Below are 72,089 nucleotides of genomic sequence, written 5' to 3' on the forward strand. Positions count from 1 at the left end.
GCTTATTTGGGGTCCAGGTGTAGGAGGAGGCAGAGGTGGGAGGGCACGGCCCCTGTCCTGAGAATGGCATAAAGCAGGAAAGGCCAGTGGTGGTGGCTCTGGAAGTGTAGCCCTCAGCATCTGGCCAGGAGAACCTTCAGGTGAGTGACAGCCTCACTGCTCCTGGGGTGGCTCCAGCCAAATATGAGCTCAGGAGTTACTGAGTCAGGCCTTTCCTGGGTGAAGCAGGCTCCTCTAATGCCCCGCCCTCAACTGCCAGGCCCCAAGACCTTCCTCATCCCTGCTGACGTGTGCAGACCTGTGGTTCCAGACCTTCTTACCTGATCCTTCTTTCCCTGTCTGCTTTTGTAGGTCAGACCCATGACTGCAGTCTCTCCCTCCCAATTCAACTCCTTTCCCAGTGATCTATAAACAGAAACCCCTGGGACAATCTTGTTCTTTTCTAATCCCTTCCTGTCATCTGATTTCACAGGTACCATGCTTGGATATCTGAGGCCTCTCCCTGTGTGACCATGAGAGGGGTGCATGAAAAGGACAGTAATCCAGGCCGTGAGGACACAGCTGTCTGAGGGCCAAGCTGATGCGGGGTCACCAGGCCTCTTTTGTCTTCTCCAGTGGCCTGAAAGGGGACAGCTTCTCCAATGAACTTTTTCCTGAGCATGAGCTGAAGTTTGATCTTGGTACTTAGACAGACTAGAGTCTGAGGGCGAGTCTCAGAATTTGTCTTCTAGAAGGGGCCAGGAAGGAAGCAGCTGCTGGGGAACATTCACAGACCTGCGAGCAGGAGACTCTGCCTAACCAGAAACGACAAAACTGCTGAGTCCTCACCAGCACCTGCAGGCATGAATTATCCAGCCCTGGAAAGTTTGTGGGGGTACTTAGTTGGGACTCTCACTGTGCAGTGTTGGGGAAGGTCCTCAGCAACCCCTACTGCCACTGGCCAAACTTCAGCACTGGGGGAAATGATGTTGGGGGTCAAGGTTGACAACCTGCTCACTGCCAGTCCATAAACACCCATGTGCCTGCTGTGACCCAAGTTCCTTATATAAATTGATTATATGATTTCTCAGACAGAAAATACTTTCCAAAAGGAATAAATAATTTTTAAACTCTGCCACATTGTTAATATTAGCTTTCAAGAATCTTTTAAATTACACCATTAAAACGATCAACTCTGTCATAGGTAATTAAGTGAAGTCTCAAATCAGAAGAGGTGAAAAATGTGGGACATGGGTATTGGAAGACAATTAACTTTTTCACATGCATTCACACAAGAACTGTTCCAAAGGCTGCTTCTTCATGATCTTCACTGCACACTGACTAGAAGCATCTGGCACATGGAACAGAACAGCAGATGGGCTATGGATCCAACTCATGTCTGTCCAGATGAAGAAATGTCCAATATTAACTTGGTCTCCCATTATTGAGATACTGAATGAGGACATGTCAGTTAATGCCATCTGAATAAGAAGCCTTTCACAGAGAGCAGTGGGGTCTCTGAGTCTCACTATTGATTAATATATTTAGGAGCTGACCCCCCTCCCCATCATCATATGTGGGGATGCAGAGAGAAATAAGAGCCCTGGAAGGTCACACTGGAGAGATGGACACACCCTGGGAGAGTTGGGTTGGGGCACATGGTCAGGAACCACTGGACAGGAGAATGGGACCAGGGAGCCTCCATTCCCATGGTGGTGTTGACTATTCCCCCCTCACCTTCTCTCCCACCTCTAAGGCTGAGCCATTTTGAGCCCCAGAGGAGGTGCTGGTTGCACTTCCTCATAGACTTGGTCACTGTGGAATGCTACTCTCCATATACAGCATACAGTGACAGTCCACCTCCTCCTCCGGCTGGGCCCCTGTGATGGTGTAGGTGGCTCTGTTCCCAGAGATGGATTCAGAGAAGTGATCAGGGACCCCAGAACTGCATGTATTATGTATTTCTTCAGGAATAAGCAGGGTTGCCATAGTTTTCAGAAGGATCCCTGATGGCTAGAGGGATCCCTGAGACAAGGTTGCTTATTGTTGCAGATGTTTACATGGGTCTGCATTATTGAATTACTCTGCCTGAGGACTGTCTAGGTGGCAAGTGGGAGCTAGTGGTGAGTGGGAGAAGTGGGAAGCTGGATGAGGGACCAGAACCAGGGCACCAGGAGCCCCCACAATGCAGAAGGTCAAACAGTAGCTATCCAAGTGTCCTCTAGCGATGATACTTGAGGCAGCCATGAGCTTTCCTAGGGCTGGGCTTTTAATCTCTGAAGGGCATGCCAATTCATTCCTCCAGCCCTGGGCTAGGATATCAGTGAGTTCCAAGACAATGTGTGCAGTGACTCCACCCTTTTCTCCCAGACTTTATCAGGGACTCAGAGCTGAGAGCTCAGGGCCTCTCTCCCTAACTGGGGAAGCTGATGTACTCTGCATATCACTTACCTCACATCTAATGTCCGTGAAGCATTCATTCACACCAACCTCCAGAGACTCTGAACATGTGCCAATCAACATCTTCCCTGATTGTAACGTTCAATCATTCTAAGTGTATCATGGGCTGTACCCACTAATATATTCAGGACACTTTGCTTTTATGCCCACTAATGATATTGTCTTGTAATATTTAATTGTTAATTTTTCATTGTTTGTTGGAACAGCAAATGATATTGGGATACACAATACATTTATATATATTTGATTTTAATTCAATTAGTTAACATACAGTGAACTATTTCATGGGTAGAATTTAGTGAATCATCAGTTGCATACAGCACCCTGTGCTCATTACATCAAGTGCCCTCATTAATACCCTTCATCCAATTAAGCCATCACCCCTCCCACCTACCCTCTAGCAACCCTGTTTGTTCTTTATAGAGTCTCTTATGGTTTGTCTCCCTCTCTGTTTTTAAATTATATTATTTTTCCTTTCCTTCGTCTATGTTCCTTGGTATTATTTTTTAAAAAGATTTTATTTATGTATTTGACAGAGATAGAGACAGCCAGCAAGAGAGGGATCACAAGCAGGGGGAGTGGGAGAGGAAGAAGCAGGCTCATAGCAGAGGAGCCTGATGTGGGGCTCGATCCCATAATGCCAGGATCACGCCCTGAGCCGAAGGCAGACGCTTAACCGCTATGCCACCCAGGCGTTCCTCGGTATTATTTTTTAATTCCACATGTGAGTGAAAATCATATGGCATTTGTCTTCTCTGATGGACTTATTCTGCTTAGCATAATAACACTCTAGTTCCATTCACCTGGTTGTAAATGGCAAGATTTCATTTGTTTGATGGCTGAATAATATTCCATTGTGTTTATATACCACATCTTCTTTATCCATTCATCTGTGGATGGACATCTGGGCTGTTTCTGTATTTTGGCTATTACGGACATTGCTGCTCTAAACACTGGTGTACATGTGCCCATTCAACAGCATTTTTTTATCCTTTGAGTAAACACCTACTAATGGCATTGCTGGGTTGTGGGGTAGTTCTATTTTTAACATTTTGAGGAAACTCCATCTGTTTTCCAGAGTGGCTGCACCAGTTTGTATTCCCAAGAACAGTGTAAGGGGTTACCCTTTCTCCTCATCCTCACCAACATCTATTATTCCTGAGTTGTTAATTTTAACCATTCTGACCTTAGAAATGTGGTGTGTCATTGCGGTTTTGATTTGTATTTCCCTGTTGAAGAGAGATGTTGAGCATTTTCTCATGTGCCTGTTATCCATGTGTATGTCTTTGGAGAAATGTCTGTTCATGTCTTTTGCCCATTTCCTTTTTTCTTTTTTTTATGTTAGTCACCATACAGTACAGCCCTAGTTTTCAATGTAAAGATTCATTACTTGCTTATGACACCCAGTGCACCATGCAATACATGCCCTCCTTAATACCCATCACCAGCCTATCCCATTCCCCCACCTCCTCCCCTCTGAAGCCCTCAGTTTGTTTCCCAGAGTCCATAGTCTCTCATGGTTCATTCTCCCTTCTGTTTACCCCTCCTTTCTTCTTCCCATTTCTTGATGGAATTTTTTAATTTTGGGGGTGTTGAGTTTGATAAGTTCTTTTTTTAAAAATATTATTAGTTTATTTATTTGAGAGAGAGAGAGAGATATTAAGGGAACTAATTGGAGGAGGGGCAGAAGGAGAAGCAGACTCCCTGCAGAGCAGGGAGCCTGAAGTGGGATTCAATCCCAGGACCTTGGGATCATGACCTGAGTGGATGCTTAACTGACTGAACCACCCAGGGGCTGAAGTTTGATAGGTTCTCATAGATTTTGAAAACTAGCCCTTAATCTGATATGTCATTTGCAAATATCTTCTACCATTCTTTCAGTTACCTTTTAGTTTTCTTGACTGTTTCCTTTGCTGTGCAAACGCTTTTTATCCTGATGAAGGCCCAATAGTTCAGTTTTGCTTTTGTTTCCCTTGCCTCTGGAGGGAGACATGTCTAGCAAGAAGTTGCGGCAGCCAAGGTCAGAGAGGATGCTGCCTCTGTTCTCCTCTAGGCTTTTGATGGATTTCTGTCTCAGATTTAAGTCTTTCATCCATTTTGAATTTATTTTTGTGTATGCTGTAAGAAAGTGGTCCAGTTTCATTCTTTTGCATGTGACTGTCTTTTTTTTTTCCATTGAAAATTCTTTGCCATGTTATTGAAGATTAGTTGTCCATAGAGTTGAGCGTCCATTTCTGGGCTCTCTGTTCTGTTCCATTGATCAGTGTGTCTGTTTTTGTGCCAGTACCATACTGTCCTGATGATTGTTGCTTCTTAATACAGCTTGAAGTCCAGAATTGTGATGCCTCCAGCTTTGGTTTTCTTTTTCACCACTACTTTGGTATTCAGGGTCGTTTCTGGTTCCATAAAATATTTTTTTTAATTTTGGGGGGATATCTTAATACTTTTATTTGGCAAAGAGAAGCCTAAGAATTTATTTTTATTTTCATTTATTTATTTTTAATTATGTTCAGTTGGCCAACATATAGTACATCATTAGTATTTGATGTAGTGTTCAACGATTCATAGTTGTGTATAACACCCAGTGCTCATCACAACACATACCCTCCTTAGTACCCATCACCCAGATACTCTGTCCCCCCACCCCCCTCCCTTCCGTAACCCTCAGTTTGTTTCCCAGTGTCTAGAGTCTCTCATGGCTTATCTCCCTCTCTTATTTCGTCCCCTTCAGTTTTCCCTCCCTTCCCCTGTGGTCCTCCATGCTATTCCTTATGTTCCATACATGAGTGAAACCAAATAATAATTATCTTTCTTTGCTTGACTTATTTCACTTAGCATAATCTCCTCTAGATCCATCCATGTTGATGCAAATGGTAGGTATTCATCTTTTCTGTCCATACAAATTTTAGAATTGTTTGTTCAAGCTCTGTGAAAAATGCTTGTGAATTTTGATAGGGGTTGCATTAAACGTGTAGATTGCTTTGGGTTGTATAGACATTTTAACAATGTTTGTTCTTCCAATCCATGAGCATGGAACGTTTTTCCATTTCTTTATGTCTTCAGCAATTTCTTTCATAAGTGTCCTAAAGCTTTTAGAGTACAGATCTTTTACATCTTTGGTTAGGTTTATCCCAAGGTATCTTATGATTTTTGGTGCAACTGTGCATGGGGACAATTAATGGATTTCTCGTTCTTCTGCTTCATTGTTGGTGTATATACACACAACAGTGTTCTGTGCATTGATTTCATATTCTGCAACTTTGCTGAACTTCTGTATCAGTTCTAGCAATTTTCAGATGGAGCCTTTTGGGTATTCTCCGTAGAGTAACATATTGTCTGTGAAGAGTGAAAGTGTGAGGTCTTCTTTGTTGATTTAGATGCTTTTATTTCATTTTATTACCTGATTGCTGATGCTAGGACTTCTAGAACTATGTTGAAAAACAGTGGTGAGAGTGGACATCCCAGTTGTGTTTCTGACCTTAGGGGAAAAGCTCTCAGTTTTTCCCCACTTAGGATGATATTAGCTGTGGGTCTTTCGTATATGGTCTTTATGATGTATTCCTTCCATCCCTCCATGTGGAGGGTTTTTATCAAGAAAGGATGCTGTATTTTGTCAAATGCTTTTTCTGCATATGTTGAAAGGATCGTATGGTTCTTACCCTTTCTTTTATTAATGTGGTGTATTATGTTGGTTGATTTCCAGATGTTGAATTACCCCTGCATCCCAGGAATAAATGACACTTGGTCATGGTGAATAATCCTTTTAATGTATTGTTGGATCCAATTAGCTAGTATTTTGTAGTTCATCAGGGATATTGGTCTGTAATTCTTTTAAGGGGGGGTCTTTGTCTGGTTTGGGGATCAAGTTAGTGCTGGAATCATAGAATGAGTTTGGAAGTTTTCCTTCCATTTCTGTTTTTTAGAACAGTTTCAGAAGAATAGCTATTAAGTCTTCTTTAAATGTTTGGTAGAGATCCCCTGAGAAGCCATCCAGCCCTGGACTCCTGTTTGTTGGGAGATTTTTGATCACTGCTTCAATTTCTTTGCTGGTTATGGGTTTGTTCAGATTTTCTATTTCTTTCTGTTTCAATTTTGGTAGTTTATGTTTCTAGGAATGCATCCTTTTATTCCAGATTGCCTATTTTTTGGCATATAATTGCTCATAATATCTCTTATAATTGTTTGTATTTTCTTTTGGTGTTGGTTGTGATCTCTCCCTTTTCATTCATGATTTTATTTGTTTGGGTCCTTTCTCTTTTCTTTTTGATAAGTCTGGCTAGGGGTTTATCAATCTTGTTAATTCTTTCAGAGAATCAGCTCCTGGTTTCATTGATATGTCCTACTATTTTTTTTTTTAATTTCTATACCATTGATCTCTGCTCCAATCTTTATTAGTTCCCTTCTCCTGCTGGATTTAATTCTTATTTGCTGTTATTTTCCCAGCTCCTTTAAGTGGAGGATTAGGCTGTGTATTTGAGACTTTTCTTTCTTCATGAGGACGTCCTGTCTTGCTATATACTTCACTCTTAGGATCACCTTTGCTGCATTCCAATGGTTTTGAACAGTCATGTGTTCATTTTCATTTGCTTCCATGTATTTTTTAAAATTCTTTAATTTCCTGGTTGACCCATTCCTTCTTTAGTAGGATGTTCTTTAACATCCATATATTTGCACTAATTCCAATTTTTTTTCTTGTGGTTGACTTCAAGTTTCATAGTGTTGTGGTCTGAAAATATCCTTGGTATGATCTCAATCTTTTTCTAGCAGCTGAGTTTTGATTTGTGATGCAGGATGTGATCTATTCTGGAGATTGTTCCAGGTGCACTTGAAAAGAGTATATATTGAGATGATTCTGAATATGTCTGTTAAGTCCATCTGGTCCAGTGTGTCATTCAAAGCCACTGTTTCCTTGTGAGTCTTCTGGTTAGATGATTTGTCCATTGCTGTGAGTGGGTATTAAAGTTCCCTCCTATTATTGGATTATTATCAATGAGTTTCCTTAAGTTTGTTATTAATTGATGTATATATTTGGCTGCTCCCATGTTAGGGGCATAAATATTTAAGATTTCATATTTTGTTGTATAGACCTTGTAATTATGATATAGTGTCCTTCTTCACCTTTCAATACAGGTCTTGGATTAAAATCTAGTTTGTCTGATATAAGGATGGCTACTCCAGCTTTGTTTTGATGCCCAATAGCATGATAAATTGTTCTCCACTTCCTCACTTTCAACCTGGAGGTGTCTGTGTGTCTAAAATGAGTCTGTTGTAAGCTGCATACCAGCGGGTCTTGTTTTTTTGTTGTTTTTTGTTTTTAATCCATTTTGATACCCTATGTTTTTTTATTGGAGCTCTTAGTCCTTTTACATTCAGAGTAATTGTTGAAAGATATGAATTTAGTGTTATTGTATTACCTCTAAAGTCACTGCCACTGTAGATTGTCTGTCTTTCTTTCTAGTCTTTGCTACTTTTGGTCTGTCTTTCCATTCAAAGGATCCTTCTTAGTACTTCTTGCAGGGCTGGTTTAGTATTCAAAGCTCCTTTAGTTTTGGTTTGTCTTGGAAAATCTTTATCTGTCCTTCTATTCTGAATGGCAGCCTACCTGGGTAAAGTATTCTTGGCTGCATTTTTTTTCCATTTAGCACGTTGACTATATCATGCCAGTCTTTTCTGGCCTGTCAGGTCTCTGTGGACAGGTCTGTTGCCAACCTTATGTGTTTATCCTTGTAGGTTAAGGATCTTTCCTCCTGAGCTTCTTTCTGGATTCTCTCATTATCTTTGTATTTCACTATGATACATCATGGTGTTGACCTATTTTTATTGATTTTGATGAGTGTTCTCTGTTCCTTCAGGACATGAATGTCTGTTTCCTTCCCCATATTAAGGAAGTTCTCAGCTATAATTTGCTCAAATATACCTTCTGTCCCCCTCTCTCTTTCTGCTTCTTCTGGGACTCTAATTATTCTAATATTGTTTAGAATTTATGGTATCACTTATCTCTCAAATTCTCCCTTTGTGATCCAGTAGTTGTTTATCTCTCTTTTTCTCAGTTTCTTTATTCTCCAACGTTTTGTTTTCTGTATCACTGATTCTCTTTTCCTCCTCATTTATTCCAGCAGGTAGAGCCTCCAGTTTTGATTGCATCTCATTAACAACCTTTTCGATTTTGAACTGATTAGATTTTAGTTCTTTCATTTCTCCAGAAATAATTTCTCTCTCTATTGTCTTCTTTGCTTTTTCCAAGCCCAGCTAGTATCTCTATAATCATTTTTCTGAATTCTAGTTCTGACATCTTACTTATATCCATACTGATTAGGTCTCTGGCAATCAGTACTGCTTCTTGTTCTCTTCTTTGGTGTGAGTTCTTCTATCTTATCATTCTGTCCAGAGAAGAATAGATGAACAAGAGAAGAAAATACAAAAATAGAAATAACTCCAGAACAATATACACTAAACATATCAGAAGAGATCAGAAACTGAAATGAGAGACAGAGAGAAAAAGAGAGAGAATCTAATTGAATGGGTGAACAGAACAGAGGAATACACTAGATCCTGGGTGTATTTTGGTCTGTTTGTTAGAAGAAACTAGATCCCAAAATTTTAAAGAAAGATAAACTTATATATATATATATATATATATATATATATATATATATATAATTGAATACATATATATATAATTGAATACATATATATATATATAATTGAATACATATATATATATATATAATTGAATACATATATATATATATATAATTGAATACATTGAGAGGAATCCAAAAATGCAAAGTATATATGTATATCTAAAATACAAAAGTAAAAATGAAAATTGAAAAAGACTTGAAAAATGATAAAATAAGAAATAAGTTGAAAAGAAAAAAAATATTAAAATTGAAAGACCGAGGAATTATGAGAAAAAAACATGAATTCTACATACTATTTTCCACTAGCACTGAAGTTTTGCAGTTCTGTGTGATTGGTAAAATTCATATTAGCTGGATGTTCCTGTTGGTCTTCTGGGGGTGGGGTCTATTGTGCTGATTCTCAGGTGCCTTTGCTGGGGGAAGTTGCATTGCCCTTGTCAGGGGGTGGGCTCAGGGTAAGAGGCTCTGAAACAGACACTGGTGCTGAAAATGGTGACCCCCCCATATTCAGCCCCAGAGCTGAAAGCTCATGCTCCCCACTCTTTAGTGCACCCTCACAGAAAAGCAGTCAATCACTCTTGCCTCCCTGGTCTCTGTCTGCAATCTATGTTCATCCAGTCTGTAACAGAGTGTTTCTATCTCAGGCTCACAACCCAGTTTTGAGTCTCCAAACCCTGCAGACTCCTACAGCAAGCCCTCGCACCACTCCTCCTAGGTGAAGGAGGGGGTGTCACTGCAGTTCTGCTGCATGCTGGGCCCCTGCTTGGTGAACATTGCCCAAATGGGTTTATGGCAACATCAAGGAAAAAGCCCACTCCTGAGTTCACTGTTTACAGCCAGCTTCCCTGCTCCAATGCTTGGGAACTCTCTCACACTCAGGCACCTGTGTTCTTTCTGTGACCCTGGGGATCCTGAGACTACACTTTCCTTCCTAGGATTCCACCCCACTTCATGAGCTGAGCACCTTTCAGGCAGGGACATCCCTCACTGGATCAGACTTCTAAAAGTTCGATTTTGTGCTCTGGGGCTGTATCACTTTCAGGTAGCTAGTTTAGCACTTTCCGGTAGCTCCCCCTGCAATATCTCTTCTAATATATCACCTCGGATTCACTTCTTTGCACTTTCTGCCTTGGAAAAAGTGGTTGCTTTTCTATTTGTAGATTTGCAGCAATTAATTTCTTAGATCTCTGGTTGAGTTTTCAAGTGTTCAGAATGATTTGGTAGCTATCCAGCTGAATTCCAGAGACCAGTCAAATTAGGGTTCCCTACTCCTCCACCATTTTCCTCCTCCTATCTGTCATATATTATTTATTGGGATGCTGCCCTAGGTTTACAATTTACTTACATTATCATTTTCCCACCTTATATTTTTGTTGGTAATTTTCAGTTTCCTAGCAAGATTTATATTTGTTTATGGTTGTACTGCAGATATTTTGAATTCCTGGGTGGACCAGACCAGAAATTCACGTTTCCTCAAAGTACCCTGTGTGTACTCTTGTAAGAACTGGGTAAATGTCCTCAGACTTGTAGGATCTTTGGTAAATAATACAAGATCTTTAGTAAATAATACAGGTGTGCTGGGAAATAATTTAGGACAATATCACCTGCTTCCTTCAGACATGCTGCCCTGAAAGCATTCAGAGAGAACTTTCCCAAAGTCAACCAATTGCTTAAAATCCTTCAGGTGCCCTAATTTCTTTAGCATACAATGTAACAGATTATCTCCACTGAGATGCCCTTTCATGTTGTGACCACATCCACCTGCATACCCATCTTGTCCTCAGTGCTCCAGACCCATCATCTTCTGTCCTTGGACCCCCTGAGCTCCTGCTCCTCCTATGGCTTCCACACCAGCTTCTCTGTATGTTAGGAATAGGTGGGCTTTATCCTGAGGTCAGAATAAGGGCACACATATTGGCATATTTGACTATCACTCAATAGCAGGACTCACACACATCATAACTGGTAGAAGTAGATAATTAAAATATATATGTATTATGGACAGTTATGCTAAGTGGGTAGAAGACGTGAACAGACATTTCTCCAAAGAAGACATACAAATGGCCAACATACACATGGAAAAATGTTCCACATCACTCGCCATCAAGGAAATACAAATCAAAACCACAATGAGATACCACCTTACACCAGTCAGAATGGCTAAAATTCACAAGAGAGGAAAGAACAAATGTTGGTGAGGATGTGGAGAAAGGGGGACCCTCTTACACTGCTGGTGGGAATGCAAGTTGATACAGCCACTCTGGAAAACAGTATGGAGGGTCCTCAGGATGTTAAAAATAGAGATACCCTATGATCCAGCAATCGCACTACTGGATATTTACCCTAAAGATACATATGTAGTAAAAAGAAGGAGCACGTACACCCCAATGTTCATAGCAGCATTGTCCACAGTAGCCAAACTCTGGAAGGAACTGAAATACCCTTCAACAGATGATTGGATTAAGAAGATGTGGTCCATATATACAATGGACTATTACTCAGCTATCAAAAAGAATGATTACCCAACATTTGCTGCAACATGGATGGGACTGGAGGAGATAATGTTAAGCGAAATAAGTCAAGCAGAGAAGGACAATTATCTTATGGTTTCACTCATTTATGGAACATAAGAAGTAGGAAGATCAGTAGGAGAAGAAAAGGAAGAAGAAAAGGGGGGTAAACAGAAGGGGGAATGAACCATGAGAGACTATGGACTCTGGGAAACAAACCAAGGGACTCAGAGGGGAAGGGCGTGGGGGAATGGGATAGGCTGGTGATGGGTATTAAGGAGGGCACATGTTGCACGGTGCACTGGGTGTTATACGCAAGTAATGAATCATGGAAATTTACATCAAAAACTAGGGATGTACTGTATGGTGACTAACATAATATAATAAAAAAAGTTGTGGCTCATACATACAATGGAATATTACTCAGCCATCAGAAAGGATGAATACCCACCATTTGCAATGAAATGGATGGAACTAGAGGGTATTATGCTAAGTGAAAAAAGTCATTCAGAGAAACACTATCATACTATGGTTTCACTCATATGTGGAACATAAAGCATAGTGCTGAGGACAATATGGGCGAGGGGAACTGAATGGGAAGAAATCAGGAGAGGGACACAAACCATATGAGACTCTTGACTCTGGGAAACAAACTGAGGGTTGTGAAAAGGGAGGTTTGTGGGGGGATGAGTTAACTGGATGATGGGCGTTAAAGAGAGTATGTGGTATGATGAGCACTGAGTGATATCCTCAACTAATGAATCATTGAACATTATATAAAAAACTAATGATGTGTTATACCTTGGCTAATTGAATTTAAATAAAAAGATGTACATATTCAATGTACCACATTCACATAAAATTTATTCTACAGTAATGGTAAAAATAAAATCACTAAGATAAAGGCCATACGTCAATTGCCTAGGTCTTTTTTTTTTTTAACCTAGTGCTATTTTATTTTATTTTATTTTATTTTATTTTATTTTATTTTATTTTATTTTATTTTTTTGAAGCTTAAATGATTTTATTTCCTAGGTCTTACATGTCACCCACATTTTAAATTTCTGCCTTTACCTGTATGTCCTGAGACTGTTGTCCTCAGTGTTTCTTACTATCCTTTTTTTGAAAACTTTTAGTAGGATATCATCTTTGGCATCTCTACTAAAGTGTATTTCTTTCTGCATAAAACATTTTTACATTTACATTGATTTCTCTGGATATTATAACATGATTTTATTTATTTTGGACTCGTGGGGAAGGGGCAGAGGGAGAAGGACAAGCAGACTCTGTGCTCAGTGCAGAGCCTGATGCAGGGCTCGATCCCACCACCCAGAGATCATGACTTTAGCTGAAATTAAGAGCCAGACACTTAACTGACTGAGGCACCAGTGGCCCCTGTAATATGATTTTTAATATTAGTCAATTGGTGACTCCAAATATGTAGATTATATGTTTAGTTTTTAATTCCAGTGGCAGTTATTTGAACCACTTTGTGCCTCAGATTCTCTGTACTGAGCACTCTGTGAAGAAAATAAAAAGAAAAACTATTTTTGACCTGAATACTCTGAATGGAATATAAACAATAAGCATAATATGAAACAAAATAGCACATCCAAATACTATAGTGGTGTATAAGAAGAATTTAAAGTAAAGCTATTTTTCCTGCTAATTCCTACCAGCTACCCTTATAGATAACTCATGTAAAGATTTTCATATGGGCATCTTTTCAGGATTTCCCCCTCATTCTTAAATAAATGCACATTTAACCAAATGCATGCCATTTTACAGAAATGAGATAATCATATTACATTGTTCTTTTAATAAACTATCTGTTTGTTTATTTATCTAGTTATGTATCTACCTATATTGTTCTACATATTCTAAGAAAAGATGAAGGCATCTTTCAAAATCCGTAATACACCTGCTATACTCATTTGAATAGATGCTCCATATTGCAATGGACTTCGGTACAAAAATACACAATGAACCCTTTTTATTTCTCTTACAATTTTGCTTGGTGAAGATCCTCTATGTATTTGCTTTCTCCACACACAGCTATATCTATGAAAGTGGGTCCTGGGAGTGGAAAGGTGTGGTGTAGTTCTGGAAAGAAACTAAATGCAGGAGTATCCTGAATGAAGACATAGTGGGTGATGAAGGTCAAGGTCACAAGCAGTCAGAAAATCTGGGTGGAATGTATAAGTCCCAGAAAACCAATAATAAGGAGGGGATACAAAGAATTCATTGGCTGGAGAGCAGGTCAAACTTGAGGGTGGACAGAGATCATGAGAGAGTTTGGAGGAAATGTTGCATGGAGAAATCAGAAGAGAATGAATCAAAAGATATTCAGAAGTGACATTATCTGGGAGAAGTGACCAGCAAGGTATCTAGGGAGAGAGAGTGAAGAAAAGTAGTGATGATTCAGGGAGTCTGTTATGAGTGTTGAGGTGGATGCAGTCACTTGGTTTCATAACTTATTAGATAATTGATTTGATTCTCTTTTTTGGTTTGTTTTTGTTTGTTTTTTACAGAGACAGAGTAGGGGAGAGGCAGAAGGAGAGGGAGAGAGAGAGTAATTCTCTTTTTTGAAAAAGTGTCAAGCATATACAGAATTATTTGGAAATTGAAAATGTAGGGTCAGTATTTGGCAATAGAAGGTCACGGCCATCCATGAGTAGTTGTAGCAAATCAACAAATGGGGGGATGGGGCATCAAGAGGGAAGTGGAGTCACTGGTGGAGAATGTGTGGGATTAGGAAACCTGGGGAAACCACATCAATAAGGAGGAAGTGGAAGAGAATCAAACCTACCTGAGAGGGTGAAGGAGGCCCACTGTCATCTGTCACTTTAATAGTTGTCTGAGATCATAGCCAATTTATTTCTACTTCTGATTTGGTATCAAGGTGACAAGGTGAGAGGCAGGGTGGTAGAGATAAAACCCCCTCCTGTCCAATGTGAGGGTGAGTGGGAGAATATTCATGAGCATAAAAGAAGAAAGAAAGAAAGAAAGAAAGAAAGAAAGAAAGAAAGAAAGAAAGAAAGAAAGAAAGAAAGAAAGGAAGAAGAAAGAAAGAAAGAGAAAGAAAGGAAGAAAGAGAAAGAAAGGAAGAAAGAAAGAAAGAAAGAAAGAAAGAAAGAAAGAAAGAAAGAAAGAAAAAGAGAAAAAGAGAAAAAGAGAAAAAGAAAGAAATATTTGCTTTTTACCTTACCTTGCTTGTTCCCTCACTTCCATATACTCCCTGTCCCTCCTAGGTTACTTAAAAATCATGGGTCATCATTCTCTTCATTGTAATCCATTCTTTGTAACTGCATCAGTTACAAAGTCACCTAACTATGGAATCTTATCGGGTGCCTGTGGCTGCAGGTGCACATGGTCATGCTTACTTCTCCCCTGTGAATGTGTAAGACCCCCTCTAGGGTGTCCCTAGTTCATCCACTCTGATATCCTTCATCTCTCACATCCCTCTCTGTAATCCAATGATCTCTCTCTCCCCTGTCTGCAGTACATTATCAGACTTTCTTCAGTTTCTTTGAGGATAAAAAGTATCTTTCATCCAGACTCCAAACTGGTAAATAGAAGCTAGAAAATAAGTTACATGTGATCACCTACTACCTGTTGACATGTTTATGGTTTTTCTTATTCAAGACAAAAATTAGATGTTCAGCATTTTTCTTTTTTTTTAAATTTTCCTCTAGCATTTCTATTATTTATTTGTACATGTAAATTGATACAGAGTTAATTCTGATGCAAGTAGTAACATATTTTGGATGTAGTTTTTAATCTGCTATTGTCCATAATATCTCTATTGACTTAAATGCCACATTTATCATGAATTATGAGATAAACATAGTCTACTCTTGGACTTTGTATCCTAATCTCTTGATCTGTTGATTTTATTTTTTAGCATTCTGTTTCAATTAGCTAGTACCATTCTCTTTGTTTTCCTGGACTCCACATGTTCATTTCTCTGGATTAATTTTTTATAACCATTTCATGTAATAAAAAAGAGGTATTTTGAATATGAAGCTATTTCAGTACAGTTATTCTAATATAGGAATTATGTGTAGCTTTGCAATGTTGAGAACTCTTCTATACAAAAGGAAAGCTAGATTCACAGGACTGATCTAATGTTAAACTGCTCTTACTAATCAACACTATAAACAAAAATCTCATTTAAAAAAAGCAAATGATATGAATAAGAATTTCACAAAAAGTGAAAACAAGATGAAAATAAGCTTAGAAATGTTCAGATCATTCACACACACACAAAAGAAATATACTATAAAACAGTAACAATGTGCTTTCATATTCTTCAGGGAATTCTACACTTTCCTTTAATATACAGATTGCACATATCTGAGCATGTATCCTCTTGTTGTAACAGCAGTCCCGCTGGTCTTAAGGGTGACCTTGCTCCAAGGTTATGCACTCCTTGTTTGCTGACCTTTGTCCCTTGGTCTGTAGCAGAACTAACTGACTTTCTCTGAGATTTGCAGACCACTGGCCTTGAGGAATGAAGGGTCCAACTTTCCTGGAAGATAAGACCTGACTATATTTGAAACAGCTGCCAATGATGCCAGCAAGTCTGTTCAGGGTCATGTCCCCATCAGACTAGCAGCCTGCACAACTGCTCCTTTTCTTGCATGGAGGCCCCACCTTTTCCCCACCTTTCCCTGGAAAACACTCTGACTTCCTCTGCACTGGGGAGATGGTCTTTGAGACATTAGTTTGCCATCTTCTCAGGTTGCTGGCTTCCTGAATAAAGCAACCTTTCCTTCCCACCATCATTTGTCTCTTGACTTTTGATTTTCCAGCAGTAAACGGCCCAACCTGAGTTTGGAACCGGTTCTGTGCCAGGTAACATTAACACTTTTACTGTCTTAATAATATTAAGAGAGTCATTTTCACTATTTTTAACTTATGGATAGCATCACTATTATATAAATTATTATTTAAATAATTAATAGGAACTATATTTTCTATATTTCTAATGACTTTGCTCAATTATTTTATCAGTGCTATATTTTTAAAGTAAATTAATAGGACTTCTATAAGCAGAAAATGTTAGGGGTACCTGGCGGGGGGTGGAAAGAAGAGGCAACTTTCCTGACCCAAGATTCTTTGTCCCTGGCTATTTTCCATGATCAGTACCCTGCTGGCTCTACTTGCCCAGCACACATCTTGCAGAACTTCCTAGGGGTGTCTAGAACACAGAAATACCAAAACATGAGAAGTGAGGATTTTATGGGAACAAAAGGAATGGAAAAACTAACAGTCTCTACCAGGTCAGGAAAGAGTCTAATCACATCAGAGACAGTAACTCAGTGGTAAAACTCCCGGTGCTGTGTCAAAAGTAAATCTTGACCTAATGCACATTCTTGAGTTGTTTTAGCAGGACTGAAACCATGCCCCACAGGGTTAATGAGATTAAAACTGTCACCAGCAAGACCCCCATGGACACCCCTTCTTCTTCACAGGAATGTAAACCATATACTTCAGAGACAAGCAGAAGGAAGAGCTTGGCAGCCCAGACCAATTTGAGCCCCCCCACCAACTCCACCTGTGCAGATGGACCATGGAGTGTCCTACAGTGACCTCTGCCTCCTTATAATATTAAATTTCTGCCCCGGGAGGAGCACAAGCTTCACTAACACACCACAGGACACATCACAGCTTGTGTTCTCAGTAACCCTGCACAACCTTATGCCCACCTTTACCTGGGATGGCAAACCTCCCCTTTGTGAATGTTCATCCTAACCCTGAATGATGGAACTTGCTCACCCTCACTCAGGGAGCCACAGCTTTGGAAATTCTTCCCCCCTGATCTCCTTATTTATTGCAAATAAAGTTTTTGTGTGACAACACCTAGTAGAGCCTCTCCTGTACCTCACCAAGAAGTGAACTCACAGTAGTCCGGTGACACTTTTACATAATATATTTCATCCTGTAACTAGAAAGCTTGGCTTACTTCTCCCTACTCTCTACCTGTGGTTGTAATTACATTCATTGTATATTAATAAGAAATTGCAGAGAAATGGTAAGTAATAATTGTCATAACAATTATCTTTGGTCATTATTACCCTTTATACTAATGTTAGATACAAGTAGAAACGAAATAAAGTAAGTAATTTAAAATATAGCTATTGTTAAAGAAGGTCTCCTTTTATTTTATTTTTTTAAATATTTAAACACATTTTTCATGAAAAAGTCTGGATAGCTGAAGTGATATCCACCAAGAAAAATTGAAATACCCATCACGTCTCTGAAAAACACCTGCACAATGAGGAAGACAGAAAACTATACAAGACTCACACCCTTATAACACATGAGACAGGTCATGTACCAATTTCACACAATCTGGAAGTGAAAATAAATGAATAAGTAATCACAAAAACTGATGACAGAATCCTGACAGACTCATTCCCATGTTCACACCAAAAGACATGAGCTTCAGTGGAAAGAGAAGTCAGCTCCAGAAAAGTCTGTGGGAGCCAGAAGGGGAAGCTGGCAGTGGCCTGAACCACCATCAGAGGAGACAGTCCTCTGAGTGTGAAGACACGGGAGAGCGAGGGGGAGACCCAAGCCCCGACCACAGGACAGGCATCCAGGGTGAGCAGGAAGGAGACAGGAGGTCTCAGAGGCAGTGCTGTGGGCATATGGGGTGAGAAAGTCAGGAGGGGAGCCCTGGAAATACCTCAGTGGTGGTAAAAGAAGGGGAAGGAGACATTAGTATCTGCCAGGCACAGGAGAATAGGAAAAAAGTCAAAGGACACAATAGCCTACCTCCCACCACAAGTAAAAATATATGAGATAAAATTTTGAAAAAAGGTCTAATTAACACATAATATTATTTTTCATAACATCAAAACCACACTGACTAAATTATTGCATAAAATGGAGTATGGAGAGGGTGCTTGCATGGCTCAGTTGGTTGCACAACTGCCTTTAGCTTGGGTCGTGATCTTAGAGTCCTGGGATCGAGTCCTGCATTGGGATCCCTGCTCAGTGGGGAGTCTGCTTCTCCCTCTGACCCTACCCCCTCTCATGCTTTCTGTATCTCTCTTTCTCAAATTAAAAAAAAATGGATATGGTGAAATCTACAAAATAAACACATGACAAGGAGATAGATAACAGACAGTAAAAAATACCAATAAAAAATAGAAACCCAAGGGGCGCCTGGGTGGCACAGCGGTTAAGCGTCTGCCTTCGGCTCAGGGCGTGGTACCGGCGTTCTGGGATCGAGCCCCACATCGGGCTCCTCTCTGTGAGCCTGCTTCTTCCTCTCCCACTCCCCCTGCTTGTGTTCCCTCTTTCGCTGGCTGTCTCTATCTCTGTCAAATAAATAATAAAATAAAATCTAAAAAAAAAAATAGAAACCCATAATTACTTTAGAGACCACTATGGGAAAATAACTATGTTATTTCAACAGCCTCTATATTAAAATTGGAACCATGCAGAAGTTTAGCATGGCCTCTGCCCAAGCACGACAGCACAAAAGTGAAGTGCTTCCTGTATTTACAGACGGTGGCGCTGACTTCCCCACAGCAGTGCACACGCTGCTCCTGCCAGTGAACGGAGCACCTACAATGGCGCCTGTTCGGTGGTTCAGCCCCTGTGAAATGTGCACAGTAGGGAGCTCCCTGCAGACAGGAGGAAACTGGGGGCCACAGATCGCTGAGTGCAGGGAGACACTGCTGGTGGGTCAGGGGTTTCTTTGCAGGTGATGGAAATGTGGTAAATTAGGTCAGGATGGAGGTTGTCCAACTCTGTAAATACACTACAGACGACTGAAATGTGCACTTTAAGTGAGTGAACTTTATGGCATTATCTCAATAGTTTTATTTTGATACATTTTTACAAAAAAAATCCCAAAAAACAAAAAACCACAAAAACAATATGAGGGAGAGTAACTCACTGACCCTGTAATGTTGTTCTGTGCTCAGAGACTAAGATCCCCAGACCCTCCACAGTCTTCCTGTGACCATGGGGACAGGTTTTTGTCTCAGGTCCCCATGGGCCTGCAGCACTGTGTCATTGTTGATGCTTTTGTCCCATGTTGAGCAGTAATAATCAGCCTCATCTTCAGGCTGCAGGTCCGAGATGATCAGAGAGACTATGTTCCCAGCGTCAGAGCCAGAGATCTGAGCTGGAATCCCTGAGGGCCTAGTGGTTCCAAGCATCACAGTTTTGAGGGCACCCTGAGAAGTCTGTTGGTACCAGCCCACAGAATATGATCCAACATTGTTGGCATTTCCAATGCAGGTGAGGGTGACCTTCTGTCCCACAGCCCCTGACATAGAGCCTTCCTGTATCAGTGAAGGCTGTGCCCAGGATCCTGCAACAGAGCAGTGCAGACACGCACAGGTGAGTCTCATGTTTTGCCCCCAGTGTGTTCTCAAAAAGAGGGGAAAGAAGAAACCCAGGGGACCCCATAATCAATTCTCCTGCTTTCCCACAGACAGTCACCTGAGCAGAGAGTGAGGAGGGTGATAAAGAGAAGGGTCCAGGCCATGGTGGAGATGCCCCAGGCTCTTTCTTCTGAGCCCACAGTGAGAGACCTGCACAAAGCCTCTCTTATCCTCTCCCCTCCTGGAAGAGCAGAGAGAAATCTTTCATGCAAATCACTCCCTCCCCTGGGGCCCTGGGCCTAAATTTGGGGAAAGCTGACTTTGGGGTGGGGCTGGCAACCTCTCCTGTGCCCCAGTGAGCACAGAGCAGAGGGCACAAGGCAGGGCTCCAGGCCTGGGTGCCCAGCTGAGACAGACCCCACCCCACAGACACACACGGACAGGCTCACAGCCCCCTTGCTGTCTCAGAATCCAGACTCACCTCTGACTGGGAGGGGCATCCTGGAGCTGACCAGAGAGAGGGACACTCTGGACTTCAGCCTGCCTGGTTCATCCCCCATCCCCACACAGGGCAGGGGTTTCTCATTCCCCAGGGCCCCTGCCTGTGCTGCAGGCGCCACCACACCTCAGTCATTACTTCAGAGACATGGCCTCCTCAGCATGAATCACCCTGTGCTCCTCCCACCACTTACCTAGTTGTGTTGTTGGGGCCACAGCTGAGTGACCCGTCAGGAAGGATGTATCCTGCACCCAGTAAGCAGAAGTGCAGAGGGCATGCACACCCCTCCACAGGGTCTATGGGGGATGCTGAAGGGGCAGCCAATCTCTCTCTCACGTCAGGACAATTGACGACCTAGCCAACCAGTCCCCATAACCGTCTGCTCTGCACCTGATGGGACAGAGTTCATTAATAACAATGTGCAAGGAATTCTTCAAGGAGAGACCAGAATTACAAAGAAGTGAGAAGTGGTTCTTCTGTTGCTCCCCGCCCCCCCCCCCCGAACATCCACAGTAGATTGTCAACAAAACAGCTCTCCCAGGATACAGCCAGGAACACCCAACGCTAAGGGGAGACACCAGGGGTGAAGGGGTCTCCTGCACCAAACACAAGGCTCATCTAGATGGCTCTGTACATTTGGGGACAGAGGGGTGGGAGTTTCAAGGACATCACTCAGTCTCGTGATCCAGAAATTCCTGGTGCCCTACGTCCTCTGTCCTCAGTGTGAGATTTATTTAATTACTCATCAGATCCATCTCTAATACTTCCTAGATGCCAGACATGGTTATACTCATGCTGTAAATATCAACACAATTGTTTCCCCAGTGATTTTATCTAATTCATTTCTGCACTGATAACGGCAATATATATTTGTATCCAACAACTCTCACTTAACATAGAACTGTATGTCCTATTCCTACAAATGCTTCATGGTTCCCTCTGAACTTCACACAGGACATCTGATCACTGTCTTTCATAGTGAGTCAGATGAAAACCCAGCATGTGTCCATGATCTACACAATTTTGTTTGCTCCTGGCAGCGCTAAGGACCTGGAGCTTGCTGATACTTAGCTGGTGCTCAGTAAATAATTTTGAATTAAAAAATAAATCTAGCAAATAAAAAAGAAAAATGCAGATTCTCACTTTCTTTACCTTATTACTAAAATCTGTAACTCTTCTTTCATTTGGACCATCATCATCCATTCAAATTTTGAACCACGGACATAGGTGTCATCTTAGACACATCCTTACAACTCACGTGCAACCTGCATGTAATTCCTAAATCCAGTGTTCTCCACAAAAAAAATGACATTAAATCTACACATTCAATACAATTCTTATGAAAATTCCAATGACATTTTTCAGAGAAATTGAAAAAAAAAATCCTGAATTTTGTATAGGGCAAGAAAGACCTCAAATTGCCAAAGTGATCTTGAGAAAGAAGCACAAAGATGGAGGCATCATACTTCTTGATTTCAAATTATATTACAAAGCTATAGGAATGAAAACATGGTATTGGCCTAGAAAGAGACACATAGATCAATGCCACAGAATAAAAAACCCAGAAAGAAGCATAAGTTCCCCTTGACTACAAGGGAGGACATAGGCTGAAAAGAGGGCCTTTGTGAGGTTTCTGGAGGAGAACTGACATGGATTTTGTAGGGGATTCAGATAGGAATTTGCATGAATCATAGAGCAGATGCCCCAAATGAGATCCTTACGTTCTCACTGATGTTTCCCGGCACACTTTGGGAGACAAAGCAGGGATTACTGGACACCCTGCAGTGGGCACATGGTCACCCTTGCCACGGTGGGCACAGTGCATCCACGTGGTCAAGCTGGGGTAAGAAGCACAGTCCAATGAATGCTCCGTGCTGGGTGAGGCCACACCAGCCAAGAGCCACCATCGATGCTGCCGTCTGCTCTCTGCTGCTTCCTGCACTGGCGTGGGCTCCTGGAGGCCTGGCTCTGCTGTCAAATCCGGGTACCCATCCCCCTACTGGGTGCAGAGTTACTGCTGGGGATGATGAACAAGTTCTAGAAATGGATAGTTGTGATGGGTGCACCGCATTGGGAGTCTACTCAATATCTCTGAATTGCACAATAAGGGGTGATTAGAATAGTAAAATTTCCGTTATGCTTATTTTTATAAGTAAACTCTTCCACTGAAGAGGATGGAGGTGGTCTCACCCCCTGGGGAGAGCCCTGGGAGGAAGCAGGTGCTGAGACAACTCACATGTTCCTGTTCAGGGGACTCTACCAGGCCAGAGAGGACCCAGCTGCTGGGTCCCCTTAGGTCTCACGGGGCCCTGCCCCCAGGCCCAGAGTCCTTTGGGTGAAGGCTCCTCACTGAGCAGCTGTGTAAAGAGCACAGGGCAGCCCCACAGCTCCCCCTGCTGGTCGCATGGCCCAAAGCCCTGGGAATCCAGCTGGACTGTGGTTCACCAGGTCATTGTCCATCTTTGCACATCCATGGTTTGGTTCACAGAGAGTTCCATCACTTGTGCATTAAAGCAATGGGTTCAAAATACTCTCATATCAATTTATTTGTATATTTGTACCTTTATTTGTTGTACCAGTGACAAATCAAAAAATTTCTTGGCTCCATCGTTCATTTCTCTCTGGAATCTTTTATTCTATGGACAAACCTCCTTTTCTTTCCCCCCGCAAGTTTCCTGCTAGGGTCCTTAGTAGGACTGGGTTGAAATGTTGAAATGACAATGTCCTTGCTCACACGTTAGGCCTTGAGCTCTCTATATACCATTTTGTTGACAAATGGTGATCTTATATGTCATTAAATGAAATGTTATAAGACAGTCACCCACCTCACCCATACTCTGCATTTTATATGCTCACGGAGGGTGTCTCCTGTGCTCACAATTTGCCCCTTCAGCTACCTGCTTCCTGTGGTTTCCTTACTCTGTAGCTGGAAGCATCATGTCTATCTCCACATTCTTCAGTGATGGGCCTGGGACCAGAGTTCATGTTGGGGGGCCTGGAGGACCCCCACCCTGAGGACCACTGGGTGGGGGCTGATGTCTGGGTCTGTAGAGGCTGGCCTGGTGCTAGGATGGGCTGAGAGTCTGCATTTGGGTGAAACTGTTGAGAGGCTGGGTCCATAGTTTCAGGCAAGGGGCCTGTTTCTGTGACAGCCAGTCTGGAGATGAAGTCCATGATGGTCAGCATGGCCCTAGATGGATGTGTGTGCACACAGATTGGATATGCAGGAGACCTTCAGGCACCTGGGGCTTCAGGCCAGGGCTGCTTCTTAGGCAGGCGAGATCTTGGTTCTGATGGGGTCCTTCTGTCCCCTGGGTGCAAGCAGCTAGCCTGGCACAGAGGCCAGCTGTGTTCAGTGGTCTACAGTATAGGCCTAGAGTCTAGGTGCCTGGCCTCCTGGTAGCCAGTTTGGGACCAGTCAGCAGCTTCTGTTCACAATAGCCCAGGTGGGGCCTGGGTCTGTGGGAAGTGGTGGGAAACCTAGGGCCATGGAAGATGCATGGGCTCCAAAAAATGTTGGGTCACAGCAGTGGGCTGTAGGAGCCAGGGCCCGTGGGAGCCAGCCTGGCCCTGGTGCAGGCAGGGGTTGTGGTGTCCATTGAGGTCAGGTGCTCATGTCACTCTGCCTCCCAGGGGAGTGCTTTTCTCAGAGGTGGGCCAAAGCGTGACAGGTGTCATGTGAAACTCTTTCCTTCCCTCTTCAAGGAATCTTTTCTTATTTGTTGTTCCACCCAGTGCTGTAATGGCTCACCTGGAATCATCAGTTATCATGGAAGTATTCTTGTGTGTGGATTCTTATTCAAATTGATGTTTCTGGAAGGAGAAGAACACTGGAAACTCCCACACTGTCTTCTTGCTGAAACCACTCTGCTCCCGTTATGCAATTTCTTACAATAGGACAAGGGGACCTTACAGTCACTGCTGTTCTGACAGGTCCTGAGGCTCCATCACAATCACCCATTCAGGATTGTTCCCACCTCAGATCTTAGCTGCCCATTTGCTTGTGAGACCAGACATCTCTCCCTGAGGGTCCATGTTCTCTTGTTCTTTGCCTTCTCAAAGCACTGTGGCTGCAGTTCTGCATCAGCCATAGTTTGGGCTGGAGGACAAAGGACCATCCAGTGAGATGAATGCTCTGCACAGGTGCTGCATTTATCCCCATGCTCTTAGCCCTTCCTGAATCAAATTCCCACTGCCTCAGAACCCTCCTCTGCACTCTCTGGGTCAGGGAGGTGCCATCAGTGACTGCCTGTGATTTTCCAGAACTGTGCATGCCCTTGTCAGTGTCTTGTGAGTAAAGAGGAGGAGGATTCCCATATGGACCACTTCATCATGAGCTGAAGGGTCACGAAATCTCCCACGTCTGATCAAAACTGCTTTCACGAGGCGCCTGGGTGGCTCAGTCATTAAGCGTCTGCCTTCGGCTCAGGGCATGATCCCGGTGTTCCGGGATCAAGTCCCACATCGGGCTCCTCCGCTGGGAGCCTGCTTCTTCCTCTCCCACTTCCCTGCTGTGTTCCCTCTCTCGCTGGCTGTCTCTCTGTCACATAAATAAATAAAATTTTTTTTTAAAAAAAACTGCTTTCACGCTGCCTTCTCCACATGCTCAGGTGTCTCCCATGCTCTACTGGGTTAGGAGCCATCCTTGGAATAATGGAGGTCAGGAAGGCAGAAGGGGAGACCAAAGAGCAGGGTGAGCACAGGCTCTTACTCCTTTTTTCACAAGAAGCATGTCTCTTCTATTTATATTTTGTGGCCAAAGCAAGACAGGAGGTGATTGCAAACCACAAGGGGACAAGAGTTTATGATCTGTCACAGAAAAGCAATACCCATAGGGAACGGTCATGCAATCTGCACACACTTCTGGCAGGGAGGCAGGCCCCTGTCTTCACCTTCCCTTCCAAGGCAAGCTTTTTCAGCACAACAAATGGGTATATTTGTTAACAATAACTCAATGAACAACAGTACAGAGATTGATTCAACTCAAATTTACAGAGACAGGTTTATGGGTAAATTAAGTGCCGGGCATTCCTACAAACCAGCTTCCTTTTGAGGTCAATATTCCACTGCCAGGGCACAGGGGTTTCTCTCTGGACCAAGATTTAAAGCATCTGCACGTGGCTCCCCTTAGGAGCCCATAGAGGTCCAGAGCAAACACTGACATCTCCCAGAGAAGCGTGAGCTGAGGAGCATGGTGTCTGAGGATCACAAGCTCTCAAAGTTGCCAGTTCTCTCCTCCTGCCAACCATCTCATGCTCATGGATCGCCTGCTTTTAAGTTTTCCAGGTGTCTATCCATTGTGCTCCTGACATGCTGGAGTGTCCCCGAGCTCCCTATTGGCTTTCGGAGTGAGGGGCACGAGCCCCACAGGGAACGGAGTGCAGTCACAGCACCTGCTGCATCTCTTTAAAGATATCTTAACTCTTAGCTGCCTTAGCCTTGACCTTTTGTATCCCTAGCAGATATGAGGGTGAAGACTCCATCTATGTTCCCAGCATCTCCTTTGCAGTCCTGCTTAGGCGGTTTGTCTTCTCCCTAGGAGATGGATGATTTGCCACAAGTGTCTATAGAACCACTGAAGACAGAGAGGGGCTGTGTCATGACAGGAACTGGCCAGACAATGGACCTAGTGCCACCACTGTTCCCAGCATGGTTCTTGGCTTCACAGTCTACAGATCAGGTACAGAAGGAGGTGGTGATAATAGGGATGAGACATGTACAGGCCAGCATGCAGCAAACCCTGAGCTTTGCACCTTGAAATCTACAGATCTTCCGGGGATCCCCTCAGTCTCCCTCACAGCCACCCACATCCCTGAAGCAGTGGCCCCTCATGCACATCCACCCCCAGCTCCCTGGAGAAGCCCAACAGCTCCAAGGCCATCAGGAGTAGACTCTCGGGTGAGAGTGACCTGTCTGAAGAGCACTCTCCTTCTACCCCCCATAGTGGGGCCCTAGAGAGGAGGATGCAGGGAAAGGAGCATGTGAAAACTCTGACCTAGAACTTAATTTGAGTCCAGTTCTGAGTCTGTAAAGGCCCTTGGGTGTCCCTGAGGAAAAGCTCACTCCTAGGGGTACTCAGGTGCTGTGGACCTCCTGTCAGGGAGGACAGGGCAGGGGGGTCATAGCAGTGACCAGGCAGCCCTGAGCTCCCTGTTGATCCACAGCTGGACCCAGACATCCCATCTAACTTTCCAGAGTAAAGAGATGTGTCCAGTTCTGACTCTCTAGTAAGACACGTCGAGATGGATGTCACATGCACAAAAGTGCATATGGTGTGGTTCATGTTGATGACCATAAATATTGTCAGTACACAATCAACCAACTAATTGTAGTAGAATTTAGAATTTTTTTCTATAGGCATGTTAAGGAGTAAGAGGTGTGAATTATGCCATAAATGGAATAATACCTGAAAACCATTAATTTTTATCATTGCTAAAATAATAAATCCAGGTTCTTCCAACAGTGAAACACACTGCATGGAGTAACTCACTGAAGAGAAGCACAATTGCAAACTAATGTGGGTGCTGCTGTTTGCTTCCATGGAGGCGTTGGTGCATGAGTGCGAGCTTTAAGACGCCTTCGTGTGCACAGATTCTTTTTTAATAATATTTTTTATTATATTATGTTAGTCACCATACAGTACATCCCTAGTTGTTGATGTAAAGTTCGATGATTCATTACTTGCCTGTAACACCCAGTGCACCATGCAATACGTGCCCTCCTTAATACCCATCGCCAGCCTATCCCATTCCCCCACCCCCTCCCCTCTGAAGCCCTCAGTTTGTTTCCCAGAGTCCACAGGCTCTCATGGTTCACAGATTTAAGTCCTCTGTAAGACGAGAGCCAGGGCTGTGGCCACATGTCAGTCTCAGGCCTCAGTTGGCTGCATGAGGTGCCAGCTGGTCTGGAGTCTGGGAAAGAACCTCCAGTTTACAGCACCTTTAAGTGTCCTCAGACATGTGCAGACAGGCACATACAGAGCCCATGGCTGACAGATCTGGTGACTGGATGTCTGAGCCACCTCTTGTTACATGTGAAGCACACAACACATTGTCTTTCACAAGAGGGTCAAGGCGCGAACTAGGAAGTAAAAGAATTATTCTGGAACTTGACAGCTGTAAGTCCCAGGCAATAGGAGTCAGTGTCATACCTGGATTCCCCTGCTGACCATCTCCATGGTAGGAGCCTCTGGTCAACGCCAGGACAATTTGAAATGAGTAAGAGATGGGTGGAGAAAAATAAAATATTTGTATTACCATTTCTGTGATGAGGATTATGTACACTTAAGTATCTTCCGAGATGTTTGCTATATTATAGTATATAGACATGTTTGAAAATCCAATTTAAAACAGCATAACTGATAATACTAGAAATGTCTTTTTTTTGGCATGACAGCAGCTAGTCAAAACCCTTTATTTTTTATTTTTTTAATAACATTTTTATTATATTATGTTAGTCACCATACAGTACATCCCTGGTTTTTGATGTAAAGTTTCATGATTCATTACTTGTATATAACACCCAGTGCACCATGCAATACGTGCCCTCCTTAATACTCATCACCAGCCTATCCCAATCCCCCACCCCCCCTCCCCTCTGAAGACCTCAGTTTGATTCCCAGAGTCCATGGTCTCTCATGGCTCATTCCCTCTTCTGTTTACCTCCACCCTTCTACTTCCCATTCTTTTCCAAATGATCTTCCTACTTCTTATATTCCATAAATGAGTGAAACCATATGATAATTGTCTTTCTCTGCTTGATTTATTTCGCTTAGCATTATCTCCTTCAGTCCCGTCCATGTTGCTGCAAATGTTGAGTAATCGTTCATTCTGATGACTGAGTAATATTCCATTGTATATATGGACCACAGCTTCTTAATACAATCATCTGTTGAAGGGCATCTCGGCTCCTTCCACAATTTAGCTATTGTGGACAATGCTGCTATGAACATTGGGGTGCATATGGCCCTTCTCTTCACTACATCTGTATCTTTGGGTAAATACCCAGTAGAGCAATTGCTGGATCACAGGGAAGATCAATTTTTAACTTTTTAAGGGACCTCCACACAGTTTTCCAAGTGGCTGTACCAACTTCTGTTCCCACCAACAGTGAAAGAGGGATCCCCTTTCTCCACATATTCTCCAACATTTTCTGTTTCCTGCCTTGTCATTTTTTGCCATTCTAACTGGTATAAGGTGGTATCTCAATGTGGTTTTGATTTGAATTTCCCTGATGGCTAATGACTTTCAGCATTATTTCATGTGTCTGTTAGCCATTTGTATGTCTTCACTGGAGAAGTGTCTATTCATAACTTCTGCCCATTTTATGATTTGTTTATTTGTTTCTTGTGTATTGAGTTTGAGAAGTTGTTTGTATATCTTGGATACCAGTCTTTTTTTTCATAATAATATTTTTATTATATTATATAATTCACCATACAGTACATCCCTGGTTTTTGATGTAAATTTCAATGATCCATTTGTTGTGGATACCAGTCTTTTATCTGTAGTGTCATTTGCAAATATCTTCTCCCATTCCGTGGGCTGCCTCTTAGTTTTTTTTTTTTTTTTTTTTTTTTTTTTTTTACTGTTTCCTTGTCTGTGCAGAACCTTTTTATCTTGATGAAGTCCCACCAGTTCATTTTTTCTTTTGTTTCTCTTGCCTTTGGAGATGTGTCATGAAAAAGTTTGCTGTGGCTGATGTCATAGAGGTTGCTGCCTATGCTCTCCTTTAGGATTTTGATGGATTCCTGTCTCACATTTAGGTCTTTCATCCATTTGGAGTTTATCTTTGTGTATGGTGTGAGAGAGTGGTCAAGTTTCATTCTTTTGTATGTAGCTGTCCAATTTTCCCAGCACCATTTATTGAAGAGACTGTCTTTTTTCCGCCAGATGTTTTTTCCTGCTTTATCAAAGATTAGTTGCCCAAGGGGCCGAGGGTCCATTTCTGGGTTCTCTATTCTGTTCCATTGGTCTATGTGTCTGTTTTTGTGCCAGTACCATGCTGTCTTTGTGATCACAGCTTTGTAGTATAGCTTGAAATCTGGCATTGTGATGCCCCCAGCTTTGTTTTTCCTTTTCAACAATTCCTTGGCGATTCAGGGCCTTTTCTGGTTCCACACAACTTTAAGGGCTGTTTGTTCCAGTTCTTTGAAAAATGTCACTGGTATTTTGGTTGAAATAGCATTGAAAGTGCAGATTGCTATGGGTAGCATGGACATTTTATCTATGTTAATTCATCCAATCCATGAGCATGGAATATTTTTCCATCTTTTTGTGTCTTCCTCAATGTCTTTCAAGAGTGATTTATAGTTTCTAGTATATAGATCCTTTATGTCTCTGGTTAAGTTAATTCCAAGATAACATATGATTTTTGGTGCTATTGTAAATGGAATGGATTCCCTAATTTCTCTTTCTTCAGTTTCATTGTTCGTGTATAGAAATGCAGCCGATTTCTGAGCATTGATTTTGTATCCCTCCACATTACTGAATTGCCCTATAACTTCTAGTAGTTATAGTTAATAGTTATAGTTAAAAAAAATCAATTTCTTCCTGTTTCAGTCTTGGTAGTTTATAGGTTTCCAGGAAGGCCTCCATCTCTTCCAGGTTGCTTAATTTATTGGCATAAAGCTGTTGATAAAAGTTTCTAATAATCCTTCCTATTTCATTGGTGTTCGCTGTGACCTCTCCCTTTTCATTCATAATTTTATTAATTTGGGTCCTTTCTCTATCCTTTTGGCTAAGTCTTGCCAGTGGGTTATCTATTTTATTTATTCCTTCAAAGAACCAGCTTCTAGTTCTGTTGATCTGCTCTACTGTGCTCCTGGTTTCTAATTCATTGATCTCTGCTCTAATCTTGATCAACTGCTTTCTCATGAGTGGATTAGGCCTGTTCTTCTGTTGCCATTCCAGCTTCTTGAGGTGAGAATATAAAAACTGCATTTTAGATTTTTCTATTTTTTGAGTGAGGCTTGGATGGCTATGTGTTTTCCCCTTAGGAATGCCTTTGCAGTGTCCCATGGGTTTGGACCATTGCGTTTTCATTCTTGTTGTTCTCCGTAAATTGTTTAAATTGATTTTTGATTTCCTGATTTATCAAATCATTCTTGAGCAGGATGGTTCTTAGTCTCCAAGTGTTTGAGTTTCTTCCAAATTTTTCATTGTGATTGAGTTCCAATTTCAAAGCATTGTGGTCTGAGAATATACAGGGAATAATTTCAGTCTTTTGGTATCAGTTGAGACCTGATTTGTGACCCAGAACATGATCTAATCTGGAGAATGTTCCATGTGCATTAGAGTAGAATGCGTATTCTTTGGTTCTGGGGTGTAGTGCTCTATATATATCTCTGAGGGCCAACTTGTCTAGTATGGCATTCAAAGCTCTTCTTTCTTTGTTGATTTTCGGCTTAGGTGATCTGTCTATTGCTGATAGTGGAGTGGGAGGTTCCCTACTATTAATGTATTTTTATCTATATGTCTCTTTATTCTGGTTAAGAGTTGGCTTGTGTATTTAGCTGCTCCCCTGTTGGGGGCATAGATATTTATAATTGTCATATCTTCTTGTTGGATACATCCTTTCAGAATAATATAGTGTCCTTCTGTATCTCTAACTGTAGACTTTAGTTTAAAATCCACTCTGTCTGATCTGAGAATTGCTACCCCAGCTTTCTTTTGAGGTCCATTGGCATGAAAGATGGTTTTCCATCCCTTCACTTTCAGTCAGAATGTATCTTTAGGTTCAAAATGAGTCTCTTATAGACAGCAAATGGATGGGTCATGTCTTTTTATCCAATCTGCAACCCTGTGGTGTTTTATGGGAGCATTTAGGGCATTTACATTGAGAGAGATTATTGAGAGATATTATTTTAATGATGCCATGTTGCCTGTAAAGTCTTTGTTTCTATCGATTGTGACTTTCTGTTCTGTATCACTCTTGGGGCCTTTTTACTTTTATACAAACCCCCTTAATATCTCCTGGAGGGCTGGTTTTGTGGTTACAAAATTGGTCAGTGACTGGCGATTGTGGAAGTTCTTTATGTCTCCATCAATTCTGAATGATAAAGGATCCTTGGCTGCATGTTTTTCTCTGATAGAGCTTTAAAAATGCCCCCCCCCAACCCTTTCTCTCATTCCAGGTCTGTGTAGACAGGTCTGACGTAATTCTGATACCTTTGCCTTGGTACATGAGAAACTGCATTGCCCTGGCCGCTTTCAATACTGTATTCTTGGATCTAATATTTGCGAATGCAATAATGAAGTGACGTGGCGCAGGTTTGTCATGGTTGAGCTTGGGAGGGGTCCTCTCTGCTTCTTGGACACGAATGCTTGTTTCCTTTGCCTGATTACAGAAGTTTTCAGCTACAATTTCTTCAAATATCTCTTCTAGACATCTATTTTTCTCCACCCCCTCGGGGATGCCGATGATTCTGACATTGGAACGTTTCATTTAGTCAGTAATCTCCCATAAATTATATTCTAGAGATTGAATTTTTTTGAGCTAAGTTTCTGTTTTAGCTTTCTCTTCTACTAACCAATCCTCCAATTCACTAATTTGTTCTTCTGCCTCATTCACCCTGGCCGTCAGAGCATCTAGTTTTGACTGCATTTGATTCATAGTATTTTTAATTTCTGCCAGATTCGCTCTCATTTCCACCCTTAGAGATTGTATATTCTTGTTAGTATTTTCGTTAATATTTTCTTTCAAGTCTACACATCATCTTGACCATTGTTACTCTGAACTCCATTTCTGATAATTTGGTTACATCCATATCCATTAGTTCTGGGGCAGAGGCCACAGACTCATTGTCTTTTCTTTGCTGGGGGGGATTTCTCCTTCTCGTCATTCTAATGAGGAGAGGTTGCGGGGTTGTCCAGGGCCGAAATTATTGACCAGGACCCATGCAGTGTGCACTTGTTTTATAGGGACCTTAGGGATGTGGTCTTCTTGAATTTTCATCCTGCCTTCTGGGGGAGGGGCCTGTCATGCTGATATTCAGGCAACCCTGCTTTGGTAGAGTTTTCCTGTCCCCTGCGAGGGGGGATAGTGATAGGCACACTGTGAGCCAGTATTTCCAGGCTTTTGTTCTCTGGCAGCTTTCCCTGGTGGTTTGCTGTGCCTCTTCTAAGAGTCAGAGCAGCAGTAGCCAAATCCTTCATCTGTCTCAGAACAGAGGGATCGCAGTCCACCCTCCACTGGGCTCTCCTGGCCACTTTAACTCTGTTTTTTTTTTTTTTTTTTTTTTTGGTGCTGCTAAACCCTACAGCATCCCGGGATGTGCGCCCCACACCCAGCATCCCAGCCCTCACTTCCAGGGCCGGCAGGTCTCTGCCGTTTGTGTTTCTAACATTGCCAGCCACCCCCGAGCATTCTGGAGCTCCGTTTCAGTGTGGCTCGCGCACTCTGGAGCTCTGGTTTTCAATGTGGTCACATGCATTCCCTGGCTCATGGTCTCAGTCTGCTCTCTTGCGGGTGCCGGTCCGCGGGTCAGCCTGCTCCCCAGTGCAGGTGCTACCTCTTCCCCATGCCTGAACACAGTGGCTCCCTCTGCCTTCCGTTTATCTTCTGATATCTGTGCACGGTTTCATGGCTCCTGCCTTCGTACCTCTATACATATCACTGGAGATGTTCATTTGTAGAGATCAAGATGTATCTTCCTGCATCTCAGGCTGATTCTGTGGGTGTTCAGGATGGTCTGGTACCTATCCAGCTCTACTCAGGGGACCAGCTGAAAAAGGGGACCCCTACTCCTCTGCCATCTTAACTCCCTCCCTCGAAATTGATGATTTAAACAGACTGATTAATAATGAAAAGATTGAAGCAGTCATCAGAAACCTCCCAAAAAACAAGAGTCCGTGGCCTGACGGCTTCCCCAGGGAATTCTACCAAACATTCAAAGAAGAAATAGTACCTATTCTCCTGAAGCTGTTTCAAAAAATAGAAACAAAAGGGAAACTACCAAACTCATTCTATGAGGCCAAAACCAGGCAAAGACCCCATCAAAAAGGAGAACTACAGACCGATATCCCTGATAAATATGGACGCCAAAATTCTCAACAAGATCCTAGATAATAGGCTCCAACAGTACATTAAAAGTATTATCCATCATGACCAAGTGGGATTCATCCCTGGAATGGAAGGGTAGTTGAACATTCACAGATTGATCAGGGTGAAAGATCATATCAACACGAAAATAGTGAAGAACGATATGATCCCCTCAACTGATGCAGAAATATCATTTGATGAAAGACAGCATCCTTTCCTGATTAAAACACTTCAGAGTGTAGGGATAGAGGGTACATTCCTCAATTTCATAAAAACCATCTATGAAAAGCACACAGCAAATATCATTCTCAATGGGGAAAAGCTGAAAGCCTTTCTCTTAAGATCAGGAACATGACAAAGAAGCCCAATCTCGCCATTATTATTCAGCATAGTACTAGAAGTCCTTGCAACAGCAATCAGACAACAAAAAGGGATAAAAGGTATAAATTGTCAAAGAAGAAGTCAATCTGTCTCTCTTTGCAGACCCCACCCTCAATCTACAAGAATTTTTAGAGCAATTCAGTAATGTGGTGGGATACTAAATCAGATCCCAGAAATCAGTTGCATTTCTATACACGACCAATGAGACTGAAGAAAGAGAAATTAGGGAATCCATCCCATTTACAATAGCACCAAAAATCATATGTTATCTTGGAATTAACTTAACCAGAGACATAAAGGATCTATATACTAGAAACTACAAATCATTCTTGAAAGACATTGAAGAAGACACAAAAAGATGGAAAAATATTCCCTGCTCATGGATCGGAAGAATTAACATAGTTAAAATGTCCATGCTACCCAGAGCAATCTACACTTTCAATGCTATCCCGATCAAAATACTAATGACATTTTTCAAGAACTGGAACAAACAGCCCTTAAATTTCTGTGGAACCAGAAAAGGCCCCGAATTGCCAAGGAATTGATAAAAAGGAAAAACCAAGCTGGGGGCATCACAATGCCAGATTTCGAGCTGTACTACAATGCTGTGATCACAAAGACAGCATGGTACTGGCACAAAACCAGACACATAGACCAATGGAACAAAATAGAGAACCCAGAAATGGACCCTCGGCTCTTTGGGCAACTAATCTTTGACAAAGCAGGAAAAAACATCTGGTGGAAATAGTCTCTTCAATAAATGGTGCTGGGTATATTGGATAGCTATATGCAAAAGAATGAAACTTGACCACTCTCTCACACCATACACAAAGATAAACTGCAAATGGATGAAAGACCTTGTTGTGAGACAGGAATCCATCAAAATCCTACAGGAGAACATAGGCAGCACCCTGTTTGACATCAGCCACAGCAACTTTTTTCATGACACATCTGTAAAGGCAAGAGAAACAGAAGAAAAAATGAACTTGTGGGACTTCATCAAGATAAAAAGCTTCTGCACAGCCAAGGAAATAGTCAAAAGAACTAAGAGGCAGCCCACGGAATGGGAGAAGATATTTGCAAATAACACTACAGATAAAAGACTGGTATCCAAGATATACAAAGAACTTCTCAAACTCAATACATGAGAAACAAATAATCAAATAAAAAAAATGGGCAGAAGATATGAACAGACACTTTTCCAATGAAGACATACAAATGGCTAACAGACACATGAAAAAATGTTCAAAATAATTAGCCATCAGGGAAATTCAAATCAAAACCACATTGAGATACCACCTTACGCCACTTAGAATGGCAAAAATTGACAAGGCTGGAGACAACAAATGTTGGAGAGGATGTGGAGAAAGGGGATCCCTCTTACACTGTTGGTGGGAATGCAAGTTGGTAGAGCCACTTTGGAAAACAGTGTGGAGTTCCCTCAAAAATTTAAAAATTGAGCTACCCTATGATCCAGCAATTGCACTACTGGGTATTTACCCCTATGATACAGACATCATGAAGAAAAGAGCCATATGCACCCCTATGTTCATAGCACATTGTCCACAATAGCTAAATTGTGGAAGGAGCCGAGATGCCCTTCAACAGATGACTGGATTAAGAAGATGTGGTCCATATATACAATGGAATATTACTCAGCCTTCAGAAAAAATGATTACCCATCATTTGCAGCAACATGGATGGGAGTGGAGGAGATTATGCTAAGTGAAATAAGTCAAGCAGAGAAAGGCAATTATCATGTGGTTTCACTCATTTATGGAACATAAGAAATAGGAAGATTGTTAGGAGAAGGACAGGAAGAATGAAGGGGGGATAAACAGAAGCGGAAATGAATCATGAAAGACTGTGGACTCTGGGAAATAAACAGGGCTTCAGAGGGGACGGGGGTGGGGGATTGGAATTGGCCAGTGATGGGTATTAAGGAGGGCACATATTGCATGGTGCACTGGGTGTTATATGCAAATATTGAATCATGGAACATTACACCAAAATCTAAGGATGTTCTGTATGGTAACTAACATAACATAATAAAAATTATTATTAAAGAAAAGAAAAATGAAAATTGTGGAATATTATGAAATATTGATACAGGTTTTCTAAATTAAAATGTCAACAGTGAGATTCCATTTTCAGATTAATACATTCATACTGTGTCCATAGTGAGTTATTGAAGATATAAAGATTTCATATTAATAAATGCTCTAAGATATCATATTAATAAGTCAACAGATGAAAATAACATGATATCACTAGACCTTGAAATTTCCTTTGACTAAGTTGAAATCAAAGCCCTAATAAAAACCACATAAAATAGAAACAGAGATACTCATACGATGATAGCACACTCTCCCACACACATAAAACACAGCCCCATTGTCACGAAATTAGCAAATGAGGTGGCTAGAAGGAGGACATTTCTACAAATTCAGGAACAGGGAAATGTGACCTCAATGTTATTATTTGACGTCTTTCTCCAAGTATTAGACAATGGAAGTGAACAAGAAAAATTACTGGTTAGATCTCAGTAAAGATGAGATTAGACTTGGAGTTATTCCCAAAGACCCAAAATACCATTCAGCCATAGATGCCCTGGGCCTGGTTCAACTGTGACAGAAGAAATTACCCCAGTGAGCAAAAAAAAAAAAACAGGGATTCCTATTGAAGACTATTAAGAGAACTATATAGGTCTGGAAACTTCTAGAAATAGGTAATTGGCCAAGAATGGAGAGCTCAGATTTCTCAGAAGCCAAGCCTGAGATCATCACACTGCACCTGCTACATCCTATCCATCACTAATGGGGGAAACAACCTTTCTCTGTCCTGTGAGATCCTTTGTCTAGGAAGGGGCTGCAGTGAGTGTCTTTGAGGACAGTGGGAAGGAGAACCCCTCACTCCTAGGTGGTTCCACTCGTAGGTGGTTCCACTTGGACCCATATTGGTGAAAGCAGGAAGAGAAGAAGCAGTACACAGCCTGGGTGAGTGGCTACGTGGGCCCCTCCTCCTTTAGCAATGAGAAAGGGGTTCTGGTCTCAGTTCTCATGGGACAGGGACTTGGATGAGCCCTGACATGCTGTCACAAGAGGGACAGTGAGGAATGGCCTCAATTTAGACCTCAGCACAGGTCTAACATGTCTGGGAGCCAGAGTTGCCAGGCATGGAGTCAGAGAATTGATAGTATCCTCAGAGGGTCTAACCCCCAACCTAGATGAGGATTTGGTCCCCCACTCATGGGAGTTGTTGGTACCAAAACACATATTGGACAGAGACCCTGTTTCTACCCTGACCTGTCATGGACTCTCCTCAGGAGAGGCTGCCCCTGGAACCTAGGAATTTGTGCTCAATTTAATAAATCACACAATATCTTGCTCCCAAGGACAGGCTTCAAGGAAAAATTTAAGAGAATGTGGAAAGACTTTGTAGACAAATTCCTTGAGGTGGGACTCAGACCCCAGTTTATATAAAAAAAAAAAACAGCAGCTGACTAGGCCAAAAAGTTGGACCTGCATAGGAAGCCCAATTGCTGTAGGGACAGCAGGTTTTTGTCTCACTTCCCCACAGGCCTGGAGCACTGTGTGACCACCGAGACTAGGATCATAGGACTGGCAGTAATAATCAGCCTCATCCTCAGCCTGGAGCCCAGTGATGGTCAGAGAGCCTGAGTCACCAGCATCAGAGCCAGAAAATCGGTCAGGGACACCTGAGAGTCGATTGCTACCGGCACGTATGAGGAGTTTAGGAGCCTTTCCTGGGAGTTGTTGGTACCATTTCGCACCAAAAATACGGATGTATGTGCTTCCAGAGCAGGAGATGGTGACCTTCTGGCCCAGGGCCCCAGAAACTGAGGGTGGCTGCGTCAGCACAGGCCAGGACCCTGGAAGGGGGAGAGACACAGTGTCGGTGATCGTTTCTGGAGACAAGAGAAGGAAATAGTGCCCAAGTATCCTCTCAGTGCCCCTTCCCATGTCCCTGCATCCAGTCACCTGTGCAGTGAGCGACCAGGGTGAGGAGGAGAAGGCACCAGGCCATGGTGGAGACCATTACTGATCCTGCCTTTTGTGGCCCCACAGCTGAACAGAGCCTAATCTCTCCCTCCCCTTTTCATCCTCTGAGAGAGGGAGGGACCAACAATGCAAATGAGACCCCTAGCTCTCTGACCTCTCATTAACCCTGGGTCATGTCCCTCTGTTTGAGCATGTCAGGGGGGGTGGCCAGTGGAGGGGCTGTGTGGGGGCAGGGGGTGGGGAGGTCACAGCTGTGAGCCATGAAGAGGGAACAGGAAGTGTCAGATGGCAAGTCCCTGCTCTGTTCAACCCTGACCCCTCAGATACAGGTGAGTGGCGTCCCCATGTCCAGGCCTGGACACAGCATTTTGTGACATGGTGACACAATGGGCCCATCAGAGAGAACTCCTGCCTCCCCACTGCACTGTCCACTGTCACCTTCATTAGGGTGAGGCCATGTGTCTTCTTATGAGGTCTCCCATCAACTCAGGACACACTTTTGCTCTACTCTTGCTCCACATAGTGAGTGTGTCCACAGCTCCCTTGGCTGTTCAAGGGGGAGGACAGAGCTGGTGACTCTTGTAGAACCACATAGAAGAGGATCAAGTCCAGAGCAGAGATGGGTCCACATTGACACATGGCCAGTTCTGTTCAGGAGGCTGGTTTATTTCATTTTACCTGATTCTTCTCTGGTTTCCAGAGTTCTCTTTTCCCAGAAGTTCCCTCAACACTGAGGAGACAGGGATGTAAGTTAAAAATTATATATTTTGAAATCTGCCTCTGTGGATTCTTTCAATCCTCATCATGGGGACAGTATTAGCTAATTGTGAAAGAAGAATAAAATCAGTAGATTCTATGTGCAAATACTGAAAGGTGGGATAAACATACCACTTTTAGAAAAATATACTAATTTCACTTTCATATTAAAGAGACTGATGGGGTATGTTGGGAGCAGAAATATAGAGCCTGGGGTTGACAGCAGGAAGGAGAATATGAGGGACTGCATGTAGCTCTATTTTCTAGTCATTCTCCTCCCTAGAGATGGAACTTGGAGACAGGAAACTACAGCAAGATCATTCTCAGTGTTCTCTGAAATTCTGTGTGGAGAGGGAATTCAGACTCCAAGAGTCAGAGACAGAGCCTGAAGGTCTGAGGCACAGGGGAGCAGAGAGGAGAAGAGGAGAGAGGGTGGGGGGTGTTGTCAGGGAGAGTCTGTAGGATTTGGTCCAAGTGCATGTGTAGCTGGTTCAGAGAGAAGACACTGTGTCTGTGACCAGGGTTATTGTCAATATATCAGCTGTGGATACATCAGTAGTGACACGAGGTCACACTTTATGGAATAAGATGGTAAAACTGTGGATAATGTTTGCTGGGCAGCTTGTATTCATTCTTCAGGCCCCTTGGGGTTGTACACTTGGGCTTTTATCTGATCAGTCATTATGATCCTTTAATGCCCAATTTTCTCTTACTTTGCATTCAGAAGTGAGTTTCCCTTGTTTAAGGACATATCTTTCTGCAGGTGAGCAACCCCCCCCCCCCCGCATGTTTCTTCAGGTTAAGTTTCTCACTGAAAAATGCTCACAGCAATTATCTGTGTGCATAGGGATTTCTGACTCACTTCCTTGTTATCTGAGACCCTGTGAGGAACAGTAGCTGCTCCTACTGCCATGAGCTGTAGCACAGAAATAGTCAGCCTCGTCCTCAGCCTGCAGCCCGGAAATGAGTAGGACCCCTGCAATTGACCAGGGAACATCTTTGGATCCAGGGAAGTGACTGGTGACCCTGGAGCGTTGGTGTTTATATGAGTCTGTTTAGTAGTATGGGTGATACTGGGGAGGACTCCCTGGCTGCTGCTGGAACCAGCTTACAGAATAGTTGCCAACACCAAAGCCACTGCTCGGGGTGCAGGTGAGTCTAGCCAACAATCCCAGAGATGCAGAGGGAGGGCAGCTGGGTCAGCACTGGCTGGACAGGGAACCTGCAAACATAGACACTCATGGGTGATTTGGAACAGGGACCAAGGTAAATTTCCTGGTGACTCTAAGACAGAGTGGCCTACATGGGCTGGAGGGCTGTCCTGTGTCCCTGAAGCCTGTCACTACCTGTGCAGTGAGACAGGAGCATGAGAAGTTCAGGAGTTCAGACCATGGTGGCCCAGGCTCTAGTCCTCACAAAGGCTTAGTCTGCCCCAGGCCTCCCTTTCTCTGCCACCCTCTGTCCCAGGAGGGGCTGTCCATGCAAATGGGGTCCATCCAGTGACTGCCCAGCCCCTCCCTAAGCCCTGGTGCTGGAGCTCAGCTCACACCACACACTGAAGAGGACAGGGGTTGGCTTCAGCCCTGGAATAAGCCCTGGGGGGAATCACCTGCTGATACCACACACAGCTCCCTGCTCAGGGGACTCTGTCAGGCCTGAGAGGACACAGCTGCTGAGTCACTATCAGGTAGCCCAGAGACCAGTCCCCAGGCCAGGTTCCCTTGAGGAAGAGTCCTCACTGAGCAGCTGTGTAGGCACCACAGAGAGGTCCCACAGTGCCCCCTGTTTGTGGCAGGGCACACATTTCACCATGGCCCAAAGTCCTGAGAGTCCTGCTGGTTTCTGCAGTTCACCAGATCCCTGTCCATTCACACCTCAGCGATCTGAATCATGGATGAAGTTATACCATTGTGCTGCCCATGATTACTGTAGTGTTTTTTTGTTTTGTTTTGTTTTTGTTTTTGTTTTTGTTTTCGTTTTCGTTTTACTCTCAGATGGAGTTCTGGTCTTTGGGAGATACGAACATTTGTCTAAATGACAACTTAAAATTTTAGTTTCCCAAAGAGATGCTGTAGACATCTATTCTTCTACCGGTATGCTATTTAGAATAGGCATACATTGTGAGTGTTTTAAAACTCATGTGCATTATGACAATGAATTTCATCTACTCTTACATAAATTTATTTGTATTTAATCTCCAATTTTAGCTAATTTAATTGTCTATTTCATAAAACAAAGGAAGAACAATGATTTTATCTTTGATGAACTCCAATTTATCAGGTTTTTGTTTTTGTTTGTCTCTTTTAAGGATTGTGCTATTGGTGTTTTTCTTTTTTTTTAATAATAATATTTTTCATTATATTATGTTAGTCACCATACAGTACATCTCTAGTTTTTGATGTAAAGTTCCATGATTCATTACTTGCGTATAACACCCAGTGCTCCATGCAATACGTGCCCTCCTTAATACCCATCACCGGCCTATCCCATTCCCCCACCCCACTGCCCTCTGAAGCCCTCGGTTTGTTTCTCAGAGTCCATAGTCTGTCGTGGTTCATTCCCCCTTCTGTTTACCCCGCCTTTCTTCTTCCCTTTCTTCTCCTACAGATTAGTGTTTTTCTAGAAATGTTTACAAAAACCTTAGATCCTGAAGATCTTCACCTATGTTTTCTTTAATCATTGTGTAGATTCTTGTTTTACAGTTAAGTCTTTAATACAGTCAATGAATTATTTTTTAAAGATTTTATTTATTTATTTATTTATTTATTTATTTATTTATTTATTTGTCAGAGAGAGAGAGAGCACAAGCAGGAAGAGCAGCAGACAGAAGGAGAAGCAGGTCCCCACTGAGCAGAGAGCCCAATGTAGGGCTTGATCCCAGGATCCTGGGATCATGACCTGAACTAAAGGCAGATGCTTAACGAACTGAACCACCTAGGTATCCCTATAGTTTTCTTTATCAAGTTGAGGATGTTTCACTGTATTTTTCATTCTCTGAGTATTTTTCTCATTTTTATTTATTTATTTACTCATTCATTAATAAGGATAGGTATTGAATTCTGAAAAAGGTTGTGTTGTTGTTTCTTGTTTGTTTGTTTGTTGTTTGTTTGAATGGTGTATAAGATCAAGGGATTTTTCTTCTTTGGCTTGTTAACCCAGGCGTTTACATGGACTGATGTTTTCTGGTTGAAACAGCCTTGCATTCCTGCAATAAACCCCATTTGGTCATGTTATGAATTGTGCTATGTGTAACTGAATTATTTCTAATATAGGTTTAAGAATTTTGTTCCTCCCTTTTTGTGTGGTATTCACTTTGCTTTCTGACAGGAGGCTGTTGGCCTGAGACATTGACTCAAAAATTTAGAAAAAAAAATCATCTCAGTTGAATTTAACAATCCGAACCACAGGTAAGAAATATCTAATCATTTATACAAGTTGTATTTCATTTCTCTTGAAAGGTTTTGTAGTTCCATATAAAACACTTAGGATTTTTTTCACATTTATCCTTAGGAATTTCATAATTATGAAATTATAGATGGCACTGTCTTTATTTTTAAAATGTTGATGATTGGGTTGCTTAGGCAGTGCAATTGGTTAAGTGCCTGACTCTTGGTTTAAGCTCAGGTCAGGATCTCAGCGTCATGGGATCAAGCTCTGCGTTGGACTCCTTGCTCAGCGAGGAGTCTGTATAATATTCTCTCTCCCTCTTCCTCTGGTTAAGATGCCCACTTACAGGATCCTCAGTGTCCTAACCTTAATGCTCAGAAATGTGTCACCATTACAACAGTGACGGAGATGCCTGCAGGAAGCCTTGTGCTCACCTCCACTTGAACAAATGTTAATGTGTCTTTTCCTTGTACTAATATGATTTTATATTCTTGCAATGCAGAAGAGAAAGCTGTTAAGAAGTAGACAATCCTGTGGACATTGGAATCTCTATAAGACACATAGACATGTGAGGCTTTTACAACTGGGACAGTTTGGCAGCTGAAGTTGAAGGCAGGAGTAAGGGTGTTTTCCATCTAGAGGAACAGAAGGAATATGAAAACAGGAGTGGCAATGCTCACTCCATGAGAGGACATAGCAAGTTCACAGACTGGTAGAGCCAGGGGTGACACTGGGGACTGGGACTAAGGAATGTGGGGAGAGAAGGGCTGGCCTTAGGGGGGGATGTCAGGTGGAAAGGAGACTTTAGAAGGGAAAACAGGAGGAGGAATTGCATTGGAGCAAACCTCAGAGGTAGAATCTCCAGGACTGTGGACCAGAAGGAACTCTGGGAGAGAAAGAATAATGACTGAATTAAGAATTTAATATTTCGGTTTGAAAAGAAATGCAAGAGTTATGGATATTTAATGCAGTAGGAAATAGGATTATTGGATGGTTTTCTATTCACAAAATAGTGGACCATCTGGTAACCAGTTGGAAATACTGAATTCCAAGCCCAGAAATGGTGAACCCTAACCTTGTGTGGCAGCAAGCTGTGACCATGGCCAGCAGGCTGGTGTTCAAACGTGGTTGAGAAGTCCACAGTGTGGGGGGCTGTGTGTTAGAGGGACAGGAGCCTGCGACAGAACCCTGGATACCATACCCCTGTACAGAATAGATGAGAGGATCCCAGAAAGAGATTCTGTTTGTCCAGGGTGGCTTTTATGTTCAGTCCCTTCATCATCCCTGTGGCATGTGAGTTACTGACATCCTTTTTCTGCTCAGGATGCCTGGTGCAGAGCTTGGTGCAGGTGTAGGAGAGAACCACCTTTTTTTTGCTTCCTGAGCAAATGTTACAGGGAGTTCTCAAGAATTTGAACAGGACTTAGGTGGAGAAATTTGCAAAACTTCAAACCTGGGACTGACTGCTCAAGACAGGTCATGAAGGTGCGTTATGGTACAGTGGCCAAGGTCAGGCTGAAGTACCTGGGAGAGTGGGTGTCATGAAGACATGGGGATGGAAAAGAACCCAAAGCTCTCACTTCACCTGTACATCCCATGGACCTCTAACCACAGGGAGGAAGAGCTGTAGGTTCTCCTCATTCACATCAGGCTTTGTGGGGGAGACTGCATTCTGGTCACTGTCCCCCACCCTTATATCCTCTTCTTGCTGTCTGTCATGGGGTGTGGGCTGAGAGGACCCACCCAAACTCTCAGGGCCTGGGGGTGAGGCAGCTGGGAACTGAGCCCTGACTAGACCAGCAACTTCTTTTCAGATGTCATCACACTGTGGACCCCAGGGACAGGCTCACAGTGCCCCTGCTTCTCAGCCCTGGTCCCCTGACAGAGATGAGGGGTAGGATCCCAGAACACAGCTAACCCTACTTATTTTTCTTTAATTTTTTCATGTTATATAAGTCATCATACAGTACATCCTTAGTTTTTGATGTAGTGTTCCAAGATTCGTTGTTTGCATATAACACCCAGTGTTGCATGCAATATGTGCCCTCCTTAATACCCATCACCGGCCCATCCCAATCCCCTCTGAAGCCCTGAGTTTGTTTCCCAGAGTCCATAGTCTCTCATGGTTCATTTCCTTTTCTGTTTACCACCCTTCATTCTTCCCTTCCTTCTCCTACCGATCTTCCTGCTATTTCTTATGTTCTATAAATGAGTGAAACCATATGATAATAGTCTTCTCTGCTTAACTTATTTCACTTAGCATAATCTCCTCCAGTCCCGTCTATGTTGCTGCAATTGTTGGGTAATCGTTCTTTCTGATGGCTGAGTAATATTCCATTGTATATATGGACCACATCTTCTTAATTCACTCACTATGTCTGTATCTTTGGGGTAAATACCCAGTAGTGCAATGGCTGGATTATAGGGTAGCTCAATCTTTCATTTTTAAGGGACCTCTACACTGTTTTCCAAAGTGGCTGTACCAACTTGCTTTCCCACCAACAGTGAAAGAGGGATCCCTATTCTCCACATCCTCTCCAACACTTGTTTCCTGCCTTGTCAATTTTTTACCATTCTAAGTGGCATAAGGTGGTATCTCAATGTGGTTTTGATTTCAATTTCCCCAATGGCGAATGATTTTGAACATTTTTTCATGTGTCTGTTAGCCATTTGTATGTCTTCATTTGAAAAGTACCTGTTCACATCTTCTGCCCGTTTTTTGATTTGTTTATTTGTTTCTCGTGTATTGAGTTTGAGAAGTTCTTTGTATATCTTGGATACCAGTCTTTTATCTGTAGTGTCATTTGCAAATATCTTCTCCCATTCTGTTGGCTGTCACTTAGTTCTTTTGACTGTTTCCTTGGCTGTGCAGAAGCCTTTTATCTTGATGAAGTCCCACAAGTTCATTTTTTCTCCGGTTTTCTTGCCTTTGGAGATGTGTCATGAAAAAGTTTGCTGTGGCTGATGTCATAGAGGTTGCTGCCTATGTTCTCCTCTAGGATTTTGATGGATTCCTGTCTCACATTTAGGCCTTTCATCCATTTGGAGTTTGTCTTTGTGTATGGTGTGAGAGAGTGGTCAAGTTTCATTCTTTTGCATGTAGCTGTCCAATGTTCTCAGCGTCATTTATTGAAGAGACTGTCTTTTTTCCACTGGATGTTTTTTCCTGCTTTGTCAAAGATCAGTTGTCGAAGGAGCCGAGGGTCTATTTCTGCATTCTCTCTTCTGTTCCATTGGTCTATGTGTCTGTTTTTGTGCCAGTACCATGCTGTCTTTGTGATCACAGCTTTGTAGTACAGCTTGAAATCCAGCATTGTGATGCCCCCAGCTTTGTTTTTCCTTTTCAACACTTCCTTGGTGATTCGGGGCCTTTTCTGATTCCACACAAATTTAAGGGCTGTTTGTTCCAGCTCTTTTTTTTTAAAGATTTTTTTTTATTTATTTGACAGAGAGAGAGACAGGCAGCGAGAGAGGGAACACAAGCAGGAGGAGTGGGAGAGGAAGAAGCAGGCTCCCAGGGGAGGATCCTGATGTGGGGCTTGATTCCCGAATGCCAGGATCACGCCCTAAGTTGAAGGCAGACATTTAAAGAATGAGCCACCCAGGCTCCCCTGTTCCTGCTCTTTGAAAAATATCATTGTTATTTTGATCAGGATGGCATTGAAAGTGTAGATTGCTCTGGGTAGCATAGACATTTTAACTATGTTTATTCTTCCGATCCATGAGCATGGAATATTTTTCCATCTTTTTGTGTCTCTTTCAATGTCTTTCATGAGTGATTTGTAGTTTCCAGAATATGTATCCTTAAATCTCTGGTTAAGTTAATTCTGAGATAACGTATGATTTTTGGTGGTATTGTAAATTGAAAGGATTCCATAATTTCTCTTTCTTCAGTCTCATTGTTCATGTATAGAAATACAACTGATTTCTGAGCATTGATTTTGTATCCCGCCACATTAATGAATTGCTCTATAAGTTCTAGTAATTTGGAGCTGGGGTCTTTTGGGTTTTCCATATAGAGTATCATGTAATCTGTGAAGAGACAAAGTTTGACTTCTTCTTTGCCAATTTGGATACGTTTTATCTTTTTTGTTGTTGTTGTTGTCTGATTGCTGTTGCAAGGACTTCTAGTACTATGTTGAACAATAATGGCGAGAGTGGGCATCCTTGTCATATTCCTGATCTTAAGAGAAAGGCTTTCAGCTTTTCCCCATTGAGAATGATATTTGCTATGGGCTTTTCATAGATGGTTTTTATGAAATTGAGGAATGTACCATCTATCCCTACCCACTGAAGGGTTTTAATCAGGAAAGGATGCTGTATTTGTTCAAATGCTTTTTCTGCATCAATTGAAAGGATCATATGGTTCTTGTCTTTTCTCTTATTAATGTGATCTACCACACTGATTGATTTGCAAATGAACTACCTTGCACCCCAGGGATGAATCCCATTGGTCATGATGAATAATCCTTTAAACGTACTGTTGGATCCTATTATCTAGGATTTTGTTGTGAATTTTGGCATCTATATTCATCAGGGATATTGGTCTGTAATTCTCCTTTTTGGAGGGGTCTTTGCCTGGTGTGGGGATCAAGGTAAAAATGGCCTCATAGAATGAGTTTGGTAGTTATCCTTCTGTTTCTATTTTTTGAAACAGCTTCAGGATAATAGGTATTATTTCTTCTCTGAAAGTTTGGGAGAATTCCCCAGGGAATCTATCGGGCCCTGGACTCTTGTTTTTGATCACTGCTTCAATCTCTTCATAATTAATTTGTCTGTTTAAATAATCAATTTCTTTCTCTTTCAGACTTGGTAGTTTATAGGTTTCCAGGAAGGCATCCATTTCTGCCAGGTTGTTTAATTTATTGGCATAGAGTTGTTGATAATAGTTTCAAAGAATGTTTCTATTTCCTTGATGTTAGTTGTGATCTCTCTCCTTTCATTAATAATTTTTATTAATTTGGGTGGGAGTTAAGATGGTGGAGAAGTAGGGGTCCCCTTTTTCAACTGGTCCCCTGAGTCAAGCTGGATAGGTACCAGACCATCCTGAACACCCACTAAATCAGCCTGAGATGCAGAAAGATACATCTGGATACAAAGCGGGGAGCCATGAATCAGCACACAGATATCGGAAGATAAACAGAAGGGGGAGGGACCTGCCATGTTCGGGTGCCAGGAAGCAGTAGCCACCTGCACTGGGGAGCAGGCTGACTCACGGACCGGCCCCTGTGAGAGAACAGACTGAGACCATGAGCCAGGGAATGTGTGCGACCAGTCTGAAAACCAGAGCTCCAGAGTGTGTGAACCACACTGAATCAGAGCTCTGGAATGCAAGGGGACACTGGCGGCTGGCAGCTAGCAGTGTTAGAAACACAAAGGACAGAGACGTGCCAGCCCTGGAAGTGAGGGCAGGGACGCCGGGTGTGGCGCACACATCCCGGGAAGCTGCAGGGTTGAGCAGCACCCACAGTAACAGAGTTAAAGTGGCCAGAACATCAGTGGAGAACGGGCCGCAATCCCTCTGTTCTGTGACAATGCAGCCTCTGCTGCTCTGAGTCTCAGAAGAGGCACAGCAGACCGCCAGGGAAAGCTGCCAGAGAACAAAAGCCTGGAAATACCGGCTCAGAGAGTGCCCATCCCCATTCCCCCTCGCAGGGGACATGGAGACTCTACCCAAACAGGGTTGCCTGAGTATTGGTGCGGCAGGCCCCTCCCCCAGAACACAGAAGGCAAGGCTGAAAAATCAAGAAGCCCACAACCCAGGGCGCCTGGGTGGCGCAGTCATTGAGCGCCTGTCTTCGGCTTAGGGCGTGATCCCGGGCATTCCGGAAAGGAGTCCCTCATCGGGCTCCTCCGCTGGGAGCCTGCTTCTTCCTCTCCCACTCCCCTGCTTCTGTTCCTGTTCTTGCTGACTGTCTGTCTGTCTCTCTCTCAGATAAATAAATAAAATCTTTAAAGAAGAAGCCCACATCCCTAAGATCCCTATAAAACAAGGGGCACGGCCTGGGACCCACTCAATAATTTGGGCTCTGGACAACCCCGCATCCTCTCCTCATCAGAATGACAAGAAGGAGAAGCCCCCACCCCCAGCAAAGAAAAGACAGTGAGTCTGTGGCCTCTGCCACAGAAATAATGGATATGGATGTAACCAAATTATCAGAAGTGGAATTCAGAGTAACGATGGTCAAAATGATGAGTAGAATTGAAAAAAGTATTAACGAAAAGGTTACTGAGAATATAGAATCCCTACATAAATGAGAGCGAATCTGACAGAAATTAAAAATTCTATGAGCCAAATGCAGGCAAAACTAGAGGCTCTGACGGCCAGGGTCATAGAAGCAGAGGAACGGTTTAGTGAATTGGAGGATGGGTTAATAGAGGAAAAAACGAAAATAGAAGCTGCTTTTAAAAAAACCCAAGCCCACGAATGTAGGTTACGGGAGATTACTGACTCAATGAAATGATCCAATGTTAGAATCATCGGCATCCCCGAGGGGGTGGAGAAAAACAAAGGTCTAGAAGAGATATTTGAACAAGTTGCAGCTGAAAACTTCCCTAATCTAGCGAGGGAAACAAACATTCATGTCCAAGAGGCAGAGAGGACCCCTCCCAAGCTCAACCACGACAAACCTACGCCACGTCACGTCATAGTGCATTTCGCAAATATTAGATCCAAGGATACAGTATTGAAAGCGGCCAGGGCAAAGAAATTTCTCACATACCAAGGCAAAGGCATCAGAATTACGTCAGACCTGTCTACACAGACCTGGAATGAGAGAAAGGGTTGGGGGGGGGCATTTTTAAAGCTCTATCAGAGAAAAACATGCAGCCAAGGATCCTTTATCCAGCAAGGCTGTCATTCAGAATTGATGGAGAAATAAAGACATTTCAGAATCGCCAGTCATTAACCAATTTCATAACCACTAAACCAGCCCTACAGGAGATATTAAGGGGGGTTCTATAAAGGTAAAAAGGCCCCAAGAGTGATACAGAACAGAAAGTCACAGCCAATACAAACAAAGACTTTACTGGCAACATGGCATCATTAAAATCATATCTCTCAGTACTCAGTCTTAATGTGAATGGCTTAAATTCTCCATAAAACACCACAGGGTTGCAGATTGGATAAAAAGAAATGACCCATCCATTTGCTGTCTACAAGAGACTCATTTCGAACCCAAAGATGCATTCAGACTGAGAGTAAGGGGATGGAATACAATCTTTCATGCAAATGGACCTCAAAAGAAAGCTGGGGTAGCAAATCTCATATCAGATAAATTGGATTTTAAACTACAGACTATAGTTAGAGACGCAGAAGGGCACTATATTATTCTTAAAGGAAGTATTCAACAAGTGGATATGACAATTATAAATATATATGCCCCCAACAGGGGAGCAGCAAGATACACAAGCCAACTCTTAACCAGAATAAAGAGACATATAAATAAAAATACATTAATAGTAGGGGACCTCAACACTCCACTCTCAGAAATAGACAGAACACCCTGGCAAAAACTAAGCAAAGAATCAAAGGCTTTGAATGCCATACTTGACGAGTTGGACCTCATAGATATATATAGAACACAACACCCCAGAACCAAAGAATACACATTCTATTCTAATGCCCATGGAACATTCTCAAGAATAGAGCATGTTCTGGGACACAAAACAGGTCTCAACCGAAACCAAAAGATTAAAATTATCCCCTGCATATTCTCAGATGACAACGCTCTGAAATTGGAACTCAACCACAAGGAAAAATTTGGAAGAAACTCAAACACTTGGAGACTAAGAACCATCCTGCTCAGGAATGACTTGATAAACCAGGAAATCAAAAATCAAATTAAACAATTTATGGAGACCAATGAGAATGAAAATACAACAGTCCAAAACCTATGGGATACTGCAAAGGCAGTCCTAAGAGGGAAATACATAGCCATCCAAGCCTCACTCAAAAGAATAGAAAAATCTAAAATGCAGTTTTTATATTCTCACCTCAAGAAGCTGGAACAGCAACAGAAGGACAGATCTAATCCATGCACGAGGAAGCAGTTGACCAAAATTAGAGCTGAAATCAATCAATCAGAAACCAGAAGTACAGTAGAGCAAATCAACAGGACTAGAAGCTGGTTCTTTGAGAGAATCAATAAAATTGACAGACCACTGGCAAGACTTATCCAAAAGAAAAGAGAAAGGACCCAGATTATTAAAATTATGAATGAAAAAGGAGAGGTCACAACGAACACCATTGGAATTGGAAGGATTACTAGAAATTTTTATCAACACCTACATGCCAATAAACTAAGCAATCTGGAAGAGATGGAATCCTTCCTGGAAACCTATAAACTACCAAGATTGAAACAGGAAGAAATTGATTTCTTTTTTTTTTAAGATTTTATTTATTTATTTGACAGAGATAGAGAGAGCCAGCGAGAGAGGGAACACAAGCAGAGGGAGTGGGAGAGGAAGAAGCAGGCTCATAGTGGAGGAGCCTGATGTGGGGCCCGATCCCATAACGCCAGGATCATGCCCTGAGCCGAAGGCGGACGCTTAAATGCTGTGCCACCCAGGCGCCCCGAAATTGATTTCTTAAACAGGCCAATTAATTATGAAGAAATTGAGCCAGTGATAAACAACCTACCAAATAACAAAACTCCAGGCCCAGACGGTTTTCCTAGGGAATTCTACCAAACATTCAAAGAAGAAATAATACCTATTCTCCTAAAGCTATTTCAAAAAATAGAAACAGAAGGAAAGCTACCCAACTCATTCTATGAGGCCAATATTACCTTGATCCCCAAACCAGGCAAAGACCCCCTCAAAAAGGAGAATTACAGACCGATTTCCCTAATGAATATGGACGCCAAAATCCTCAACAAGATACTTGCTAATAGAATCCAACAGTACATTAAAAGGATTACCCATCACAGTCAAGTGGGATTCATACCTGGGATGCAAGCGTGGTTCAATATTCGCAAATCAATCAGCGTGATACATCATATCAACAAGAAAAAACTCAGGAACCATATGATCCTCTCAATTGATGCCGAAAAAGCATTTGACAAAATACAGCATCCTTTCCTGATTAAAACCCTTCAGAGTGTAGGAATAGGGGGTACATTTCTCAATCTCATAAAAGCCATCTATGAAAAGCCTCTTGCAAACATTATTCTCAATGGGGAAAAGCTGGAAGCCTTCCCCTTAAGATCAGGAACTCGACTAGGATGCCCACTCTCACCACTATTATTCAACATAGTACTAGAAGTCCTTGCAACAGCAATCAGACGACAAAAAGGGATCAAAGGTATTCAAATCAGCAAAGAAGAAGTCAAAATGTCTCTCTTCGCAGATGACATGATACTCTATATGGAAAACCCAAAAGAATCCACTCCGAAACTATTAGAAGTCATAGAGCAATTCAGTAACGTGGCGGGATACAAAATCAGTGCTCAGAAATCAGTTGCATTTCTATACACGAATAACGAGACCGAAGAAAGAGAAATTAGGGAATCCATCCCATTTACAATAGCACCAAAAACCATACGTTACCTTGGTATTAACTTAACCAGAGACGTAAAGGACCTATATTCTAGAAACTATAAATCACTCTTGAAAGACATTGAAGAAGACACAAAAAGATGGAAAGATATTCCATGCTCATGGATCCGAAGAATTAACATAGTTAAAATGTCCATGCTACCCAGAGCATTCTACTCTTTCAATGCTCTCCCGATCAAAATACCGAGGACATTTTTCAAAGAACTGGAACAAATAGTCCTTAAATTTGTATGGAAACAGAAAAGGCCCCAAATCTCCAAGGAACTGTTGATAAGGAAAAACAAAGCTGGGGGCATCACAATGCCAGATTTCGAGCTGTACTACAAAGCTGTGATCACAAAGACAGCATGGTACTGGCACAAAACCAGGCACATAGACCAATGGAACAGAAGAGAGAGCCCAGAAATGGACCCTCGGCTCTTTGGGGAACTAATATTTGATAAAGCAGGAAAAAACATCTGGTGGGGAAAAGACAGTCTCTTCAATAAATGGTGCTGGGAAAATTGGACAGCTACATGCAAAAGAATGAAACTTGACCACTCTCTCACACCATACACAAAAACAAACTCCAAATGGATGAAAGACCTTGATGTGAGACAGGAATCCATCAAAATTCTAGAGGAGAACATAGGCAGCAACCTCTACGACATCGGCCAAAGCAACCTTTTTCATGATACATCCCCAAAGGCAAGAGAAACAAAAGATAAAATGAATTTATGGGACTTAATCAAGATTAAAAGTTTCTGCACAGCCAAGAAAACAGTCAGAAAACTAAGAGGGAGCCCACGGAATGGGAGAAGATATTTGCAAATGACACTACAGATAAAGGACTGGCATCCAAGATCTACAAAGAACTTCTCAAACTCAATACACGAGAAACAAATAAACAAATCAAAAAATGGGCAGAAGATATGAACAGACACTTTTCCAATGAAGACATACAAATGGCTAACAGACACATGAAAAAATGTTCAAAATCATTAGCCATCAAGGGAATTCAAATCAAAACCACACTGAGATACCAACTTACACCAGTTAGAATGGCAAAAATAGACAAGGCAAGAAACAACAATTGTTTGAGGCGATGTGGAGAAAGGGGATCCCTCCTACATTGTTGGTGGGAATGCAAGTTGGTACAGCCACTCTGGAAAACAGTGTGGAGGTCCCTTAAAAAGTTAAAAATTGAGCTACCCTATGGTCCAGCCATTGTACTACTTGGTGTTTACCCCAAAGATACAGACGTAGTAAAGAGAAGGGCCATATGCACCCCAATGTTCATAGCAGCAATGTCCACAATACCTAAATCATGGAAGGAGCCGAGTTGCCCTTCAACAGATGACTGGATTAAGAAGTTGTGGTCCATATATACAATGGAATATTACTCAGCTATCAGAAAGAACGAGTTCTCAACATTTGCTGCAACATGGATGGCACTGGAGGAGATAATGCTAAGTGAAATAAGTCAAGCAGAGAAAGACAACTATCATATGATTTCTCTCATCTATGGAACATAAGAACTAGGAAGATCGGTAGGAGAAGAAAGGGATAAAGAAAGGGGGGGTAATCAGAAGGGGGAATGAAACATGAGAGACTATGGACTATGAGAAACAAACTGAGAGCCTCAGAGGGTAGGGGGGTGGGGGAATGGGATAGACCGGTGATGGGTAGTAAGGAGGGCACGTATCGCATGGTGCACTGGGTGTTATACGCAACTAATGAATCATCGAGCCTTACATCGGAAACCGGGGATGTACTGTATGGTGACTAACATAATATAATAAAAAATCATTAAAAAAATAAATTTGCTAATCTAAAGAATACTAGCATAGCAAATAGTTCACACTTGCTTTCTACTTAGTTTTCACTAGAAATGAAGGTTTCTAAGAGTAAAGAATTCTAACAAATACAGTTCAAACTACTAGAAATAATAAGGAAAACAACTCTGTGTGACAGGAAAATAAGATATGTGATTTGGGGGGTAGTATGAGAAATAGGAATACATATTTTGTTGAGGGAAAAGAAATATAATTTTGTCCTGAAGTGAGGCTGGAATATGGAAGAAAGAAAACTTGGCTCAAAATCTAAACGTATAAGAGAAAGTTGTAGTAGGTTTTTGGAAAATGAATCTGGAAATGATTTTTTAAAATATTATATTTTTTTTGTTTATGTATTTATGTATGTATGTATGTATGTATGTATGCATTTATTTATTTTAGAAAGAGAGAGAGCGAGAGGGAGCACAAGCCAGGGGGAGCCAGAGGGAGAGGGAGAAATCTCAAGCAGACTCCATGCTAAGCACAGAGCCAGATGCAGAGCTCGATCCCATGACCATGAGATCATGACCTGAGCTGAAATCAAGAGTCAGAAGCTTAGCTGACCGAACCACCCAGGTGCCTTGGAAATGAATTTATGTGTGATCAATACTGGTTAAAATTCAGATAAATTAAACTGAACAAATGAGATTTAATATCAAAATACATGGATGCAAAATTAAAATTTTGTTTTCTCTTGGTTAAAAGGACAAAATTTTCTTGAAATATTGGTCTGCTCTCACACACACAAAAAAAGGTAAACAGAAGTTTTATGCGCTTTTTAAATTATCTGCCTAGAAAAAAAAAAACACTTTGTGTTTTGCCAAAAATTCCCTATCTTGATCAGGATATTGATTCATTGAGAAAATTTCGATTATTAATATAAAAAGACATACAATTTTCTGATGTCTATGTAGCTTTCTGTATTTGCCTTGGGTATATGTCTGTAATGTGTGTCACCACAATAACCACATTTCCTTGTCAATGGTGATGTAATGAACTCTAATCACCTCTTTAGCCATGGCCACTTTAAAAGTCTTGTCATGTAGAGGGGGAGGAGTTAAGATGGAGGAGGAGTAGGGGACCCCTATTTCAGCTGGTCCCCTGAGTTGAACTGGATAAGTACTAGACCATCCTGAAAACCCACAGAATCAGCCTAAGACGTAGGAAGATACATCTTGATCTCTACAAATGAACATCTCCAGCACTGAGTATTGAGGTACGAAGCGGGGAGCTGTGAATACCTGCACAGATATCGGAAGATAAATGGAAGGGGGAGGGAGCTGCCACATTTGGGTGCTGGGAAGCAGTAGCCAATAGCCACCTGCACTGCGGAGCGGGCTGGACTTGCAGACTGGCACCCGTGAGAGAGCAGACTGAGACCTGGAGCCTGGGAATGCACGTGCAACCAGACTGAAAACCAGCTCTCTGGAGCACCCCCGAACCATGCTGAAACAGGGAGCTCGGGAGCACGCACAGGGATGGCTGGCGCTGGCGGTGTTAGAAACACAAAGGACAGGGGCGCCTGGGTAGCGCAGTCATTAAGCGTCTGCCTTCAGCTTAGGGAGTGATCCTGGCATTCCAGGATCGAGTCCCACATCGGGCTCCTCGGCTGGGAGCCTGCTTCTTCCTCTCCCTCCCCCCTGCTGTGTTCCCTCTCTCACTGGCTGTCTCTCTGTCACATAAATAAATAAAATCTTAAAAAAAAAAAAGAAACACAAAGGGCAGAGACATGCTGGCCCTGGAAGTGAGGGCTGGGATGCTGGCTGTGGGGTGCACAACATGGGACACTGCAGGGTTTTTAGCAGCACCAACAGAAACAGAGTTAAAAGGCCAGGAGAGCACAGTAGAGAGCAGACTGCCATCTCTCTGTTCTAAGACAGAGGCTAGGATTCAGCCACTGCTGCTCTGACTCTCAGAAGAGCCACAGAAAAACACCAGGGAAACCTGCCAGAGAACGAAAGCCCGGAAATACCAGCTTACATTGTGCCGATCCTGTCCCCCCTGACAGGGGAGAGGGAGACTACCCAAACAGGGTTGCCTGAGTATCAGCACAGCAGGTGCCTCTCCCAGACGGCAGGCTAAAAAATCAAGAAGACCACATCCCTAAGGTCCCTATAAAACAAGAGCACACTGCCTGGGTCCTGGTCAATAATTTTGGCTCTGGGCAACCCAGCAACCTCTCCTCATCAGAACGATGAGAAGAATAAATTCTCCCCAGCAAAGAAAATATAATGAGTCTGTGGCCTCTGCCACAGAACTGATGGATATGGATATTAACCAAATTATCAGAATATAGTTCAGAGTATGGTCAAGATAATGTGTAGACTTGAAAAAATTTTTAACGAGAATATAGAATCTCTAAGGGCGGAAATGAGAGCGAATCTGGCAGAAATTAAAAATGCTATGAAACAAGTGCAGTCAAAATTAGATGTTCTGATTGCCAGGGTAAATGAGGCAGAAGATGAATTAGTGAATTGGAGGATGGGATGGTAGAAGAGAAAGCTAAAACATAAACTTGGCTCAAAAAAATTCAATCTCAAGAATGTAGGTTATGGGAGATTACTGACTCAATGAAACGTTCCAGTGTCAGAATCATTGGCATCCCCAAGGGGGTGGAGAAAGAGAGAGGTTTAGAAGAGATATTTGAACAAATGGTAGCTGACAACATCCCTAATCTAGCAAAGGAAACAAGCATTCCTGCCCAAGAGGCAGTGAGGACCCCTCCCAAGCTCAACCACGACAAGCCTACGCCACCTCACGTATAGTGCAATTCGCAAATATTAGATCCAAGGATACAGTATTGAAAGCGGCCAGGGCAAAGAAATTTCTCACGTACCAAGGCAAGGGTATCAGAATTAGGTCAGACCTGTCTACACAGACCTGGAATGAGAGAAAAGGTTGGAGGGGCATTTTTAAAGCTCTTTCAGAGAAAAACATGTAGCCAAGGATCCTTTATCCAGCAAGGCTGTCATTCAGAATTGATGGAGAAATAAAGACCTTCCAGAATCACCAGTCATTGACCAATGTTGTGACCATGAAACCAGCCCTACAGGAGATATTAAGGGGGTTCTATAAAAGTAAAAAGGCCCCAAGAGTGATACAGAACAGAAAGTCACAATCGATAGAAACAAAGACTTTACTGGCAACATGACACCATTAAAATAATCTCTCAATACTCAGTCTCAATGTAAATGGCCTAAATGCTCCCATATTGCCACAGGGTTGCAGATTGGATAAAAAGACATGACCCATCCATTTGCTGTCTGCAAGAGACTCATTTTGAACCTAAAGATACATTCAGATTGAAAGTAAAGGGATGGAATACCATCTTTCACGCCAGTGGACCTCAAAAGAAAGCTGGGGTAGCAATTCTCATATCAGACAGATTCGATTTTAAACTAAAAACAATAGCGACGCCTGGGTAGGGCAGTCGTTAAGCGTCTGCCTTTGGTTCAGGGTGTGATCCCAGCATTCTGGGATTGAGTCCCACATCGGGCTCCTCGGCTAGGAGCCTGCTTCTTCCTCTCCCTCTCCCCTGCTGAGTTCTCTCTTTTGCTGGCTGTCTCTCTGTCACATAAATAAATAAAATCTAAAAAAAAATAAATAAACTAAAGACTATAGTTAGAGATACAGAAGGGCACTATATTATTCTTAAAGGATGTACCCAAGAAGTGGATATGACAATTATAAATACCTATGCCCCCAACAGGGGAGCAGCAAGATACACAAGCCAACTCTTAACCAGAGTAAAGACACATATACATAAAAATACATTAATAGTAGGGGAGCTCAACACTCCACTATCGGCAATAGGAAGATCACCTAAGCAGGAAATGAACAAAGAAACAAGAGCTTTGAATGCCATTCTCAACAAGTTGGACCTCATAGATATATATAGAACACTACACCCCAGAACCAAAGAATACTCATTCTATTCTGATGCCCATGGAACATTCTCAAGAATAGACCATGTTCTGGGTCACAAAACAGGCCTCAACCGATACCAAAAGACTCAAATCATTCCCTGCATATCCTTAGACCACAATGCTTTGAAATTGGAACTCAACCACAAGGAAAAATTTGAAACACTTGGAGACTAAGAACCATCCTGCTCAAGAATGATTCAATAAACCAGGAAATCAAAAATCAATTTAAACAATATATGGAGACCAATGAGAATGAAAACACAATGGTCCAAAACTTATGGGACACTGCAAAGGCAGTCCTAAGGGGAAAATACATAGCCATCCAAGCCTCACTCAAAAGAATAGTAAATCTAAAATGCAGTTTTTATATTCTCACCTCAAGAGGCTGGAACAGGAACAGAGGAACAGGCCTAATCCACACACGAGAAAGCAGTTGATCAAGATTAGAGCAGAGATCAATGAATTAGAAACCAGGAGCACAGTAGAGCAGATCAACAGAACTAGAAGCTGGTTCTTTGAAAGAATAAATAAAATTGACAAACCACTGGCAAGACTTATCCAAAAGAATAGAGAAAGGACCCAAATTAATAAAATTATGAATGAAAAGGGAAAGGTCACAACCAACACCAATGAAATTGGAAGGATTATTAGAAACTTCTCGGGCGCCTGGGTGGCACAGTGGTTAAGCGTCTGCCTTCAGCTCAGGGCGTGATCCCGGCGTTCTGGGATCGAGCCCCACATCAGGCTCCTCCGCTATGAGCCTGCTTCTTCCTCTGCCACTCCCCTTGCTTGTGTTCCCTCTCTCGCTGGCTGTCTCTGTCTCTGTCAAATAAATAAATAAAATCTTAAAAAAAAAGAAACTTTTCTCAACAGCTTTATGCCAATAAATTACTTAATCTGGAAGAGATGGAGGTCTTCCTGGAAACCTATAAACTACCAAGACTGAAAGAGGAAGAAATGGATTTTTTAAACAGACCAATTATTTATGAAGAGTTCAAAACAGTGATTAAAAACCTTCCAAAAAACAAAACCCCAGGGCTTGATGGTTTTCCCAGGGAATTCTACCAAACATTCAAAGAAGAAATAATATCTATTCTCCTAAAGCTATTTCAAAAAATAGAAACAGAAGGAAAGCTACCCAACTCATTCTATGAGGCCAATATTACCTTGATCACCAAACCAAGCAAAGACCCCAACAAAAGGAGAATTACAGACTGATTTCCCTAATGCATATGGATACCAAAATTCTCAACAAGATCCTTGCTAATAGAATCCAACTGTACATTAAAAGGATTATCCATCATGTTCAAGTGGGATTCATGCCTGGGATTCAAGGGTAGTTCAACATTTGCAAATCTATCAATGTGATAGATTATATCAACAAGAAAAAAGCCAAGAATTATATAATCCTCTCAATAGATGCAGAAAAAGCATTTGACAAAATATAGCATCCTTTCCTGATTAAAACCCTTCAGAGTGTAGGGATAGAATGTAGAGAATAGAGATTCCTCAATCTCATAAAAACCGTCTATGAAAAGCCTACAGCAAATATAATTCTCAATGGGGAAAAGCTGGAAGCCTTTCCCTTAAGATCAGGAACATGACAAGGATGCCCACTCTCACCATTATTATTCAACATAGTACTAGAAGTCCTTGCTACAGCAATCACACAACAAAAAGGGATAAAAGGTATCCAAATTGGCAAAGAAGAAGTCAAACTGTATCTCTTCACAGATGACATGATACTCTATATGGAAACCCAAAAGAATCCACTCCCAAACTACTAGAAATTATAGAGCAATTCAGTAATGTGGCAGGATACAAAATCAATGCTCACAAATCAGTTGCATTTCTATACACGAATAATGAGACTGAGGAAAGAAAAATTAGAGAATCCATCCCATTTACAATAGCACCAAAAACCATACGTTACCTTGGAATTCACTTAACCAGGGACGTAAAGGACCTATATTCTAGAAACTATAAATCACTCTTGAAAGACATTGAAGAAGACACAAAAAGATGGAAAGATATTCCATGCTCATGGATCGGAAGAATTAACATAGTTAAAATGTACATGTTACCCAGAGCAATCTACACTTTCAATGCTATCCCAATCAAAATACCAAAGACATTTTTCAAAGAACTGGAACAAACAGCCCTTAAATTTGTGTGGAACCAGAAAAGGCCCCGAATCGCCAAGGAACTGTTGAAAAGGAAAAACGAAGCTGGGGGGCATCACGTTGCCGGATTTCAAGCTATACTACAAAGCTGTGATCACAAAGACAGCATGGTACTGGCACAAAAACAGACACATAGACCAATGGAACAGAATAGAGAACCCAGAAATGGACCCTTGGCTCTTTGGGCAACTAATATTTGATGAAACAGGGGAAAAAATCCAGTGGAAGAAAAGACAGTCTCTTCAATAAATGGTGCTGGGAAAATTGGACAGCTACATGCAAAAGAATGAAACGTGACCACTCTCTCACACCATACACAAAGACAAACTCTAAATGGATGAAAGACCTCAATGTGAGACAGGAATCCATCAAAATCCTAGAGGAGAACATAGGCTGCAACGTCCTCGACATTGGCCACGGCAACTTTTTTCATGACACATCTCCAAAGGCAAGAGAAACAAAAGAAAATATGAACTTGTGGCACTTCATCAAGATAAAAAGCTCTGCACAGCCAAGGAAACAGTCAGTAAAACTAAGAGGCAGCCCATGGAATGGGAGAAGATGTTTGCAAATGACACTACAGATAAAGACTGGTATCCAAAACCTACAAGAACTTCTCAAACTCAATACAGGAGAAACAAATAATCAAATCAAAAAAATGGGCAGAAGATATGAACAGACACTTTTCCAATGAAGACATGCAAATGGCTAACAGACACATGGAAAATGTTCATAATCATTAGCCATCAGGGAAATTCAAATCGAAACCACATTGAGATACCACCCTACACCAGTTAGAATGGCAAAAATTGACAAGGCAGGAAACAACAAGTGTTGGAGAGGATGTGGAGAAAGGGGATCCCTCCTACATTGTTGGTGGGAATGCAAGTTGGTACAGCCACTCTGGAAAACAGTGTGGAGGTTCCTTCAAAACTTAAAAATTGAACGACCCCGTGATCCAGCCATTTCACTACTGGGTATTTACCCCAAAGATACAGATGTAGTGAAGAGAAGGGCCATATGCACCCAATGTTCATACCAGCATTGTCCACAATAGCCAAATTGTGGAAGGAGCTGAGATGCCCTTCAATAGATGACTGGATTAAGAAGATGTGGTCCATATATACAATGGAATATTACTCAGCCATCAAAAAGAACGATTTCTCAACATTTGCTGCAACATGGATGGAACTGGAGAAGATAATGTTAAGTGAAATAAATCAAGCAGAGAAAGACTATTATCATATGGTTTCACTCATTTATGGAACATAAGAAGTAGGAAGATCGGTAGGAAAAGAAAGGGATAATGAAAGGGGGTAAACAGAACAGGGAATGAACCATGAGAGACTATGGACTCTGGGAAACAAATTGAGGGCTTCAGAGAGAGGGGGTGGGGGAATGGGATAGACTGGTATGGGTAGTAAGAAGGGCACGTATTGCATGGTGCAGTGCTTGTTATACGCAAGCAATGAATCATGAAACTTTACATCAAAAACTAGGGATGTACTGTATGGTGATTAACATAATATAATAAAAAATTTTATTATAAGAAAAAAAGAAAGGCAATAGTAGGTTATTTGAAAGGCTAATAAAAATGATAAACTTCTCAGGGGAAAAAAGTAATGATGTACTATATTTTGGCTAATTGAAGTAAACAAACAAACAAATAAATAATCAATAAATCAATCAATAAATAATTTTTTTTCTTTTTAAAAATATTTTTCCTTTTCATCTAGTTCCTTATTTGATCACGTATTTCTTTTTAGGTCTTTTTCTTATGTTCATTTTTACATTTACATTTAATAGATACATTCTTTCTTTTGGGGGGGTCCATTCACTGTATACAATTTTATTTTTGTATGTATTTAACTTTTGCTTTCTTTTCAGGTTTGGTATTTGGTGTCTTCTAACAAACAGACCAAAATTCACCCAGGACAACATGAATCACCCTGTTTGTTCACCTGGGAGATTATATTCTCTCCCCCTGACACCTTTTTTTTTTCTTTTTCTATTCTTTTTTGGTTGTTTTTCTCTTCTTGTTCTTGTCCAGTATTTCGCTTGAGTCATTGTTGGCATTTTTCATTTGATTTACTTGTTCATGCATTCTTCTCTGGGTGAAATGACTAGAAGGAGGAATCCATAGCAAAGGAAGGAATCAGTGGTAATATTCTCTACCACAGATCTAATTGATATGGATATAAGGAAACTGTCAGAGCTGGAATTAAGAATAACAATTATAGAGTTACTAGCCAGGCTTGAAAAAATAATAAGAGACACTAGAGCATCTCTTAGTGAAGAAATAAAATCTAAGTAGATTGAAGTTAAAAATGGTTCAAGTAAGACACATTCTAAATTGGATGCTCTAAGAGCTAGGGCAAGTGAGGCAGAAAAGAGAGTTAGTGACATAGAAGACAAGTTGATGAAAAGTAAGGAAGCTGGGGAAAAGAGAGAAAAACAATTAATGGAACATGAAGTGTGGCTTTGAAAAACCAGCAATACCATGAAGTGAAACTATATTAGAATTATTGGGGTCCTAGAGCAGAAGAAAGAGAGAGGGGGACAGAAGGTATATTGGATCAAATCATACCTGATAACTTCCCTAATCTGGGGAAAAACAGGCATTCAAGTCCAAAAGGTAGACAGATGCCCCCCAAAATCAATAAAACTAGCTCAACTCCCCAAGATATAATAGTGAACCTTGCAACTTTCAGAGATAAAGAGAAAATTCCGAAAGCAGCTCAAGACAAGAGGTTCTTAACCTAAAGGGTAAAAATATTAGGCTGGTAGCAGACCTATTCACAGAAACCAGGCAAGGCAGAAAGGCCTGGCATGATATATTCAGGATATTAAATGAGAAAAACATGCAACCAGGACTTAGTTTATCATGCAAGGCGGCCTTTCAGAATGGAAGGAAAGATAAAGAGCTTCCAGGACAAACAGAAACCTAAAGAATTTGTGACTACTAAACCACCCCTGGAAGAAATACTTAAGTGGATCCTGTAAGCAAAGAGAGAGCGAAAAGAGAGAGCAAAAAGTAACATAGATTGGAAGGAAATAGACACAGAATATGAGAAACTAGGACCTTACAGGTAATACAATGGCACTAAATTCATATCTTTCTATAGTTACCCTGAATGCAAATTGGCTAAATACTCCAATCAAAGGACACAGTGTATCAGATAGGATAAAAACCAAGACCCATCTATATGCTGTGTACAAGAGACTCATTTGAGAGCTAAAGACACCTCCAGATGGAAAGTGAGGGGGTGGAGAATCATTTATCATGCTGAAGGACATAAAAAGAATGCTGGGGTAGCAATCCACATATCAGACAAACTTTCTTTTCTTCTCTTTTCTTTTCTTTTCTTTTTTTAATTTTTTTTTTTGACAGAGAGAAAGAGCACAGGAATGGGGAGCAACAGACAGAGGGAGAAGCAGGCTCTCCCACTGAGCAGGGAGCCTGATGCAGGACTTGATCCCAGGACCTTGGAATCATGAACTGAGCTGAAGGCAGACGCTTAATGGACTGATCCATCCAGGCAACCCCACATTAGATTTTAAATCAAAGACTGTAGTAAGAGATGTAGAGGGACACTACATACTTAAAGGGTCTATCCAACAAGAAGATCTAATGATTATAAATATTTATGCTCATAATATGGGAGCAGCCAATTATATAAAACAATTAATAACCAAATTAAAGAAACACATTGATAATAATACAATAATAGTAGGGACTTCAACACATCACTCAGAGCAATGAACAGATAATGTAAGCAGAAGATCAACAAGGAAACAAGGGCTTTGAATGACACACTGGAACAGGTGGACTTCAGAGATATATACAGAGCATTCCAACCTAAAGCCACAGAATCCACATTCTTTTCAAGAGCCCATGGAACGTTCTCAAGAATAGATCATATAGTGGGTCACAAATCAGGTCCCACCTGGTACCAAAAGATTGGCATTATTCCCTGCATAATTTCAGACCACAATGCTTTTATACTTGAACTCAATCAAAAGAGAAAATTTGGAAGGAACTCAAACACTAGGAGGTTAAAGAAAATCCTGCTAAAGACTGAATGGAACCATGAGAGACTATGGACTCTGGGAAACAAACTGAGGGCTTCGGTGGGGGGGATGGGATAGGCCGGTGATGGGTAGTAAGGAGGGCACGTATTGCATGGGGCCCTGGGTGTTATACGCAAATAATGAATCATGGAACTTTACATCAAAAACCAGGGATGTACTGTATGGTGACTAACATAATATAATAATGTAATTATGAAAAAAAACATGAGAGACTCTTAATCATAGGAAAAAAATTGAGGGGTGCTAGAGCGGAGGTGGGTGAGGGGATGAGTAATTGGGTAATGGGCATTAAGGGGGGCATGTGATATGATGAGCACTGGGTGTTATTCACAAATTATAAATTATTGAACAGTACATCTGAAACTAATGATATACTGTATGTTGGCTAATTGAATTTAAATTTTTAAAAAAGTAAATGAAATTTAGCAGTTTTACGAAAAGCTCTATAGCTCCCCCCCCCCCAAACGGCCTGCTTGTAACAGGAAGAGAGATATTTTTTTTTAAAAGATTTTATTTATTTATTCAACAGAGATAGAGACAGCCAGCGAGAGAGGGAACACAAGCAGGGGGAGTAGGAGAGGAAGAAGCAGGCTCATAGCGGAGGAGCCCGATGTGGGGCTCAATCCCACAATGCCGGGATCACGCCCTGAGCCGAAGGCAGACGCTTAACCGCTGTGCCACCCAGGCGCCCCGAAAGAGAGATATTAACACAGGTTCCTGTATCTACGTAGTAGGGGAAATTTTATTTTCCACACATCTCCTTTCACCTTCCTGCTATTGCTGTTTTTGCTCTTTGATCCTCAGACACCTACCCATCCCCTTTGCTCAAATAAGTGTCATGTTGCTTGACTGTCTTTGGAATTCTCCATGTCTGTGTAGATTTCCCTTATGCTTGCTATTAAACTTGATTTTCTCCTGTTAATTTGACAAATATCAATTTGAATCTTATTCCAGGTAAAAAACCTTAAAGAGCAAAGGAAATACTTCTTTCCCAACAACAGGCACCGGTGAAGTTTCATCAAAGTTCAGACAAGAGTAAGCAGAGACGTGCATTCCTAGGACATCTGATGAACAGTCGCCATGTCAGTGGCTGATCCTATTTCATGGAAACATGAAGTGGAAGTCATCCTGCATCACAGGTGGGTCTTCACACTCTCCCAGCTGGTGAAGCCTCCTCACTGCGGTGTTCCCAATCTCCCCACCCCCTCCCCCTCCTCCACATCCCCATTCTCAGTCCTGGATTCCTCCAAGTTTTGAGGACCCTGATATTCCTTCCTCTACCACCCCTTGCCCAGAACTACTCTGACTGGGGCAAAATTCACAGCCCTCATCTACTCACACCTGCACACTCCCCTCTTGCTCCTTTATCATTGGTGCAGAACCAGGATGCCAGTATTGGACATCAGATTCTGGGAGTTCCCTGTAAACCTCTCCAGTGCTCCATCACAGCCCCAATGCCTCACCATTCCTCATACTCCTGGGACAGAGCTTTCCTTTACAACATGTTTGGGTTCAGTGTCCTTTCTCTTCCCCCAGACACTGTTAGTGCCCTTGGCATGGGGAACCTTCCTATCATGTCCAACTGTGTCCTCCATCCCTACTCACATGTGGCACACACTAGGTGTTCAGTAAATGGTGTGGATGCATATTATATGAACAGGGCTCCATCCTTAGTTAGACACAGCTGGACTCTCTGTCTATGTTTCTGTCCTATTACCAACTTTTCCCCAAGGCAGTCCGCCATTGGAACCCAGGAATTTCTCCTCGATATGAGAAAATCCTACAATATGTTCCTGCAAAGGACCAGCTTGGGGGGCAGCATTTAAAAGAATGTGGATGATTTTGTTTTGTTTTTTTTAATAATAATATTTTTTATTATATTATGTTAGTCACCATACAGTACATCCCTAGCTTTTGATGTAAAGTTCCATGATTCATTACTTGCGTATAACACCCAGTGCACCATGCAATATGTGCCCTTCTTAATACCCATCACCAGCTTATTCCATTCCTCCACCCCCTCCCCTCTGAAGCCCTCAGTTTGTTTCCCAGAGTCCATAGTCTCTCATGTGGATGATTTTGTAGCCAAAGTTCCCTGAGATTGATCTCAGACTACACTTTAGAGCAAACAAAAGAAGCAGCTGATTTGGCCTAGAAGTATAGGCTGCAAGAGGACCTCCATTGCTGGGGGAACAGCAGTTTTTGTTTCACTCCTGCAGAGAACTGGAGTACTGTGTAAGCTTTGAGACTCTTGTCCCTTGATGAGCAGTAATAATCAGCCTCATCCTCAGCCTGGAGACCGTTGATGGTGAGGGAGCCAGTGTTGCCCGACCTGGAGCCAGAAAATCGATCAGGAATCCCTGATGGTCGATTGCTAGTACTATAGATGATGGTTTTAGGGGCCTTTCCTGGGTGCTGTTGGTGCCAGCTCACATAATAACCATCACCGATGTTGGTGCTGCCTCCTGTGCAGGAGATGGTGACTCTTTGACCAAGGGACCCAGACACTGAGGATGGCTGAGTCAGTACAGACTGGGCCCAGGACCCTGGAAGAGGAAAAGACACAAAGTGTGATGCCGGGATCTAGAGACAAGAGGAGGAACCACGGCCCCACGTGTCCTCCCAAGGCCTCTTCCCCTGTCCCCACACGCAGGCACCTGTGCAGTGAGCAAGGAGGGTGAAGAGGAGAGTATACCAGACCATGGTGGAGATCATAACCAATCCTGCCTTCTGTGGCCCCACAGCTGTGCAGAGCCTCCCCTAATCTCTCCCATCCCCTCTTCAATCCCTGAGAGAGGGTGGGACCAACCATGCAAATGAGACCCCCAACTCTCTGACCCTTCACTGGTCCTGGGTCAGCTCTCTCTCCTTGAGCATGTAAGGGTGACGGGCAGGGGAGGGGCTCTAATCACAGGTGAACCTCAGAGACAGGCCATGAATGCCCCCTCGTGTCTAGACACAGACACACTATTGTGTGACATGGTGACCAGAGCCCAGCAGACACTCTGCCTTGCCACTGCTCTGTCCACTCTTTCCTCCATTAGGGTCAAGCCAAGAGTCCCTATATGCTGCCTTCCATTACTCCAGGGCTCACTATATGCTCTACTAAGTGTCTTCAGGGTGAGTCTGTCCAAGTGCCCCTTGGTTTGGTGGTGATTCAGGACTGATGGGAGGTCTCTTATACAAATTCCTCTTAGACCGGGATCAAGACCAGAGTGCTGACAGGTCCCGATGGACTTATGGCCCCTTTTGTGCAGGATTCAGGGACTTTCCTCCTATGGGCCATCTCCCTGTTTTCCAGAGTTCCTAATCTTCTGAGGTTCCCACAGCCCTGAGGAAATGGGGATCTCTTCTTTCCAGGATATAGAGAGAAGCCCTCATGTGCATTCCTTAAATGGTTACATATTGAACATCTTTGTTCTCTGCCACTCCTCACTGTTTCCATCTGCTCGAAACATCAGTTCTCAACACACTTGGGTGGTGATTCCCTCCTAGAACCTCTCCTCCAAACACACAGACACAAGTCTTCAGGAGACCTGCATGTGAGGCTGTGTGTGGCACTGATCTCACAGCACAAAGGGCAAACAGGAAGTTTTAGGAAGAAAGGAATGACAGCTACAGATGCACTGACAGTGACCTAGTGACAGTTTATCTTTTAGTCACCACTGAGCCAACCTCGTATTTAAAATGAATGTGTGTTATTTTCTACAGTATTCCATAAGATTGATTTAAACTCAATGACCATGTCCTTGTGAAGATGCAGGTACCATCAGTAAAGTACTTTCCCCAGATCTGTGCTTATTGCAGAGAGAATATGGGTGGAAAGGGTGGTTAAACACATGGATGGAAAACAGTGGAGTAGGAATGCCTTCTGTTCTCAGTAGAATAAGGGTTTATATACTTTTTCTAAAATCACTTATTTGTACCATGTGTCTGGTCTTCCAGGTAGACAAGATCAACCTGGTGCCCAGTGAAACCACGTAAGGGGCCTGTTCCTATGAACTCAGAGCCATCCTACTGACAAAATAGCCAGTCAGAGACAGAGCTTATAGGACAAAGGGATTTGGGGTCAGACCACTCTCTGCAGTGGGCACAGCTATAGTTCCTGTAACTTGTGTCCAGGATATCCAGGATAAAGCAGTAATTCATTTAGCCACCCATGACTACAGGAATGAATTTCTACTACCCAAGACCAACTGGACCCAGAAGTTTCTGTCAAATATCCCACATCTGAGAAGAAGAATGACAGAGATAAGAGGATAGTGTCCCTGAGGTCACATGCCCTGTGGCCCTGGGTTGGGACAGATGACTCTCCATCAGAGTGCAGTCTGGATGGAGGTGTCACTAGTGTGACTGAGGGAGTGACAGCCCAGCTCTGAGACCACAGGAAGGGTGTGTCTCTTGTTCTCCATGGTTTTGAGCTCCATGGGAGCAGCACTGAGGCTGGAGTCCCAGAATCAATGTATTGATCAGCCTCAGGTGCTGACTGAAGCCCAGAGATGGTTGGGGGCTGAGCTGCCCATGGCAACAGAGATTCCTCCTGGGATTCCTGAGCAGCACCATCATCCCAGGAGAGTAGGTGCTCAGGGCATATCTGGTTGCTTCATGACAGGACCCCAGTAACACTCAATGTCCCTTCATCCGGCTGATGAAGATTCTGCCTCCTGGAGATTGTGACGCTGAAGATGGCTGGGTTAGCTGAGGTTAACCCTGACTTTTGGAGGGACAGAGAAGCCCAGAAACTGAAGAGTCCAGGATGCTAGTCCCTTAGAGAGAGGAAAGAACCTTTTGTGCGTGTGTGTGTGTGTGTGTGTGTGTGTGTGTAGTAAAAAATGCGGCTAAGAGGCCCCCTTTCCTCGTATGGCATTTAAACACCCTGAGGGATTTCTCTATGATAATTCTTTTTAAAAACATCCAAGGTCCAGGATCCTGCATTTAGAGGTAAGCATTTCAAAGGCTTTTAATGACAAAGGGATTTATGTAGGCTGCAAGGACTGATGTGAGAGTAAACCTGTTAGCAATTCACCAAATCAGGAGTCCAGGTCTGGTTGGGTGACAAGAAGCCTGTCATTTTTTTTTAAATCTCTATAGACACAAGACCTACATCTACAGGGTCTTATGCTAGCAGGCAGCACAGGGGGTGGGGGGAGCACTCAGATCCCATCTTCCTGCCACACACCACAGCCAACCCCAGAGTCCCCTGTGTCCCCAGGTGTCTAACAGGGACAGAGAAGAAAGCGCTAATGTTTCTGTAATAAAACACTATAGCCCAGGATTTTAGGTACCATAGGGAAAAATGTTTTTCTAGTGGATCTACCGTCCAGAGAAATCTGAGGAAATGGAATCTATCTGGAGCATAAGAAAAATAATGCCATATCTTAAAATATGCAGATGATCCTTTGTGGATACCTTCAGGATTCCCCATAGGTGTGACGTCAGTTAATTCTGAAGGGGGTAAAAGTTAATAATTTCCATGTTCAAATACCTAAACATTAGATGAACACATCCTTTTTAGGAAAATGAAATAACTTTATTTTCATACTAAAAAGATTGACTGAGGGGCGCCTGGGTAGCGCAGTCGTTAAAGCGTCTGCCTTCGGCTCAGGGCGTGATCCTGGCGTTCCGGGATCGAGTCCTACATCGGGCTCCTCTGCTGGGAGCCTGCTTCTTCCTCTCTCACTCGCCTGCTGTGTTCCCTCTCTCACTGGCTGTCTCTCTGTCACATAAATAAAATCTTTAGAAAAAAAAAAAAGATTGACTGGGAGTGTTGGGAACAAAAGTATGGACCCTGGGACTGAGAACAGGAAGGAGAAAGTGAGGGATTGCACGCAACTCTTTTTTCTGCTTATTTTCCTCCAGAGAGATGGACAGCGGAGACTGGAAACTACAGCACCATCACTTCCAGTTTACTCTGAAATCCTATCATGGAGAAGGTGTTCAGTCCTGAGTAGCCGGAGGAAGAGACTGAAGCCTGAGGGACGTGGGAGCAGAGGGGAGAAGAGGAGGAGGGCGGTGTTGTCAAGGAGAGTCTGTGGGATGTCATCCAAGTTCATGTACAGCTGGTTCAGAGAGAGGACAGTGTCTGTGACCAGGGTTATTGTCAATGTATCAGCTATGGATACATCAGTAGTGACACAAGGTCACACTTTATGGAATAAATGGTGAAACTGATGTGTGGGTGAGTGTTTGCTGGGCAGCAGGTGCACTTGGAGACAGAGTACTTATTCTTGTTCATCTTGTCCAGATCGAATGGCGACGTACAGTTAGGTTCCATTAGCTCGTCGTTAGTGTCTTCCTGGGATGTCCGATGCTGTCTCACGTTGTAGACATATCCTGCGTGTTTCTGTTTCCCCCATTCAAGGACAGATCTTCCTGCAGAAGAGTCCTCCTGCATGTGTGTTGAGGTAACTTTCTCACTGAAAAGAGGCTCACAGTCATGATCTGTCGCCCCAGGGTTTTTTGTTTTTGTTTCTGGTTTTTTGTTTGTATGTTTGTTTGTTTCACTTATTTGCTGTCTGAGACATCATGGGTCATGATAGCTGTCCCCACTCCATTGACATAAAGCACATCAATAGTCAACCTCAACATAAGCGTGGAGCTCGGAGATGAGCAGAAGCCCTGCATTGGCTGAGGCATCTTTGGATCCAGAGAAGCAGCTGCTGAGACCAGAGCCTTGGTAATAATCTGAGTCTGTGTGGTAGCACAGGAGATACCAGGGAGGTTCCCTGGCTTCTGCTAGAATCAGCATATGCCATACCTGTCAACACTGAAACTACTGCTCAAGGATACAGGTGAGTCTGACTGTAGTTCCCAAAGATTCAGAGAGGGAGAGCAGCTGGGTCAGCACAGGCTGGGACAGGAAACCTGCAAACACACACTGCTGCAGGATTGGCTGTCCATGCAAATGATTCCATCCAGTGACTTCCCAGCCCCTCCCTGAGCCCTGGTTCTGGAGCTCAGCTCACACCACACACTGAGGAGGATGGAGGTTGGCCTCACCCCCTGGAGAAAGCCCTGGGAGGAAGCACCTGCTGAGACCACACACAGGTCCCTTGCCCAGGGGACTCTGCCAGGCCAGACAGGACACAGCTGCTGAGTGTCTTTCATGAAAACATGTCCCATCTCTTATGCCAAGCCTCCTTTGAGTGACATGTCCTCACTAAGCAGCTGTGTAGGGAACACAGGTAGTCCTACAGCATCACCTGGCGGCCATGTGTGGAAACATAAAACAAAGAAACAAAATAACACTGAGAGAATCTCTATTAAACAGAGATGAGCTGGCTGTCTCTCTCTGTCAAATAAATAAATAAAATCTTTAAAAAAAAACAGAGATGAGAGCTAGTGCAATATATCTACAAAGTACATCTAGTCCAATGTGTCATTCAAAGTTCTTGTTTCTTTTTGATCTTCTCTTAGATGATATGTCCATTGCTGTGAGTGGAATGTTGAGGTCTCCTACTATTAATATATTATTATCAATATGTTTCTTTATTTGGGTTATTAATTGCTTTATATAATTGGCTTCTCCCATAATGGGGGGCATAGATATTGGTAATTGTTAGATCTTCTTGTTGGATAAACACTTTAAGTATGATATAATGTCCCCCTACATCTCTTACTATGATTTTGGGTTAAAATCTAATTTGTCTGATATGAGGATTGCTACCCCAGCTTTCTTTTGAGGTCCATTAGCATGGTAAATTATTCCTTCTTAAAACAACAGAATACTCATTCTCTAGTGCACATGGAACTTTCTCGAGAATAGACCACATACTGGGTGACAAATCTGGTCTCAACCAATACCAAAAGATTGACATCCCTTGCATTTCTTTCAGACCACAATGCTGTGAAACTGGAAGTCAGCCACAAGAAGAAATTTGGAAGGAACTCAAATACTTGGATGTTAAAGAGTATCCTGCTAAATAATGATTGGGCCAATGAGGAAATTAAAGAAAAATTTAAACAACCCATAGAAACTAATGAGAATGAAAACACATTGATCCAATACTTATGGGATACTGAAAAGGCGGTCCTATATGGGAAATACATAGCCATCCAAGCCTCACTCAAAAAATAAGGAAAATCCTGAATGCAAAAGCTAACCTTAGACCTAAAGGACCTGAACAAAAAACAGCAAATAAGACCTAAACTCAGCAGGAGAAGAGAAATAAAGACTAGAGGATAAATCAATGAAATAGAGCAGAAAAACAGTAGAACACATCAATGAAACTAGAAGCTAGTTCGTTAAAAGAATTAATAAGATTGATAAAGCTCTGGCTAGACTTCTCCAAAAGAAAATGGAAAGGACCAAAATTAATAAATCATGAATGAAAGGAGAGATCCTGACTAACACCAAGGAAAAAAAATAATTATTAGAAATTATTACCAAAAACTCTAAGCCAAAAAAATAAGAAATCTACAAGAAATGGATATATTCCTGGAAACCTATAAACTACCAAGCCTGAAACAAGAAGAAATAGACAATCTGA

General features: G+C 42.3%; 1 non-coding gene and 1 pseudogene across 2 annotated transcripts; one reads left to right on the forward strand and one right to left on the reverse strand.

The window, feature by feature from the left end:
* Window positions 1-19,007: 19,007 nt before the first annotated feature.
* LOC148107422 (U6 spliceosomal RNA) lies at window positions 19,008-19,110 on the forward strand. The gene has a single exon (XR_015722392.1). It is a non-coding gene; the product is annotated as a U6 spliceosomal RNA (small nuclear RNA).
* Window positions 19,111-37,233: 18,123 nt separating this feature from the next.
* On the reverse strand, window positions 37,234-37,940 carry LOC148107423 (immunoglobulin lambda variable 1-40 pseudogene; annotated as a pseudogene). Its single transcript, XR_015722299.1, has 2 exons — window positions 37,864-37,940; window positions 37,234-37,754 (listed from the first exon to the last, which is right to left on the reverse strand). The product of XR_015722299.1 is annotated as an immunoglobulin lambda variable 1-40 pseudogene (transcript).
* Between the last annotated feature and the right edge of the window lie 34,149 nt (window positions 37,941-72,089).

The sequence above is a fragment of the Ursus americanus genome, chromosome 30 (assembly GCF_024610735.1).
Source record: "Ursus americanus isolate L20-20 chromosome 30, mUrsAme1.1.p, whole genome shotgun sequence".
Lineage (NCBI taxonomy): Eukaryota > Metazoa > Chordata > Mammalia > Carnivora > Ursidae > Ursus > Ursus americanus.